We start from the raw sequence: 72,089 nt of genomic DNA on the forward strand, positions 1-72,089 counted from the left end.
TCCTTTAATGTGACAAGTCCCTCTTTCTTTCTATAACTTAATTAGGAAGACCTATAACTTGCCCTCTCTAATGGGGCATTCATTAAATTCTTACATGTTACACATTGGTATAATAATTTCAATGCATATAATTCTCTTTTTTTTCTTGCCACAAGTCCCCTCATTTCTTTTTATAACAACTTAGGAGGACCCGTTTGCTCCCTCAGCCATTTAAACTCCAAGAATTATTTCATATTTGTTTATACAAAAAATAAGAAAAATAAAGTAAAATATATAGAAATTTTGATTTTTACGCACCATTAACATTTAATTTCTTTTTACTTTTTAATTACATTAGGATATATGTTCACTTTAATAGTTTGATATGGAGATAAAATATATATTTTTTTCCTTCAAATAAATACTTATAAGAGGCAGTCTCTTCCAATAAAATTTATAATCTTCCAATCATAAGAATCACGTTAATGTTTAGACCCACTAAAGTGATGTGAGACTCACATTATTGGGACTCATCACCTATACCTCTTGTTGTTGCCAAGAATCGTATAACTTTTGTTAAATCATCCTTCGACCGTGACCACCTAAAAGAAATCAAATAATAATGACTTAGAGGATCCGAGGTATACTCTTGGGGATCACTCTGATACATAAGTTAGGGAATGAGAGATTCAGATTACAACAGCAAATGAAGAGTGAGTGAGATCGAATGAGATGCTTATTCCCTCTCGAGATTCCCTTTTATATTGATGAAGTCAAACTCCCCTTCAACTTGACATTTATGAGTGTCCCCTTATGCTTAGTGAGGTTATGAGTGACTTGTCATTATGCTTAGGGGGGTTATGGATGACTTGAAGGCGGGACATCAAATACTGTCCAATATTGACCTTACAACTATCCGCCCATATGGATATACCAGTCAATTTTGGATGTATCAATTTTGGGTGTATCACCTCTTATTTATATAGTCGAACTAATTAATAACGTCACATTTTGTAATTAGAAGATTCCAAATCTTATGATGGGGGGATTATGGATTCAAGTCTTTAGCATAAAGGGTGGAAATGAAAAGAAACTCACACATGAAGGGCAACAAGAGTAAACTATAAACAATAGGGGCCAAACAAGATTGCACTAATTGCTGTCAAAATCTATGTGGACCTTAATAATTTTTTTTACAAAAAAAATAATTAAAAAAAAAAAAAAACTTTCCTTTTTTTGGCCCCCTATTTTTTTCCCAGTTGATACTTGGCTAATAGTCCAAAACGAAGGCACGTGTGGCTCATATTCTTCCATAGCCTGCTCTATCACCCTGCACCCAAACACTCCCCTCAAAATTTTTTTTTTTTTTTTAAACACACACTCACGCACAAAATACTTCCAAAACCCCTTTTTCTCTTTCTCCTTCCTCAGTCTCTCTCCACTTCTAGCCATATAGCTTTGCAGTTTACTCCATCACATTCCAAATTAAAACCCCAAAATGACGTCAAACAGCACCGATCACCCGAGGAGTTCCAACCGAACCGCCATAGAAGACGACCACGAGGACGACCTCAGCATCAGAGACATCCACGCCCTGACCCCACCTCACCCCCCTCCGCCGCCGCCCACCCGCCTCCGACGGAGAGACCCATCAGCTTGGGAGACCGGCAGCCACCGCTCCTCCCTCTCCGCAGGCAGCGACGGCGCCGCGTCCAGCGACAACTTCACCACCATGAGCAACGAATTCAGCGCCCTCGTCCTCGCCGGATCGGCGCTGGGTGGAGCCGCTGGCGACCCCGACGGTGCCGGGAACAACCTGGGGAGGATCGGAGAGGAGGAGGAGGAGGAGGAGACGAACCCGCTGGCCATCGTGCCGGACAGCGGGAGGAGATTGGAGGCGGCGGCGGCGTCGCCGAGACAGGGGAGGACGGCAGCGGGGGGAGGAGAGGTGACGGTGGAGAGAGTGAAGAAGGAGGAGGTGGAGACGAAGATAAGGGCGTGGGAGACGGAGGAGGTGGCGAAGGTGAACAATAGGTATAAGAGGGAAGAAGCTGTAATCAACGGGTGGGAGAACGAGCAGGTGCAGAAGGCTACCTCCTGGATGAGCAAAGTTGAGGTATGTATAGTGTAACAGTAGTAATACGACATCGTATTTATCTCTGTGTGTGTGCGTGTGTGTTAAAAGATTAAAGTAGAGAATTAAGATCGAGTACGTGCATGTGTTTTAACTTTGTCAATCCTTCATTCTCCTTTTTACCATGCAATGAATAGTTACAAAAAACTTTTGAGAAAAAAAAATGATTGTTTTTGGGAGGCATGGAAAATCTATTAAAAAAATTTAAGGGTGTGTTTGGATTAAGAATTTATATGAAAAATAAAAATAAAAAAATAAAAAAAAGGAAAGAAATATTATTTTCCATTGTATTTTTCTCCCATATGAAACAAGGTTAAAAATGAAAGTTTGTTCAATATGATTAAAATTAGGAAATTAAAAATCAAATATTAATGATTCATAAAATCAAATTTTTTGCTCATGAATTTGATAAATTTTTTTTTCTTTTTTTTACTTTACTTGATAATCAAACATCAAAATATAGATTTTTTTTCATTTTCCTTTCTTTTCCTTAATATTTTCTGAATTCCAAATGAGGGCTAAGCCTAATAGTTTTCACTTATTAATTATTAAAAGGAAAAAAATGGTAATTAATTTAGAATTAGTTAAAACTTTTTATGACCTAGCTTTCGACAAAATTAACAAGAATATTATTACACTCTATTACAAGATATCCGATTTAAGCGAAAGAGTGTCTAAGATACGTACCTGAAAGCTACTTCGTTAATAGTTAATTACTTTGATTTGTATTTTTTTCTTAACTAGTTATATTGCAAAATTATAGAATAATGTAGGCTTTATGTGACTAATTCATCAAATTCGCATCATAAAAGCTTAGTGGGTATAAGATAGAATGGATTATGACTAATTTATTAGAAGTATCGACAAGATTTTTATGAATAAAATAGTTAAAGCTAGTTACGTTATTATATGTTTAATATATTATAAAGAATGTCTTCATGTTTTAATATATAAACTTGATTTTGAAATAGAAATGCTAATGCAAAAACTGTTTCCATGAAAAACATTGCCCCCTTCAAAACTAAGAAATCGAAGTTAATTTCAATTCCTAGCATGTCTTAATGCCTGCTCTGCCCCAAAAGGTTAACTTGAAACAATGGTTCAATTGCTTTACTTTATATTTGGACAAGCCTTGGATTTGAATTTGTGTTGGGTTTCGATAAGATGTAATATAAAAATATACTGAAATTTATCTGAATTTAATCAAATTCAAATCTAAGATTTGAAATTTATACTCTAATGTATGCTCGCAAGCAAAAATCTTTCATATTTTTACTCTGGATTTGGGTGGTGTGCAGAGGAAATTAGAGGAGAAGAGAGCCAGAGCACTGGAGAAGATGCAGAATGAAATTGCAAGAGCACGCAGAAAAGCAGAGGAGAGAAGAGCATCAGCTGAGGCCAAGAGAGGAACCAAAGCGGCCAAGGTTCTCGACATTGCCAATTTGATGAAAGCTGTTGGAAAGGCTCCCACCAAACGCTCCTTCTTCTAATTAACTCGTACCCTTTTCAAAGAACTTCTTCTATTTCACTTTCAATCTTGCAGAGACATGAATAAGGCACCCTCTGAACAGGAGGGTACCCCTTAATGAAATGGGGCAGTGAGAATATTAGTCTATTTCACTTATTCCCTCCCCACCACCCAAAAGAAAAAAATAGATACATGAATTTATTTGGGGGGTGCTCTGTGTCCTTTTTTCCCTTCTTTCTTTTTGGGCATGCAAGTAATTGATCCGCACTGTGAATTGTCTCAAGAGTTTTGGAGAGCCTGTTGGTGTTGCTGGTGAACAATTTTTATTTCAGGATTTGTTGTACAGTTGGTGCTCTGTTTTTTTGGGTTGTTAGGGAGTGGTTGTCACCCAAACACTATACTTATAAATTTTAAGCTTAAAGAAGTTCGGTTTGGTGTATCTGCTTCTAATTTTGCAAAGTCTTTGTGCTAAGGTTCTGAAGGGAAGTAGGGTTGTTGTCACAGTGGACCTTCTTTGATATACCTTCACTTGCATATTAGGGAACAGGGAACATAAAGTTGAATGCATGTATATTTGCCTAGTTGGTGGAATTTCATTATTGTTTGATTCCTACATGCCCCTCAGTTTTTATTTTTTAATTCTTATTTTTGTGATGACAATTATATATTACAAAAGGAATTGAACTTGTTACTTATTTTGAGGATTTCGCCAACATTGATCCGTGTTTCGGAGAAGAGCACTTGACTTGTGCATGTTTGATCTCCATTCGTTCTACTCCCACTGCATTTTATTTTGCAGATCAAACATGACATAGATGATAAGCAATTATTCATTTGTCCCATTGCTTTTCTTCAAAAGTGTGGGTGCATGTCTGTGTATAGGAAGAGGATCCACTTCTTCAGAAAAGAAATAAAGATTTCATTCCTCATAATATTTTTCTTGTAGCTTCGTTGAAAAAATTCAAAATGTGGGGATTTCGATATATTTTTTTCTATAAAAATAAAAATTCGGTGATCCCTTTCCTACTCACAAACACTAGTGATTTGCTTATAAATTCAAGTTGAGCTAATGGGCCAGGATAGAAAATCCTGGATGCCCTAAAAAAGATTGATTATGATTCTTAAAGCTTTAGCTCTCCAATCATCCGATTCATCCTCCACTTCGACAAATTCCAACAATTCAAATTTCCTCACAGGCAATAGGCAGGCTCCTTAATTAACTAAAGAAATAATCTTGCTACTCATTAAGTACGGAAGTCAAATGCACAACAGAAAGGCATTCAACAGCACTTCTTCTAAACCCAACTTTTTTGTTAGAACAGCTAATGCTTCAATTATATAAAGGCACTTTTCTTATCCAAACTCCATAATCGACAAAACACACTTAGGCTGTTAAAAATAAAGAGCATATTATTTCAAGCACTAATAAAGAATTTGGAACAGCCAACATGAAAATTCTAACCCAGTGCTCCACTACTAGCAATACTCTCATAAGCTAGTTGAGATGAAAAGGTGCTAAGCATTATTCTCGGCAATCTCATACCTAAATCATGCAATCAAGTTGAATTATTCAAATCTCTTAATAAGGACTTTATATGGTTGCTTTTAAGCATGAACAATGCAATATTGTTATAAAAGAATAATATTTTAAAAAAGATAAGAACAATAATGCAACTGCCTTTTAGATGGATGGCAATAACATATATTAAAATTTGTCTTGAGGGAAGAACATACTCGGGAAATGTTTGTGGGAGAGAAAAAATCCCTTGATGGATGACAATATGTACAGTGGGAAGATTCCTTGATCAGTACCATCAAGCTCTAACTCCAATCAACATTTAGATTACATGCACCTGTTGCTAACTCCAGTGCAGGGTTTTTCGTCACTCCAAAACTTCTAAACTTTGTACAAATTAAGTTGTTGAGTTCATAAAGATCAAATAGCTATAAACAAGCGAACATGCTGAGTGCCATTGTGTGGTCAGAAGGACGACGAATCTTTCCTTTTTCTTTCTCTAAAACCTAAAACCCCATACTTAATCTAGATCACTGATCATCTGAATATCAGTTCTGTCATTACATATACATTTCATCTCGGACCCTAGTAAATCCAAGTTAGAGTAAATTTCTCCACTCTCTGGGTGATCTTTGCTGCTTGCCAAAAACTGATGAACCTTATCATCAATCTCAATCCAGCTGTAACCTGCTTCTTTACTAACCTTCAGTTTGTTCATAATTGTTCTCACCTTGGCTGCCTCATCTAACATTCCTCCTCCGGCATACATATTTGAAACGAGCATGTAAGAGCCAGCTTCTCTGGGCACAAGGTCAAGCAAACGTTCCGAAGCCATCTTTCCTATACTCAACTCTTGATGTAGCTTACAGACATGGACCAAAGTTCTCCAAAGCAGGGGTGAGTCCGGAAATGGGCTTTGGTTAATGAAATCCATGGCTTTTGACAAATGCCCAGCCCGTCCCAAAAGATCAACCATGCAAGCGAAGTGCTCAAGCACTGGCCAAATCCCATATTTTGGCTTCATATCATTGAATAAGCAAACCCCATACTCCGATAAACCAGAGTAATTGCAAGCTTGTAAAACAGCCAATATTGTGATCCCATCAGGAAGAAATCCTGCTTTCTTCATTTCTTCAAAGAGCAAAATTACACTCCTGCCTTGCCCATGAAGGGCATATGCAGAGATAATAGCATTCCAAGATATGCAATCATGGCTCTCCATACATTCAAACATTCGATAAGCATCTTCAATGCAACCACATTTGGCATACATTGTAATAACAGCATTACCAATAGGAACATCGTTTTCAAATCCAGTTTTAATGGCATAGCCGTGAAGGCTTCTGCCCCTAACTAAACAAGCTTGATCAGCAGATAAACTAAGAAGTCGTGCGAAAGTTACTGAATCCGGTTCCAAACCAGCTAATCTCAATATGTTAAACAAATCAAAAGCATCTTCTTCATTATCTCCATCTGTATCCATAAAAAAAGAAAGAACTGCATTGAAAGAAGCAGTATTTTGACTTGAGAGACCATTAAAAATCAGTTTTACAGACTTCTGATTTCGGCTTTTGGCATACAAATCTATTAAAGCAGTACCAACATTGACATCAGAGAGGTACCCAAGCTTCATTACAAGTCCATGGATTTGACATCCCAGTTCCAAATTTTTGCACTCTGAACAGCCATCAAGCACTGTAACTAAACAGCTAGAATCACAGTAAATTCCATGCTGGAGAATTTCTAGAAAACCAACAAGGGCTTTTTGGCTGCAGCCATTCTTCACATACCCTGAGAGAAGTGCAGTCCAAGAAATCAAATTCCTCTCATCCATCCTACAGAACATTTTCTCAGCTTCTTCAACCATCCCATGTTTGCTGTACATTGAGATTACTGCATTTCCAACTGAGGTTTCACACACAACACCATACTTAGTGGCAAGCCCATGTAATTGCCTACCTTCCTTCACACCCATGTCATTATAACAAGAACTAATTATATTGGTAAATGTATAATCATTTGGCTCCAAACCAGCATCTAGCAAATGAAGAAAGCTCTGAATTGCTTTCTCCCCACATCCTGCATTCCTGTATTCTGTAATCATGAAATTCAAACACCGGACATCCTTGTAAGCCATATCATCAAACACTTTCTCCGCATCGTCCAAGTAACCGCTTCTCAAATACATTGAAACCAAAGAAGTACCCACAATCACGTTCTCCCCAAACCCACATTTTATCACAAAACCATGAATCTGTTCCCCTTGAACAAGATCCTCAAGCGAGTTACACGCCTGCAATATCACAGAGCACGTATGTTCATTGAACTCTTCTTCAGACCCATACATTTCACGCGCAATGAGAAAGACAGATTCAACATCATTAATCTGCAAATACCCCTTTAGTAGTGAGGTCCAAGAGATTGTGTTTCTAACAAGCATTTCATCGAACACCTGTTGTGCATCGTCCAATCTTTTGAATTTCCCATAAAAGTTCACCATATTATTGCCCTGAAAGTTGTCATTTTGACAACCCCATTTCACTAAAAACGCATGAATTGCTTGACCCAGCAAGAAATCTCCAGACCCAATTGAGATTTGGAGGAGCTGAGGCCAGTCATTGAGAAGAGATGTTTGGTCACAGGCTGAAACTTTGGAAATCTCAGCAAATTGGGTTGTACTGGCATTTGGGTTTTGCGTACCATGCAAGAGTTTACAAGAGGAACTCAAGCTCTTACTGAATGGTTTTGTTTTCAGCGGAGGGACGGAGAGTTGAGGGTTTGGAGGAGAAGCAAGCAAGGGGGTGGGGAGAAGAGCGTACATGGAATTTTGTCTAATGTTTGAATTGCGGGACTCTCAATTGTTTAACGGTCTTCCAGTCTCAATTTCAATGACTATAGTCCTTTATCCAAATCTTACGAAGACAGGCTTTAGGTTCTTGGAAACATCTTTATCATTGAGGCCTGTGTTTAAATCTTCAAATTGTAGTTTTTATGTTTTTTGGGTTCATCGTAATACCATTGAGCTCGAGCTACACAACGGGAGTCCGGTTGGGATAGATATTCTCCATTCAAATCTCTTTTCACCCTTTTCAAACTTAATAGTCTAAAATTTATAACACCAAGATCTTATGAGCAAATCTAGAAATGTAGTGTAAAGATACAAAAAAATTATAATGATTAAATAATTAGAAAGATAATGGAATAAATAAATAAAGAATAAGGAGAAAATGGAGAATTTTGAAAGGAGAAGAGCAGACCTCGTCGACGAATTTCTTGTCTTCGTCGACAAGTGTTCTTCTAGAGGTCGTCAACGGAGTTCAATTCCTCGTCGACGAAGAGATCCCAAGTGAGTGAATTTCAAATTTTAAGTTTCGTCTACAAATGCATCCTCTCATCGACGAAGTCCCTTTTGTGGTTCGTCGACGGAGTTTGTCTTCTCATCAACGAAGTCACATGGTAGCAGCATGTATAAGAAGGGATGAGGAAGCTTCTCTGCGAAGAGAACAATTTTCTTTTCTTCTTTCTCTCTCTAAAAAGCATCTCTACCTTCTCTCTTCAAATTCGGCCCGAATTCAGCCTAAATCGATAAACGAAGACCACTACAATGTTTTAGGGGAGATTCCCTACACTTATAGTGAAGTAGATTTCTAAATCGGGCTTTTCGAAAAATGCTCCAAAGTTGAGGTAAGAGTTAATTAAGATTCCTAATTTTGGAGTTTTAAATGTTTATTTGAGATTTATAGGTTGAGGAAATGCAGAGATAGTAGGTGATTTGGGGTTTATCTGATTAAACTAGGATTTTTGATTCAAGATTCGGGTGAGCATCACATGCATCATTTGGGGTTCCTGTTAGCGTAGTTCAAAAAAGCAGATAAGAGAGAATATATATTAAACTAGGTTTTTATGAATTAAACGGATAAATGGATTATGTTATGTATATATGTATATGTCTTCACATAGGTTTAAAATGTCAATCATTTAAATTATAATTTCTGAGCCTAAGACTATTTTATTATATATGTATTTGTGAAAATTAACTGATAAAAGTGAAAGATTTTTTCAAAATAATTATGTAGGAAATTAAAGGTATACTTTTAGTATATGAATGAAAAATGAGGATTTACTTATTTTACAGAAAATATTTGAAATATATTGTTAAATTAAGTGGCATGAGTAAAATGGAAATTCTGTATTGAATTATGTTATACAAGGAATGCAATAAGAATGAAAAATGTGTTATGAATTGTACTACATGTGATTGTTAATTCAAACATGGATAAATGATAAATAGCTAAAAGGAGTTGTAGTAGCAGAATAGCGTATATCTATGTGGACTAACTGATGAACAGTTGAAAGGAGCAGTAGTAGCAGAATAACGCATATCTATGTGGACTAACTGATGTACAGCTAAAATGAGCTGTAGTAATAAATGCAAAAAATGAAATGGAAAAAATGAAATGAAAGATGAATTAAATGGAAATGAAATGTGAAATGTGAACAATGTAAAATGGGAAAGAGTCACGTAAAGTGAAATGCTACGAAATGTCGAAATTGGGAACATGAACAGATGAGAAATACAGAACAAGTGACAGATAGAGTAATGTATTATTATAGTATCAGTATTCATGTTAGTATGATATGTATTCATATGGGCAGGGCAAACTCTTCGTCCAAGGACTTATTGAGAAAGGCGAGTGCCTTAGTAGGTATTGAATGTAGTAGTAAGCTGCATAATATATTAAGGTAGACGGAAATTACTCATATGGGCGGGTAAATTTCCTTATTCTCGGGAGCCTTTATTGGTAAACCTTTGTATGAACTGTGAGAGTATGAGATTACTTCTTCACCTGAGGACTTACTGAGTAAGGTAAGTGCCCTGATATGTTTCAGTTGTGACCATTGATTGCCGAAGGTATCAAAGTAGAAGGGTGCTACTTGTATGGGCGAGTAATCATCCCAATCCTTAGGTATTCTCATGGGTAAAATACCTTACATGTATTTGACCAGGTTCGGAAAAGGATTTTAAAAATTATGATAATGATATGCAAATGATGAATACATATACTTATGTTATTTACAAATCTCATGTTGGTCACACGCTGATTTAATATATTGTTTCTTCCTTTACTGAGATGTGTCTTACCCAAATACAAATTTATCTTTTTCAAGACCTCCACGTGATCGAACTTAGAGAGTTCGAGGTTGTTATAGCATTTTTGGATATAGAAAGAAAAAGGGTATAAACTTTGATGATATTTTTAGGATGTATAAGTTTATGTTTTATGTTTTATATTTTAAGTCTTTTGAGTTGTGAATACTGGAAGTTGTAAATTATGTTTTTGGAAATATGTACATATGTGGATACAGGTAGATATATGGTTTATTTTGGAATGTAGATAAATTTAGAAAACTCTGGTTTTATATTGGTTGAAAATTGTAGTTATATTTTCCGTTGCGTAATTGTTAATGGAATAACAGGTATAAGGAAATGGATTATGTGACACTCGGGTCCCACCAGACGGGTTCGAGGCGCCACAGAGCATAATTTAAGTAGAATAACGCACCGAACCTTGTTTTCAGGTTTGGGGTGTTATATGTAGCTTCCAATCATTTTATTTGTTTGTATTTTTCACTAATATGGTGACCTAAATTAGCACTGCAGCTTTTTTATTTCAATTTTTTTGTCTCAACTGTGTAAGGATATTTTTACTATTTTTGCTATGATAGATCACTGCTTTGTTTTAAGGAAAAAATTATTTGAAAAAGTCTTGAATTTGAATTTGTATTAGATTTGAATAAGATGTAATATAAAATAGAATTAAAATTTGTTTAAAACTACCAGTATTCAAATTCAAGTTTGAATTAAACCCTAAACCCTCACAATATTGTTTCAAGTGGAAATAAATTGAAAATTTTACCAGCTTTATGTATTTAAATATATATATATATATATATATCATCTTGGAACATGGTGTAAATAACTACTCACCCCCCTTGTTGGAATAGCAATAAAGCTTATACCATTAAGTGGGGTTTTAAGTGGGCTTTGGCCTTCCTTCACTTGGGTTTGAAGGGAAAATAAATGTTACTAACTATGCAAGTAAAGAAAAATCAATATTTTTCAAATTGCTTTCTTTAATTTATTTTTAGTTCAATTCAATCAAATATCCTAAAATTTCATTATACTGCATTTGGTAGCTTAAATTTTTAAATTTGGATTTGGATTTGAATGGATTTTAAAAAATGTTAATATAATTTTGTATTACATTTCATCTAATTTCAATACAAATACAAATCCAAATATGAGGTCCCTCCAAACATCTTTTCATTAATATTTGATTTTTTTTTAATTTTTAATCATATTAAAATAAATTTTTATATTTAATAGAATTTAATATAGAAGGAAACTATAATGGAAAACGAGTTTTCTCCTCAATTTCTTTTCCTTTCATTTTCCCTAGTAAACCTTTCATCGAAACAAAAGGTTAGGGTCTATTTAATTGTGGAAAATTGTTTCATTTTTTCATTTTTGTTTTTCAAGAAGTTACAAAAACGTTAGTCAATTTTTTATTTTTATAAAATTTATATGAAATAAATGAACAATAATAAACAATATTGACTTTATTTGCTCGTGAAAATAGTTTTATTTTTTTATTTTAAATTTTAAAATAATTATAAAAATGTCAATTTATTTTCTAATTTTCTAAATTTATACAAAAACAAGTTAAAAAATATTTTTTTCCATTATTATTATGTACATTTCTAACTCTTGCTTCGCATATAAACATGGAATTCAAATATTGGATTTTAATTTGTGCAAATTATATATAGAATTTTGCATAAACATAAATCTAAATTAAACTCTAAAATCTACAATTCCAAATGCTATCTTATAAAAAATTTGAAATTTTTTTTAAAAAAATATCTTTTTTGTAATTATTTTGAAAACTAGAAATAAAAAAATAAAAATTTATTTTACGCATTCAAACAAACTCTTTATTTGTTACCTGTTTAATACAAATCTTAAAAATTTTTAAATAGGCTAAACTTTTTAGAATTATTTAGAAAACTCAAAATTGGAAAACAAAAAATGCATTTTTACAACTAAAAGGGTTATGGGCCTCAGTGATTTGTTTCAAGACAAATAACAAAGAGAGACAAAATAATTGAAAATTTTGAAGGTAAAATCATAATTTAGCTTTAATGACGGTATCATGAGATTTATTATCTCAATTAGAGATTTAGGAAAAATTACAGAGCTAGGAGAGATTACAATTATCAAATATAAAGAAGTAATTAAGAATTTATTTTTAATTTTGATAATAAAAGGGTTCGACTATAATTTGACTTGATACCTTCAAGGCACATAATGTAACGACTTCTCACTATATGTTTGATCTTACTAAAAATCAAAGTATGCACATATATGCTAAATTTTTTTTAAAAATTTATAGAGTTATGACTTGTTTGGTATACCATAATAGAATAAAAATTTATATCCCAAACAAGTAAAATATAAAGATTAATTACATTTTATTTTTTCATGCTAAATGTTAAATAAAGTTTTTATAATTCTAAAAAATTATATGGTATACATTAAAAATATATGAAGTAAATAATTTAAAGAGAATTGGCAAGTGTAGTGGGACAAAACCTTCCTCATGCCACTTGCTCCCTCCCGAGTTGTGCGCATGAATTAGTGGTGTTCATGAAGCCCAAAGAGAAATGAAGAAAGGCCTTTAGATTTTTTACCACTTAAAAGATAAGCTATACTTTAATATTATGAGATAGGTAAAATGGGGTAAACTCGAAATGCTCGATGAGTCAAAGAGAATAATATTTCATCAACGTTTAGATAAGTTCGTTATATTTAATATTAGAATTATCTTAAAGGTATTGTCATATAAATGAAATTGGATCTTATATGAAGACGAAAAGTCTCATCAAAGATGTCAGCTACTATGATTAGGGCATAAAAAATTAGATAGTAGGAGCTACAACTAGAGAGTATTTTGGATATTTTGGTTAAATAATGATGATTTAGGTTGACTTTTTGTGAAGTACCTTTTTATGGAGCAAAATCATAAGAAACGCTACGAGTTAAACTATTTATATGCAGCTAGAGTTGAGTTAGCACAAATAGCACCAACAACGACTTGACTGAAATTTCGACTACTTCTATGCTGCACATGAGTATATCTTAGGCAAAATATGCGTTCATATGTTTATTATTAAAAATAGAGTACGTAAAATCACTGCTTGTATAGACATAGTAGTTTAGGACCAGTCAAAAGGTGTTTGAATTTTTTTAAAAAAATATTTTTGACCATATTCATCTAATAAAAGTGTATTAAAAATTTCACTCGTGAGTTTGTCCTACACTGAAAAAATACATGGTTAGGGCCTAAGATTTAGTAGGCTTAAATTTTTGTGTCAAGTTGGTACTTACCCATGTGTATTAAGCACATCCATGAACTCCCAAATTCTTACAAATGGCATCAAGGCCAATACTTTAGGGGAGGTTAAGTCGAGGTGTAAAGTTAATTCTTTTTGACGTGCTAACAGTTGGAGTACTAAGTGCGTCTTCGAGTGGAACAAAGATCATCTAGGTCTGATAGATGGACCCGAATACAGTCAGAATGTGAGAGGTAAGATTAATTTGGAGGTACGAGGAATGCAATTCGAGACACATAAGGTGCGGGGGTAAGACCCACTAAAGCAACGGTTGCGAATAGAGTCAGAAAGTGGGAGGTAAGATTAATTTGGAAGTACATAAAATGCAATTCGAGACACGTGAAATACAGAAGTAGTCAAATGAGACACAGAAAATGATCAAGATTGCTTCCGCTTAAGTAGTGTTTGGAACTCACAAGTGAGTGAGAGATTGTTAAAAATTCCATTTGTAAATTTGTTCCACATTGAAAAAATTGATTGGACGATAGACGCTTATATATATAGTTGGACCCAAGACCAATAAACTTAAAATTTTAGGTCAAATTGATATTCACTCATGTGTATCAAGTCTACCCATAGACTCCCCAATCCTTACAATGTGTATATAAAATAGCGATAACATTGTTTTAAAAAATTGTGATAACTAAATTTTATCTTGTATATATTAAATAAGATAGCAAATAGAGTGGTAGAAAAATGTTTCGTTAAAAAAATCAACAATTTTCACTTGACTTTTTGTCTCCTTAGGCTGAATTAGGGCAGAACATAAACATGTCCTCTCTAACTTTTTTTTTTTTTTTATAATATATTTCTAAAACACAAAATATATTATGAAGATATAATTCTTTTTTCAAAAATACATATATTTTTATATTTAATTATCTTATTGGGCCTAGGTATTGCACTTGGCTAACATGGGGTGTTGCATTTGGCCTGGACCATGCTATTATGAATAGCACTTTAGGGTTGGATTTAGGTCAAAAAATCTTAATCCAAATGGCATGAAATGGGTGAGTTAGGAACTTAGGTGAGGAGTCAACTTTAATTAGTTCCTTGTATCTAAGATGAGGTAAGGGGGGTGAGATATCTCAATCCATCAATCATAAATCTCTTAATTTTAGTTCAACCCATGACTTTCTCTGCAAAATCTGTACCAATTTTTCTACTCATTAATTTGTATTATCCCGATAAATCGTAATTACAAGGAAGATACAAAATTTGAAAAAGTTGGTCAAATCAAACCAAATCGCCTGAAATACATTAGTTTTAAATTTGATTTGATTAGATTTTACATTTTAATATTTTTTTCAGCGTTAGTGTTTAAAGAAAAACATAAACACGAAAAACAATAGTACTTTTATTCCAATTTGTGAACACTGCATACTTTAAAGAGAACACAAGCATGAGTATTTATAGGGAATGAACGATACAGTTATAGTATTTTGAATTTCAAAAATTTGACTCCTTGAGTTTCTTGAAGATTGGAATCAAATCTTCAATATATGAGTGTGCATTAACAATTTAAATGTTTGAAATCTTTTTTAATTGGTGAGGGATTTACTGAAGTGTTTTCATGGATGTAATTAAAATGTCTTTATGGGTGCAATTGATTTCTTTATGATTTGATGAAGTGACTTCATAGGTGAAATTGATGTTTTCATGGATGGAATTGATTGAGTGGAGTGTGTTGCTAATAGTATTATTGACAATATATTTGAAGTATTTTCATATTGTTTTGTTTCTTCGATCTACATTAAATTAAGCTATTCTATTACCTTGACTCATTTGTTTTTCCAAAAATACTGAATGACATGCAAGTTTAAAATATTACAGGTCCGTATCATCTAGAATTACTCCTTTTTTCTTATTGGCTGTTAATTTTATTTTAAAATTTAAAAAAGATTTACCCGAATCAAATCATCAACAATCCGAATCAAATCACCAACTTTTTTTTTTTTTGTATTTGAGGGGCTGTTTGGTATCATTGTTGAAAATTAGAGACGAAAATCAAAAACCAAAAACAGAAACTAAAAACTAGAAACCAATAACCTATTTGTAAACTAATAAAAATTTAAAACTTAGTTAGAAAAATGCTCATTTTCATCTTTAAATCAAATAATATTATAAAAAATATGATTAAAATGATAAAATTACAAATAATACATACTGAAAAATAACTATAATAAAAATAAAATTTATTAGAATTATTTTATTTGATTGTTCTATTTTTTAAAATTTTCATAATTAAAAAATAGTAAAAGCATGTTGTAATTGACTTCATTATTATTATTATTGAAATTTATATATATATTTCTTTTAATTATATTTAAATTTATATGACCATTTATTTTTTATTTTAATTTTAAAATGTATAAAATGAATAATTTAATTTTTTAAAAAATATTTATGAATATTAAAATTTTTGACAATAGGCTGTCAAAACAATTAAAAATCATAAAATCTGATTTTTAGCTGAATATGGATAACAGAAAACAAAAAAACTGACAAGGAGCGTATTTATAATATGTTTCTTCAGAAAATAGAAAATAGAAATAATACTAAAAAAGCCCAAAAAAATTTGAGTCAAAACCGGGCCCAAACACCCAGCCCATCCAAACACATTATATTGCACATCCAGGCCCAAACAGGGGGGTGGCCCGGTCCAGTCCCGGTTTAGGCAACAGAGCCTGGTTTTTTTTTTTTCAAATGCATCCTACTTTGAATGAATCTTAGTAAAGAAAGAATTGTGGTGCCGCAAGCAACGCCTAGAATTTGTAGTGGAGATTTCTGTGAGGTACAAAGGAAGTGGGCTCTTTTTAGATTTTGATTTTCTACCCTTTACTTACTCTTTTTCTATTCAAGTTTTCTCGGGACCCAATTGCGAAACCCAACAAACAGCGAAAGGGAAAGAACAGTGGAAGAAGAAGAAGACGAAGAAGAAGAAGAAGCTTCCTCGCACCCACCGCCTTCACCGTTCAGGTAAATAAATAAATTTTTTTTTCAAAGACATTTATTTTGCTTTTATTTATTTATTTTTTGGTTTCGTCATCCGTGAATTGAATTCGGCCAAAAAGGCAATTCTCTTTCTCTCTTCCGCCCTACAAATATGGGAATGCGCCTCATGTTTTCCTGCAACTCCCTCCGTGAACCTCCCGCCTGATTTGTATCTAACCCCAGCTTTGTTCCGATTTGGAAATCCAAAATCCTCTGTTCCCAGGGCTACACCTCTCTCTCTCTCTCTCTCTCTCTTCTCTGTTATATACATACATATACCTATTACCAGGCAAAAGATATATTTATATTTTTATATATCATAAGCCGCTCAAGAAACAAGCTCCTCATCCTTGGGTGCTAAATTTCTGCATCCTAAGGTACATGGGATCTCAACCTGATTTCGTTTTCTCAGTTTTTGTTATTGCATTCTTTGTTGGCTCTTAGCTCCAATGAATCTTCTGTTCGATATATTTCAGTTATATTGAGGTGGGGTTTCTCTCTCTCTCTCTCTCTCTCTCTCTCTCTCTGTTGAATTTCATACACGGGTTTTGCGACAGGAAAGAAAAGCAACATAAATGTGTTCATAAATGCCTCATAGGCCTCTCTCTCTGGTTTTTTTAAATGGCGCCCCAAGTTTTAAATGGGTCATCTGGGTTTAGATTTGTGTCGTCTATGATATTGGATTTTGATTTTTCTTTTTCCGTGTATTTTTCTAGAAATATTTGATGGGCAATGATTTTGTTTACTAGTAGTTCACATGTTTTAGGCTAGAACTCTTAGGAGGCAAGATCCGAAAAACAGTGTACCTTTGTTGCTGATCTCTTTTCTCTACAGGTGTATTGATCGAGAAATCTTTAATTGAAGGAGTGGATTCCTCCATGGTAAGTTCATTAACTTTTTTTTTTTTGAAAAAAAATTCGTGATGAATTCATAGCAAAGGTGTGAAATTTTAGGAACGCAATTAGGTAAATATGGATCACAATGATTAGCTTTGTGTTTTATTCTGTGTTTGGTTCTTGTGAGTAGGGAGAAGCCCCGGCTTTCTTTATAGATGATCTGCAGAGGGGCTATTCAAATGGGTTTGATCTGAATTCCAAAGGGCCTCAAACAGTTACTGTTGTTGGTGATAAATCAGTATGACCACATCCAATATGCTGATTTGGTCTTCAATGCAGTGTTCCTTTCTGATTCTCATAATCATCTTTCTTATCAAACTTTGTGTTTGTGATTGTTTCCTAACCAGTATGTGATTGTTGGTTCGGATGATGAACTGAAGTCATCTATTGGAGTTCAAATCTATGACAAATCCACAGGGAAATCGTAAGTTTTACGCCCAATCTCTTTTGGGGGCTATGCATGGATTTCATTTTGGAGGTGGGAATCGGAATCACTGACTTCTGGGGGAATGTGCAGGGTCAGTCTTACTGTGTTGGGGACAAAACCCAAGCCATGCCAAGGTCATTCGGCTGTCCTTTTGAATGATGATCGGATATTGATTATTAAGAAGAATTCCTCCCCAGATGACTGCTTGTGGTTTCTGGAGGTTGGTATCTTGAAAATTTGAATCTTTGGAGATTTTTCCTTGGTATTTGAAGGCAAAGATCATTCCTTGGAAGTGTGTAAATACAATTAAGGAAAGCATGACAAAGTGATAACCAAGTATTGTACAACATTATTTTTACAGAAAAAAATTTCCATGAGTGTTTTTTGGGGGAAATCCTTTCTTTGAATGCAACTTAAACTGTAACGGGATCGTTTGTTTTCTTATGTATTCGTTTCACCGTCTCTAATATTTCTTTAATGTATCTGCCGGTTTATGATTTCTGTTCCCTTACATTTAGTTTTGTTGATTTGTTTTGGTAGGTGGACACTAAATTTGTCAGGGAGCAGAAACAAATTTTGGGAACTGAGGTGGTTGCTTGGAGTAAAGGAGTTATTGGTGACACTGAGAAGCCAATTGTTATTAGTGGTCCTTCTGGAGTGGGCAAGGGTACACTCATATCCAAGCTCATGAAGGAATTCCCTTCCATGTTTGGATTCTCTGTGAGCCACACAACCCGGGCCCCAAGGGAGAAGGAGACAGATGGGGTCCATTACCATTTCACTTACAAAAGTGTTATGGAGAAGGAGATAAAGGACGGGAAGTTCCTTGAGTTTGCTTCTGTTCATGGAAATCTTTATGGAACCAGTATTGAAGCTGTTGAAGTGGTAGCGGATGCTGGAAAGGTAATGGTTATGCCTCTTGCTTATGTATATCCTAGTTTTTATGCTTAAGATGCATCATGTACGCAATCCTTTTAAACTATCCATGTTGACCACTTCTTGGATGAGACCAAGTGCAAATGTCTAGATGAATGTGCTTGTATCAGTTGAACAATCCAATTGATCCAAGCAAAGTAGAACTGTTGGGAAGGTTCAATGCATTAAATAAATGATAGAATCAGTTAATGCTGTGTGAATAGTATTGACTAGGCTTGACTGGCCTAATAAGGACAGCAGCTGGGTTGTCACTATATATAACACAGCTGTGAGATGTCAATATGCCAAAATATTGAGGGCTGCCTCTGTTGCTACTCTGTGCTCCAACTGGATTGTCACTGTATATCGACCTGCAGATATTATTGAACTTAAAGCGTTATCCACTTCTATCCAAGCAATAAAAAAAGATGCGATCGACTTAGATGCCAAAAATAGTGTTGCTAGAAATTGGAAAATGGGTGCGCTTTCATGTGGAGTGAGTGACGTTGCTTTGGATTTATTTGCTGAATTGGCAGGGGTTGTAAATTGAAAATATTTATTCTTTCTTCAAACTTGAAATGCTGAGTTTATTGTGCAGAGATGCATTCTCGACATTGATGTTCAAGGTGCAAGGTCTGTGAGGGCTAGTTCTCTTGAAGCAATTTTCATCTTCATCTGCCCACCTTCTATTCAGGAACTTGAGAACCGACTTCGTGAAAGGTAAGTTCCAACTGCCCATTTGGACCTATACTCACCCTTGCACTCCCAAAATTCAGCTCTAATATAGAAGTTTGAAACAGGGGAACTGAGTCGGATGAACAGATTAAAAAACGTGTTCATAACGCCGCAGCAGAGCTTGAGCAAGGGAAATCACCCGATCTCTTTGCTCACATCTTGGAAAATGATGACCTTGAGAAATGTTACATCAATCTTAAGGTGATTCTTGCTGTCTGATCTATTATACATACATGCATTTTCAATTTTAGCGCAGATAGTTCCAAGCTATAGTTGCTTCCTTTTCTGATACAGCTCCTGTTTATTGTAGAAACTCTTGGGTCTGGATGGTGGTGCACCGGCTACTCATAAATCAAGTAAGAAATCCCTAGACAGATCAAATTATCATAATATTGTTCATTTGGGTCTCTTCCGCTTTTGTGTCTTTAAAATTTAAATTTTAAATTCATGAGAGTTTCAAAATGTCATACCAGCCCTAGAAACGGTCCATCTGCCTGCGGACCATGCAGTGTCAAAAATTGGTCACAAGATCCTCATAGCCTCTGAAACCCAAGAGCGAGAAAAAGCTTCAAAGAACTTGTAAGCTTCTTGCAAAATACCCATTGACATTTCTTTGATGAAACACCCAAATGATTAAGATTTTTAACAGTTTCTTTTCTGGGGTGGGTTGAATAGGATTGTCCTAGATGTATCTTCACTTAAAGGAGGAGCACCAGGGAGGACAAGAGGGCTGAGATTGTATGCTGCCGACAAATTTTCGGACGGCATAAATGGAATTTAACAGTCAACCCAACGAAATCCTCATCTTCATCCTCATCCTCGGATATACTAACTCAATCTCTCATTTTTTGAACTATTTTTAGAAAGAAGGATTAGGTCTTTATTTTCTATGATTTAACAAGAGGGGGATCATTGATGGGCTTTGGTTATTATTCTTCAAGGTCCTCGCAGAAGTTGAGATTTTTTGTTTTTTTGTTTTTTAATGTTGTTGGACTGGATAGGATCTATGATTTCTGCCGCAGATGAAATTACCCCAATTTGAATTACCCCAATTTGCTGCGAGGAAGAGAAAAGAAAGCAGAAGGAAAAGATAAGACTTTGGAAGTTGTCCAAGCTCATTTATATTTGACAGATGAAAAGTAAAGCAAAAATTTTACACTGTCATTTAGAGTTCAATTCTCTGTGAGTGTTTTGGGGGGGATGTATTTGTGTGGGTGCTTTTTGATAATCAGGGGGGATTAAGGTAATGATAGTTTTGGATTTGAAGCAGGAAAAGCCAATCATAGAATCCAAACATTGCTTTATTGATCCACTAATCCGACAGAATTGACTTGTATGTATAACTATTTGTTTACAAGTAGGCCTCCCCCACTCCCCCAACAGGTGATTAACGAATAATTCAACCAGCTAGAGAACAGAAGGCTCTCTCTTTGAATTTTTAGTTGAATCACCATGAAAATTTCTTAAATTTGGCCAAAAATGAGGTTTTCCAAGTTTCAGTCGGCAATTTTGTATGAAAGATGATAGACTTCTTGAGATTGTATTTTGTCAAAAACATAAGGGGTGAACTCTATCGATAGAGCCTACAGGAGGGTTTTGCCCCTTTTGTTTCTTTAGGAAATTCTCGAGATATAAACCCTAAGAAGCGTAGCAAATTTTATTTCATACACATACATATGATAGATTTATCGGAGATTGTATTCTTACAAAAAAAGCAAGTGGGTCTCACCCGTTCTAGCTCTTCATGAGATTCTCGCGATACAATACCTAAGAAGCCTAGCAAATTCTATTTCTTAGGACCATACATTCGGCTCGGGTGCCTTTGCTATGTATGCTTGAATATTTGTGGTAGGTCATTTTGAATGAGATATTTTTTTTCCTATTATTTGGTAAAGTTCTAGCATACAACACCTTGGAGAGGAGTTAAGCCAATGTGATTATTGACATTATTACTTCCCCACTTTTTTTCCAAAAAAAAAAAATCTTTAGTGATGTTGACATAATTTCTTTTTATGAAAATCTCAAAAAAACACTTCTTATTTATTTCATAACATAAATTAGAGAACAAATTGCACAATTATCTTTGACAAGTTTTCATGTTTTTCGAATCAATTCAAAATTAATTCATTTTTTATATTATTTAACATTGCCCTTGCAATGTATTTGAAGAAAACACTCATCTATGCATCTCATTTAGTGACAAAAAATGTTCAAACATTTAAATTGAAAATTCTATTTTCAATAAAATTCATGAGTGAAACTCGATCAAACTTAGATTAGGGTGAAGGCCTTAGGCCTGTCCATGATGATTATGTTTTTAAAAAAATAGTTAATCAGGAAAATATTATAGAAGAAGATCGAGGATGGTGGTGATTATGTTGAGAATATTTCTTATTTTTATTTTTTAGTTCAAATAAGTATAGGGGTGGATAATAAAGAGTTCATTTAAATGTCTAAAATAGTTTTTTATTTTTATTTTTATTTTTAGATTTCAAAACAATCACAAAAATGTCGATTTTTAATTTTCTAAAATTTATATAAGATATTATTTGAAATCATGATATGGGACTTGAATTTGGATTTATTAAATTTAGATGAACATTTATGTATAATCCGCACCAATTAAATTATAATATTTGAATTTTATGTTCTAGATGCGAAGTAAGAGAGAAATCTTGAAAAATAATAAAATAAAATAAAAATTTCTAACATTTCTCTATAGATTTTAAAAAGTGAAAAACAAGATGCCATTTTTATAATTATTTAAAATTTTAAAATAAAATATGACTATTTTCACAAGCAAATAGTATTAAAACTATTTATTGTTGCTAATTTATTTTATTAAGATGTTATAAAAATAAAAATAAAAATTATCTAAAATTTTTTGCAATTTTTTAGAAAGTAAAAATAAAAAAATATAAATTATTTTACAAAACTATACAGATCCTGAAATTCGAAAGTTTATGATAAAGGTCTCCGTATCTCACTTTGGGAGAGATCATAAAAAGGTATGGGGTAAATAATGAGTCATCTCCTATTATGTAGTATGTAGTTTGGTCGCTAGAATTAAAAAAAAATAAAAATAAAGGAGAAATTGAAAGAAAATATAGGTATTCTCATTTTAATTTCATTTCTTTTAGAGTTCTTGAAGCACCATATACTTTTTCAAGTGTTCAATTTTAGCTATTCAAATTTGGAGAATTTATAAAGTAATTTAAAAAAAAATTATGCAAGTAAGGAATAATCTATAAACCTTAACAGCACGTTTAAAACTCGAAAAATTAAGGGAAAGGAAATGAAAATATATAGGAATCTATTTTTCATGTTTGAAGAAAGTAAGACAAATCAATGATTAAACTTTTGATTTTTTGCATGAATAACATTTTTTTCCTCTTAATTTTAACTTATATTTGAATAAATTTTTATTTTATACTATTTGATATTGAGGGAAAATACAATGGAAAATGGATTTTCTTTTTATTTTCCTTTCCTTCCCCCAAAATCCTTGATCTAAACAAAGTCTAAAGGATTCATTTGCTTCCATGAGAAAGATTGAACCCAAACTATTTTTCCACATAAAATTTAGAACTCATTAATTATAAAATGTTATTAGTGCTTTGACCCACACAAGAGATATGTTTTTCTTTGAGTTTGAATGGATCTCACATCACTTCCCTGAAATGAGAGAGAGAGAGAGAGAGAGAGAGAGAGAGAGAGAGAGAGAGAGAGAGAGAGAGAGAGAGAGAGAGAGAGAGAGAGAGAGAGAGAGAGAGAGAGAGGCTTGAGGCGTGCAGCTAACAAGAAACATTGACCCTATACTTGGGAGAATCATTTGATTTGGATTTGTGTTGATTTAGATAAGGTGCAATAAAATATTATATTAAAACTTATCTAAATCCATCTCAATTCAAATTCGAAATCTGAAATTCATGCTTCAAAACACAGAGTGTACTTTCATATAACTTAGATACTTTCTTGATGTTGGTTAAAATGAGGACCAAGCTTGAAGCGTGAGCTAACAAGAAACATTGATCTTATGTTTGGGATTTGTATAGATTTAGATAAGGTGTAATGTAAAATTATATTGAAATTGTGACGACTTGCTTAATTTTCACATTTTTTTTCCATAATATAATAAAATCAATATCATAAAATCTCGCAGATCATAATCCACCTGGACCCGTAGGTACCATGGATATATCAAAACACATAACGGAAGCCTAAGCAGCATAAAACATACAATCACAATATCATAAATACAAAATCATCCATCACAATACCAGAATTACTATAACCACTATATTTATATACACACAGTACACAACCCAAAAGATATCTTAGGGTCATCCCAAACAAAATACATCCGACCCTATCAAAACACTCACCCTTCTGGAAGGGCAGATCAACAGTACTAGATCAGCGGAGCTTTACTCACTCTCTTATCAGGGGCTCCTGAAATGTTTATAAAATTTTGGGATGAGGCACCTCTCAGTAAGGAAAATAAACTAACACTAGTGTGTGGCAACATAAGCATTTCTGTGATATATATATAATCATGAACATAACTAGTGAAACTGTATATATATTTCTGAGAAAACATGTATAGTCAAAACATGGCAGAACATAATGTATTTTCATGGCATATTTCATCTCATATAATAATATTACAAAAACATTCCTAGTAGGTTAGCTGATTGTTATCATGTATTACCCCCACATGACTGGGTTGTGTGGCCCGAAGGTGGGACCTGATAATGGTTGGCCGACCACTGCCAAGTCAAGAGTACAGTCTGTAAGTCTGATGGGTGTGCCAGACCTGGTTCGTACACCAGGGGTGCTCACACACTTCTTAAAAATCACATCGACCATCCAATTTCACCCCTACTCCGTACAACGGTGTTAACACAAATATCATGATCATGACGACCATGGACACATAGCAACGGTACCGTGCAAGTGCTAGCTTAGGCCAAGTCAACTAAGTTCTGATATCATATAACATATACTGAAACTGTGATACATGAATATCTCATATCGTTAATTATCAAATCAATCATATCATTTTGCATATATACGTATATCATGAAAATCATCGGCCCATACACCGGTATTTCACATTTTACTATAATTTGGCCCGTACATCGGCAAATCATATCCATAGTACAGCCCGTACGTTGGCAAATCATTTCCATAGGTCGGCGCGTACGCCAGTAAATCATATCCATAGCACAACCCGTACGCTGGCAAATCATTTTCATAGCTCGGCCTGTATGCCGATTTTTCATTATAAAAATCCATATTATTAACACATTCCCAAAAAACAGTATTTCATAACAATTTCTACTCATGTCACACTAAATAGGTTTTTCGTATATTTAACATACCATCATTTTCAACAGTATTTTTCCAAATATAAATCATATATAAATATATTTATTTTCCTGCAATCAAATGCTCTAATATTATACATACTTTTCATAAAATATTAGTTTAGTTTATCCCCTTACCTGATTCTCGAAAAGCCCCTAAGAAAATTTGTCCTACACCCGCAGGGTTTCCTGCTCAACACCCTGAAAATAACATTTACCAAAATTAAAGTTTAGTATTTCTACGCATACTACACTTTCAACAACTGTCAAATAGCCAAATATTGAGTAGAAAACCTTACCTTGGATTTGTAATGGTTTCCAACTTAACCCCACCGACGATCCGCTCCAGCAAATTTGCAGAGAACTTTCCTAGGAGCGCCGTGGTGGTTTCAGATCGTCGAACCGGCAGAAATTCGGCTAAAAAACTTAGAGAAAATAAGGAGAAACCGAAGGATGAGAGAGAGAGAGAGAGAGAGAGAGAGAGATTCTGCGTAGATAATTTTGGCCAAAAATGGATTTTAGGCCTATTTAAATTGTGGCCTTCGTCGACGAGCCACGTCATCTCGTCGACGAGGCCAAGAAAAAGACTTGTCGACGAACCTTAACCCTCATCGACGAATTTCAGACTTCTAAAATCCTCTCTCGGTATCTTTTTCGTTGACGAGACGGAACTTCGTTGACAAGATCCTAAAGAACCCTCGTTGACGAAACCCATATGTTCATTAACGAAGTCAGCTGCCTCCTTCTATTCATGCTTCCATTTTCCTTTATTTTATTATTTAAATACCATTATTCTTCGGATCGTTACAAAAATTTATCCAACGATTTCATCAAATTCAAATTTATCCAACGATTTCAAACACAACATGAGTATGCTTTCATCCTAGTTAGAGAACTTCCGATCTTGTTTAAAATGAGGGTTGGTCCTTTATATTTGCAAAATAATCTTTTGTCCTTACCACAAAGAAACTTGAGGTATTTTTTTAAGGATCTTAACAAGTATAGATTCTCACCCGTTTAAGTGAGATGATCTTTTCCTTTAGTCTAACGATTTCATCATTTTCTTGGTTGCTTTCTCCAAGTAAATTGACTAGACAATCTCTACATTTTGCCTATATTTTTTTTGTGTGAAGGTTTTGGTTATGAGATTCTTTCGTTTGTAGCGCTTATCCACTAGTGGTGCAAGGTGTCTATAGCCTATAACAAGCTTATGTTGTAGGGCTTTTACCACATCATAAGAGTCCTTTGCTAGATCAAGAGTCGAACTTTGTTGTTACTTCTCACTCCCTATGAGTGCAACAATGCAGTTAGCAAGTTTAGTCATCTTATTGACACAAAAAACTTATGATTTGAGCTTATCAAGTCACTTCTTATCAGTGCAATTATTTTGTATTAATGGTAGGGTTTCCCACTGATGTTTTAGCAAGCATGTAATCTTTGGCATCTAAATTACAAGACAATGGAACAAGCTTGATGCCTACTATCATAAACTAAACAAGTTATCTATTGTAAAGGTTGTGTGACACAGATGTGATGCATAACTTTTGAATCAACAATTGGAATTTCTTGGTTGAGTTCTTCACATGCACACACCCACAACCATCAATTTCAAACTAAGTGGCCGACTATAAGTAAAAATGACTAAGAAAAGTGAAGTAATCACATGGTGGAAAAAATACAACGTGATTCATTTCATTACACATTGCAAAGAACATGTGTTTAGCTGGGGTCAGGAGTCGTGTTAAGTAGACTAACTATCAAATACAATGTCAATAAGTTACACAAGATTGATGAACACTTACTGTCCCATAAAAGAGTTTTCTATCTTATTACAACTTTGTCACAAAAATAAACTACTTTCCTTTCCAAACTTTTGCATATTTACACAATTACTATTTGCTTGATACATATAAAATAGATTGATAGGAGGCAAGCGAACATAAGTAAAAATGATGCCTTAGACAAGTTTAAGTACTGATTCTATTCTTTCCCTTTTAAAAAATAAAAATAAAAATATAATGACCATACAAATTTGAAAGGGTTAAGGCTAAGAATATGGATAAATGGTGGTTGGATTGTGGATACCCACTTGTGAAAACATCAAGACCAAAAGGTCACTAAGCACATCTCTCTCATTTTTTTTTAAGGGGAAAAAAGTTCTCCAACTAGTCTATAAAAAGCAAATGCTTCTAGAAGTATAAATGGATAACTCACCATTATGTTCATACCCTATATACAACACATTAGCCCTTTGCGAAACCATCAAATTTGAAAAAAGAAGTCACATAAAAAAGTGCGAAGGAAATAAGTTTTTTTTTTTTAAGTCTTGTTAGCACTAGAGGAGTTCATAGGTAGGCTTGATACACATATGTGAACATTAACCTGATCCAAAAGTTTAAACCTATTAAATCTTGAGTCTAATCATGTATATAAACACTCATCATCCACTCTATTTTTTCAATATGAGGTAAACTCACAAGTGAAATTTTGAATAATCTCCCCTTTACTTGTGAGTTTCAACTGCTCCCCCTTTGAACGAAAATCGTCTCCCTTATGGGAGCAAGCCTAATTCTCCGACGCACAGTTGCTCAAGTGAGTCTTATTACTGTGTCTTATGTGTCTCGGATTGCATTTCACGTGCCTCCGAACCAATCCTACTTCCTACATCTTGAATTCATCTTCTAGACCTAAATGATCTTTATTGGCCTCGGTCACATACTTGATCTTTCAATTGTTAACATGTTAAGAGAATTAATTTCACGCCTTAACTTTTTTACGATGTCGCTCACCCAGAGTTACGAATTATCAGTTATGATACTACTTGTTAGCATCGGAGGAGCCCATAGGTAGATATGATACACATGAGTGGGTGAGCATCAACTTAACCCAAAGGCTTAAAACTTTCAACTTAATATTTATGGCAAAATTTTTAGCATTTTTAATTTGTATGTTGTAATATTGTCAATTTTGCATTTATTTATATTGTAACATATATATATATATATATATATATATGTATATATATATAAAGATGAGTTGAAAGCGCTTTAATCTAGATCTTAGTTAGGTCAATAGTAATATTTATTTGGTTCCAAGGAATGAATATTACTAAATTCTCATATTTAATTTAATAATACTCATCGATGAAATAACACAATATTTTACTTGAGCAAACTTTTTTTCTAAATTATTATATATCTATACAATTTTTACTACATCTTCATAGCAAATTCATAATGCATTCTATTCGCAAGAATAAATATTATACAAACCAAACATATTAATGTAAATATGATCACTTTAACAAACATTAGTTAAATTAAAAATATTAATCTTAATCTAAGAAAATGTTGATTACAATTATAATGTCTATAATAGCGAACATTTTTTTTAGCATATAATTATAATTAAATTAAATTAATAAAAAATAAAAGTGTAAATTAAAAAAAAAAAATGATGTACATTGAATATAAACCGTTAAAGCAGTTTTCAGTTGTGAACAAAGGGCAGGCGTGATGGACTTGTCTGTTGTAAGCTGGCCATTATGGTCAGTCATTGTCCCTACTTTATAAATTATGTACGGAAGTGGGTCAAAATATAATTTAAAAATATTTTAATAATCAATTAAATAAAAAAAATTAAATATCATATAGCGAGCATCTGAGTATATAGGCTCGTGCTAAAATTAAATATTATTGCATTAAAATTATTATTAAATGATGAATTTATTTAATATAATAATTATTTAAGAATTATTTAATATAATTCTAATATTCAAAGCAATAAGCCCTCAGCCCTCAGCCCTCAGCCCTCACCCTCAGCCCTGCAGTTGGGTCTGAATGGGAAAGTGAGAACTGAGAATCCCAACTTTAGAATTTATGAAGACAGAGTCTCTGCAGACTGCAAGTGGGCATCTCACACATCCCCATCAATTTTCTAGAGAGAGAGAGTGAGTTGAACTTGGAAACTTCGTTTTGTGTTCAGTGGGCCGCGGTACGGCTGTACCCCCGGGTTTCACATGCTGAGAACATGAGTTCTAAGGGTCTGTTTGGGTGGACACTGAAAGAGGGTCCTGAACATTCAGTGCTCTAGAGGGCCACAATTTCAAACCAAACAGGGCCTTCACCGCCGCTGAGAATTTCAAAGTCGGTTGACAAGTGGCATCCAAGAAGGCCAACTTGAATGCGCAAGTGGCTCTCCGCAGCAGCCCAAGACGCGGTTTGGGTCAAGATAATGGGCCCCCTACATCCCATTTGCTCACTCTGGCCCACTTCCAGGCCCATCTGGGGCCCACCCCAGTCGCTGTCTCGACGAGCTCTGACCAGTCAACTCTTCCTCAATCCCCCGCTCCGACTCTGTCGTTTACTTTTTCGGCTGGCCCGTATTCACAAATGGGCCCGCCTGCCGCTAATGGACCGGCCCTTGTCATAAAGCCCATGGACAGTCCTCCATCCTGCATTGTCTTCTGGGCCGGACTGCCAGAGGCAGATAGCTCCTTCCTATTGCGGAAAGGCAAGGTAATGCAAAAATTTAGGACTTATATGTCACAAGCTTGAGGTTTCCAACCAAAAAAAAAAATTAAAACCAAATATAAGATTGAGCTTGTTTGAGCGTCTCAGAGAGAGAGAGAGAGCTTAATGCAAAATTATAAAGTTATGTTACCTAATTAAATCACTGTCTCGGGGAGAGAGAGAGAGAGAGAGAGAGAGAGAGAGAGAATTGTAAGAATGAACATAGTGCATCATAAGAAATTATTAAGTTCCAGCTATCTAATTAAATCACGTATTGGTTGAACCATGAGAACGAACATAGTGTGTCATTACGTGATTAGGGAATCTAGGGTACTTTTATCATCCACAGAAGGCCTAAAAACATTGATCGAAACCAAGAAATATTGGCGTTAAACATTCAAATTTTTTCATTCCACACATCTCTATAGTGCTCAAAATGGAAACAAAGGATGAATGGCAACTTCAATTTCACAAATGTCAGCAGCCTAGGCACATGAACCCATTCATCACCCACCCTGTACAAGTAAGAAAGAAATATGACCAAGGAAACAATATCCATCCATTCCCCTGACTTGGTTTAAAAGAAGGAAAAGAAAGAGCCAAGAATGACTTGCAGGGAACTACTGTTTCCCCTCTGGTGGATTGCTTGTGTGTGTTTGGGGATGAGGAGGGGGTTCGACGTCTCCGGCTTCATCTTTACACCACTGCCATTTGGATAGTTGCTTGAGCAACCCTCACAGAAGAAATGCGTGCGACTGGATAATGAAGGGTTAAGGTTAAGATGCTGAGAGGATGGCATGTACCGAAAGTGAAAAGTCTATGAACTACTTATTTTGTACCTGTTCCGAGCTTTGAGCTAACCCACTTTTGGCACACTCTCATGCTTGCAAGAGTTCGTAACTGCCTCACGATTGCCATTCACAGCAGCAGCAGTATTCTTTGTGTTCAGGAAACGCCCGCCACAACCCCTGGCCCTTCTCATCGCATGCTGGTGCCGAGATTCGTGAAGATATGGCTTTTGAGCATAGAAAGAGAAACCAGAGACACATAATCAATAACTCAAAGAACTCAATCTGGCCGACAGACACCTGGGATTCTACTGAAGTTCTGATTTACACTCAACAAGCACATTATAGCTTGCTAAGCTATGGTGAAATCCTTTCCACGCAAGCGTCAAAATATTGTTTTCTTCAGATAATAATTATGGTACATCATTAGCACATCATATTCTTCACACAAAAACATGGTCCCCATCCTTCATATGAGTGCCAAAGGCACTTTTATTGAGGAAAAGACACTGTAACATGGTCATCTGATAGAAAGAAACTGCCTACTTATTTTGTGCTAATGTTTCACCATTTGTCACACCAAAACCCCATTATAATCCCAGCTTTCCTGCACTATTTTTATAAATTTCTAAATGATCTTTAATTGCCTACAAAAATTAGAAGTTGCACCTAATACATGTGATACATGGTATAATGGTAATGAAGCAATTTGACTATGTAAACCATGGCAAAAAACATGCACAGGCGTTTACACAGGCACTAACATGTATATACACAACTTACCTTCCTAACTTTTATTAGTTTTTTTTCCAGCTCAGCCTTTGCACGTGATTGTCTTCGCCTTAGAATTCCATGGTACTGCTTGGCATTCACATAAACAGGCTCCTCCGCCATTTCAAGGGGCAAAGCCATTCTACTGGAATGCAATGCAGGAAAACAAGAATGAACCTAGCACAAATTTTTGAGGAATGTTAGGCACCCAATTTCCTATCTGAACACATTTGTCTTAATATTCTTGCTCTATATACACACACACAGATATATATATATATATAAATACGGACTGAGGGAGAGAGAACACCAGAATACATATTTCCCTAAATATTCTTGCTCTATTTATACACACATATACATATAAATATGGAGAGAGAATGATAGAGACTGCCCATCAAACAATTAAAGAGTAGCAAGGCTACCCATTGCTGGCATTAGAACTTGACTCCTGTCATCATAGCTTAAGCTTTAAGCTTAAGAAAATTTCACTTGTGATTGTCCCACATAGGAAAATTAGGAATAAGATGGTTGGCTTATATATATAGGCAGGTCCATGTAGTTGGTGCTCACCTAAATATATCAAACCTGCAGATTGACTCGCCGATGCTAACAAGTGCAAGAGTGTTACAATTAGAGGAATAAGTGTGTAACCAAGACCAATACAACAACAACAAAAAAACCAAACCGTAAGTCCCACTAGGTGGGGTCGGCTATATAAATCATCTTCCGCCAATTTATGCGATCATGAACCATTTCTTTTGACAAATTAAGGAATATTAAATTCTTACTCATTATCTCCTTCCAAATTATTTTAGGTCTATCCCTACCTCTTCTACTGCCCCCCACCGTAACTAACTCACTCTTCCTAACTAGCGCACTATGTGGCCTACGTTGCTAGTATCCATACCATCTAAGTCGTCCCTCTCTTATCTTATCTTCTATAAAAGTTACACCTAACTTACCGCGAATATGTTCATACTTTAATTTATCTTTCAATATTATACCACTCATCTATCTAAACATTTTCATCTCGGCAACTTTTACTTTTTGGATATTCTGTTTTTTCGTCGCCCAACATTCTAATCCATATAACATAACTGGTCTTATAGTTGTCTTATAAAACTTTCCTTTCAATTTTAAGGGTATTCTACGATCACAGAGCACACTTGAAGTACTTTTTCATTTTACCCAACCTGCTTTAACTCTATGTATTACATCATCTTCAATTTCTCTTCCAACTTGCATAATAGATCCAAGGTATCAAAATCTACAAATGTTATTTATTTCTTCATCATCAAGTTTAACTTTGTCTCTAATATTCCTCCTACCATTACTAAAATTACATTTCATATATTCTGTCTTATTTCTACTTATCCTAAAGCCTCTAGATTCCAAAGCTTTTCTCCATAATTTTAACTTGGCCTCTACTCCGTCCCTACTTTCATCAATTAATACAATATCATCTGCAAACAACATATACCATGGAACCTCCTTTAAAATACTCTTAGTTAGTTGGTCCATCACTAAAGCAAAAAAATAAGGGCTAAAAACAAATTTTTAATGTACACTTATGGTGATTAAAAATTCTCTAGTTTCTCCATTTATAGTCCTTACACTAGTCATTACTCCATCGTACATATCCTTAATGACATCAGTATACCTACTACATACACCTTTTTTTTCTAAAACCCACTATAGAACTTCCCTAGGTATCCTATCATATGCTTTCTTTAGGTCAATAAATATCACATGCAAGTCCCTTTTCTTTTCCCTAAATTTTTCCATTAATCTTTTTAAAAGATGTATAGCTTCTGTGGTAGATCTCCCAGGCATAAAACCAAATTGATTTTCTGAGACCTTCGTTTCTAACCTTAATCTTTGTTCAACTACCCTTTCTTATAGTTTCATAGTATAGTTTCATAGTATGACTTATAAGTTTAATTCCACGATAGTTATTACAATTTTGAATATCTCCTTTATTTTTGTATATAGGTATTAAAGTGCTTTTTTTCCATTCATTAGGCATTTTCTTAGTTTTTATAATTGTATTAAATAAATTAGTAGGATTGGCTCCCAAAGGGGATGGTTCTTGCTCAAGGAGTTATAGAGACTTACAAATGAGGGGGATACTGTTGGTAATTTCACTCGTGAGAGTTGTTTCGAATCTGAAAAATTAAGCGGAGAATGAGTGACTTATATACCCATGGATGGGTCCTAATAGCTTAAGATTTTAAGCTGAGTTGGTGCTCGCCCATATATATTAAGCCCACATGACAACTCCTCGATGCTAACAAAAGCATTTAACAATCCATTTCACGTCAAACTTGTCAGCAACAAATCTTGAAATTTTTAATAGTGAGAGTTGTCCCACATCATAAAATTAAGTGGAAGATGAGTGACTTAGGTACACATGGATGAGTCTCAACTGCTTAAGTGGGTCAATTTGGTACTCATCCATGTATATTAAGTCTGTCTGATGATTCCCTGATGCGAATGGAAGCATTTAAATCCATTTCAATGTCAATCTCTCTCTTTTTTTTTTTGGATAGCATCATAAGAATTTAATCTTATCGATTGGATTTTGAATTGTGCAATACAAATTAATAATCAGGATTCTAATTCCAGATATCCAACCTTCGCCTCAAATATTGCATTTTTTTCAAAGCCCTAAATACTTGTTGGGCTTGCTTTAAAAGTTCAATTCAGCCCTCTCTTTCTTCTTTTCATTATGAAGGATTTCAAGTTCTTTCAAAGTACTTGCAATGGCCTGATACACATTGTCAACCCACAACCTAACAGCTTAATCGTTTAGGAAAAGTGGTAACTGGTAATCTAACAGTACTGTAGTTCAGAATGATAGTGATTTAACTTTTAGACTAGTGACAGTTGAAAGTTAAAACAGCAGCACAGCAAACAAGCCTCGATAATTCCTTTTAGAAGTCATATTAAATATGGGGAACAAGCCTTGACGACCACCATGAAATTCCATGTCCAGCAGGGGCAGGCATTTTTAGCCTCCAATAAAAACAAAATGTACTTCACTGACCATAACCCAAAATTTTTTATGCATTATCCTCCCTCTCATCTACTTTCCATGTTTCCACCAACAATTCCAACCACCTATTCCACGAGGAAACTACTTCCTATATTTCCTTATGAAAATTTTTGAAAAAAGAAAAAGATATAGCTGACATTTTTGTTTCTAGAAATGGAAAAGAAGCAGAAAATTATCCTTTTTCCATGGGTAATGCCAGGAACATGAATCAATGATGGTGCATCTGATCTTATTTGAAAATTTATTGAATAAATTGGACTCAGTAGTAGAATTTTAATGTTAATGGACTGGGCCATGTCATCAGGTGGGAAACCTCTCTTATAATTTTCATTCAAAAGACATTACAGCGCATGAAGCTTAAAGAACACGATTCAAAGAGGATAACAAAGGGAGTCAAACCTAGCAAAAGGGCTCTTTGAAATCATTGATTTTGTAAACAACAAATATTTAATATAGTTGATCAACAAAGTGGCAAATCAAGCATGGCAAGCAGCAACCAAAATGTCAATTCACACATGCTACACAGGATAAAGTTTGCATACCAAAGCTTGAGGTCCATAAGCAGGCACTGCTCCCCCATAAAATGGATCAGAATATGGATATGATGCACATGCCTGCAGACAAGTTACACTTTAAGCTTCTGCATCCGTAAATATCATTAAAAAAAATAGAAAATGTAAGCAAGAAATAGAGGTACTTTTTGATTGATTAACCCCGAGGAAGTTTTGAGTGTTGAAAGGTGAATTTGTGGTAAATTTGACTCATCAATCCATGAAGAATATTCTAGCCACCGTGTGAATGGCGTAGACATGTGCAGCAGAAATTGGAACAGCAGCAGCCCATGTGATTCAATGGAGGTGCACTGCCGTGTCAAAAAATGGCAACCAAATCCATTTTTGAATTTTGCTTCTTCTTGTCAAATGTGGCTGCCACCTACTGAGTTTGTGAGCCTATAAATAGGCATGGTTGTTTAGTGTTGTAATGTGTGGAGTTCAATGGAAAAGTGTAGTGAGAGAAAATCTTCCCCTTTATGTAATCCGTCGATTTCTTTTCAATTGAGTGTTTTGTGAGTTTTATCTCTCTCTGAGGATTACAACCAGTGTTCTCGAACCATCAACTCCACCCATCAGTGGTATCAGAGCGTAGAAGATCCTGGGAGACCAAATTTCGCCAAACAAACGAATAGTGACATTTTTTTGAAATTTGCCCAGATTTGAAGTTGCTCAGAATCAAAATTAGAGCATACCATCATGTAGAGCTCGTAGAGATCGTACCGTCCAGTCAAAGTTTTGTTGACCATCACTTGTTTTTTCTACGTTTCGCTTTTGTTCAGACGAGAGGTTGAAGAAGGTGACCCTGGCCCGGCCTGCTAGCCCGCCAACCCAGTCCAAAGATTGGCTCGTTTACATTATTTGGGCCGTTTCAACCCAATTATGACCGGGTCAAACCCATTCCTTAGGTTTTTCAACGTTCCGAACGCATTGGCGGCATCTGTATTGCTAAATTCCAACACTAGAACCTCGTTTTGATATATTCAAAACTTGACGGTGAACGGAACCACACAAGCGCTCATCCTGAAGCTGACGAAAGACAACTATGAAAATTGGTGCATTCAGATGAGAGCCCTACTTGGTGCTCAATATGTCATGGACATCGCAGAAGATGGGTACAAGGAAGCCCTATCCAAAGAAGCTAGAGCATTGATGTTCGATGCTCAAAGAACAAACCTCTGCGCTGACTGAAAAAGGGACTAAAAGGCTAAATCCATCATCTACCAGGGTCTTGATAAGGCCACGTTTGAAATCATCGCCTCCGCCATGACGTCCAAAGAAGTCTAAGAGACTCCCAACTGGACCTACAAGGGTGTTGGCAAAGTGAAGAGGATTCGCCTCCAAACTCTACGAGGTGAATTCGAATCCTTACAAATGAAGTTTACTGAGTCCATTGCCGAGTATTATACTCGTGTAATGGTGGTTGCAAACTAGCTAAGAGGAATGGAGAGGTTCTTACAGACACGAGAATATGTGAGAAAATTTTGCGATCTTTGGATCCAAAATTTGATTACATAGCCGTGACTTTAGGGGAAACAAAAGATCTGGAGACCATGTCAGTAGAAGAACTTGTGGGTTCACTATAAGCCCACGAGCAGAAGATCAATAGAAGAAGTGATGGCAAAGCACTAGAGCAGGCCCTACAGTCAAAACTATTTTTATTGATGGGAGATACGAGCAAGGGGAACATCACATCATGGACAAGGGCAAAGTCGAGGATCTTGGGAAAGAGGATCTGGATATTCTGAATCCAAAGGCGGAGGTAGAGGCGGACAAAGATCCACAAGAGGAGGACGTGGACAATAGAATAACATCCCGAGAGGAAGAGGGCGTGGAAGAAAAGGCGGTTACAACAACCGTCCGAACGTTGACAAAGGTAACATCGAGTGCTACAATTGTCACAAGTGGAGTGTTGGGGTAGACAACCAACTGAGAAGGTTAGCGAGGAGGCTAATTGTTGGCCTTACAAGGCTTAGAATCTTATTTTGATGACAACAAACCAAAGGAACTTAACACGTTTTGCTAAGATAAGTTTCAAGGCTAAAAAGCTTTTATAAAGACATCAAACTCAAAAGTTCTTATAAAAGATCAAGTTCCTAAAAGATCAAGCTCAAGTGGTTAAAGATGATCACATATCGTTAGAGACATGGCTCATGACAAAGTAAAAGTCAATTGAAGGAAGAAGCTCAAGAGAGATACAAAGAATGGAAGTCAATACATGAAGACTTAGCGCTTAGAAAGTTCTTTTAAGAAGTCTCATGTAAGTACTTCAAACGATTTCAATATGGATGCATGAAACTCTTAGGTTAATTACTTAGACCTAGTTACCTTTTAAAATACTTGGAAAATATTTTTATAAGGTTAAAAGTTACTTCAAAAGGGTTCAAGATGATCACATATGGTTAAAGATGATCACATATGCTTAGAGACATGGCTCATGACAAAGTAAAAGTCAATTGAAGGAAGACGCTCAAGAGAGATACAAAGAATGGAAGTCAATACATGAAGACTTAGCGCTTAGAAAGTTCTTTTAAGAAGTCTCATGTAAGTACTTCAAACGATTTCAATATGAATGCATGAAACTCTTAGGTTAATTACTTAGACCTAGTTACCTTTTAAAATACTTGGAAAATATTTTTATAAGGTTAAAAGTTATTTCAAAAGGGTTCAAATTATTTTTGGAATGAAAAATACCAAAACAAGATTCTCCAAATTCACTTCTTTTTTCTATATCTGCATTGATGTGCAATTTTCTCTATTAATGGTTTATTATCTTAAAAATTCTTCAACATGAAAGTTGTGGGGTTTTCTCTTAACTTTCTGTTGATACCAAGAACGTCCAATTAGGAGTTGTATAGAAAAAATTATACCCAAAATACTGAAGGGTGGTTGATGCTGACAGCAAGTTCAGGCAATTGACCATATCTGATTAGTTACCTGACATGCCAAACATAACAACTTCAGTCGATTGACCCTATGAGTCCAGCCGATTGAACTCATTCTGACTTTGAATTTTCGCTGATTTTTAAAGATCAGCCAACTGACCCCGAAGTTTAGTTGACTGACCTTCGTAAAATTCAAATTTAAACAGCGAAGAAAAGTTTCCAAATTAGATTGCTTGACCCCCAAACTTTATAAAAACTTGGGAAACACTCCAAGCAACTTGGGCAACGCGAAAAAAATTAATTTTTAACTCTATAAATACATGATCAACCCAAGAATTAAATCACCAACAAGCAGCAATCAAGCTATATACTCTCTACTTCTCAAAGCTATTGTGTGAATGCTCTTATTGATCAACTTGCTGTGATTTTACTGAGAAAAGCTCACGATTCTTTGCACATTTTACTTAGTCATTAAAACCAAGAAAGAATCCCGGTGATAAATTACTTAAGCTTCATATTTCTATATTGTTATTTGATTGAAGAATATTGTGACATTCAAATTGTACTAATCTACTCTTGCAGAGAGTTTCTTTGTACACAAGAATTGTTCTTATTTCTCTTGTTATCTTTGACGGTTCAGGTTTGTTGAATCGTTGGATTACCAAGCGTGGGGTATCGCTTGGACAGGAGGGCTATCCTACTTGAAGGATTGTGTAAACGATTTGCTCCGCCCAGTTAAGGGAGTGACATAGTGAAATCCTTGGATGGTTTACCTAAGGCGAGGACGTAGGCGGGTATAGCTGAAACTCGTAAAATCTTTGTGTCTTTCTCTTCCCTAATCTCTTTAATTTTCTGCATATATAAATTGCGTGGATGCTTACTTGATTGTTGGAAATTAATTTGTTATTGGAAATTGCTAAAACCTTAAAGGGAGTACGTTGGTTGATAAATATCAAAATTTGCAAAAACCTTAAAGGGAGTACGTTGATTGATAAACATCAAAGTTTGCGGAAACCTTAAAGGAAAACGTCGATTGATAAACATTAAAGCTCATTAAAATAATGATTTGTTTCATACTTAAATCCAAGAAACATATTTGATATCAAAAACAGAATTTTGAAAGGCTGCTGAATTTCTAAGTTTGATCCTTATCAGCATACTAGATTGTTTGTTGGATTGACATATTCAAAAGGATTGTTGGTTGGACTCATGAGGTTGTAAATCAATATCATTGTAATTGTGAGATTGTTGAATATTAATTTGTTGGGTTAACTCTTAACTAAAGAAACTCGTAAAACAAAGAGGTTTCAAAGAAAATTTTAAAAACCCAATTCATCCCCCCTCTTGGAAATACACCTTACTTCTCAATCTTGCATAAGCCGAACCAGTAGCCAGAGAATCGTTGATGCTGATGGTGCACAACTCAACCCAATAGGACCAAAATGTTTGGTACCTTGACTCTGGACCTAGCAACCACATGACTGGCAAAAAGAACTTGTTCACTGAACTTGACAAGAAAGTTCAGCGAGAGATATTGTTCGGCAATCTCTCTAAAGTCCCAATCCAAGGGAGAGGAGATGTTCTGATCAAGTGGAAGGATGGAGATCACGCTTTTATCTCCAATGTTTACTATGTTCCAGACATGAAAACCAACATCTCTAGTCTCAGACAGCTCGTGGAGAAAGGCTACCAAATTAGCCTTAGAAACAAGCAGATGCTGATTTCATACGCTTGAGAGAAGTTGGCCACTCGAGTTAATATGGCTAAGAATCGGATGTTCTCTCTTGCCATCCATCATGACACACCAAAGTGTCTGAGTGCAGTCATCAACAACAAAGATTGGTTGTGGCATTTGAGGTATGGACATCTCAACTTTGAAAGCTTGAAGAAGCTGGGAAGCAAGAAGATGGTGTATGGCTTACCCAACATTCACCACCCGAATAAGATGTGTGAGAGCTGTGTTCTAGCAAGCAACACAAAAACAGCTTTGGAAAGTAAGTTGACTGGAGGTCTACCATGCCGCTCCAGCTAGTGCACACCGACGTGTGTGGTCCTTTGAACCCAGTTTCAAATGGACATAATCGATACTTCCTCACCTTCACCGACGACTACAGCAGGAAGAATTGGGTCTACTTCCTGAAAAGGAAGTCGGAAGTATTCGACAAATTCAAAAGTACAAAACTCTTGTGGAGAAGCAGAGTGACTACCGCATCAAGTCACTCCTATTAGATCAAGGAGGAGAGTATACAACAGAAGCTTTCCAGGAATTTCTTAGGCAACAAGGAATCCAAAATCAGTTCACACCAGTCTATACTCCCTAGTTGTACGATATAGCTGAGAGGAAGAACCGCATAATACTTAACATGGCCAGAGGCATGTTGAAAGATAAGAATATGCCTAGAAGTTTCTGGGTAGAAGCAGTATTGTGTGCGGTCTATTTGCTTAACAGGTGTCCTACCAAAAGCCTTGATACAAAGACGCCGCATGAAGCTAAGTACTCACAAGCCCAGTGTGAGTCATCTTAGAGTGTTTGGCTCTAGAGCCTACACCAAACTTCCGAATGCAAGAAGGATAAAGTTAGAAGACAAATGAGAGAAGTTTATCCTTGTTGGATACAACAGCAGTAATATGGGATATCAGCTATACAATTCCATCACAAAGAAAGTCATTTTCATTCGGGGTGTCTTTTTTAAAGAAAATGAATCCTAGAACTAGGACCAAACTGAAGCCTCTAGAGATACAAAATTGACACTTGAAGGAGAAGAGCCTACACAAACAAGAGAAGTGGTTTTCGGGCCACAAGCACCTGGAGATCAGTAGACATCTCCACGTGGTTTTCCCTCACCATGGAGGAATGAAGTTCCATCACCGATTGAGTGAGAACTTTCATATATGAGGCCTAGAGGAGCTTGTACCTTAAAAGATCTGTATGAAAATATAAAACCGATGGAAGAGTATGTCACTCTATATTGTCTGCTGTTGACTAGTGATCAAGTTAACTTTGAAGAGACTAACGAAGAAGCCAAATGGAGAAAAGCAATGGGTGAGTAGATTCATTCCATAAAGAAGAACAAGACTTGGGAGTTGATTACTCTCCCGAAGGGCTGCAAGAACATTGGTGTCAAATGGGTCTACAAGCACAAAAGGAATGCTCAAGGTGAAGTCCAAAGATACAAGGCAAAGCTTGTTGCCAAGGGCTACAAGCAGAAAAAGGGGATCTACTATGGTGAAGTATCTGCCCCAATTGCCAGACTTAAGACCATCAGACTACTGATTTCACTAGCAGCACAGAATAGATGGAAGATTTATCAATTGGACGTGAAATCAGTATTTCAGAATGGTTTTATTGAAAAATAAATCTATATTGATCAGCCACCTGAATATGTGAAGAAGGGTAAATAAAATAACGTGTACAAGATGAAGAAGGCACTATATGGCTTGAAGCAAGCCTCTCTTGCTTGGAACATGAGGATTGATGATTACTTCGAGGCAAATGGATTTGAAAAATGTACTTATGAGCATGCAGTATATGTGAAGATGGAGACAGACAGAAGCATACTAATTGCTTGCTTATATGTTGATGATTTGATCTTCACCGGCAATAATCCAACAATGTTTGACACTTTCAAGAGGAGCATGGTCAAAGAGTTTGAGATGACGGATATTGGCCAAGTGGTTCATTTCCTTGGCATAGAAGTTGTACAAAGTAAAAAAGGAATCTTCATCTCCTAGAGTTACTATGCGAAAGAGATTCTAAAGAAGTTTGGGATGGAAAAATGCAATCCTATGACAACTCTGGTTGAAATAGGATTGGAATTGAGGAACAATGAGCAAGAAAATGTTGATCTCACCTATTTCAAGAGCTTGGTTGAAAGCTTGAGGTACTTGACTTGTACTAGGCCAAATATACTCTATGGAGTTGGACTACGATCTGATGGGTGGAGTTGATGGTTCGGGATCACTGGTTGTGATCCTCAGAGAGAGATTGAACTCACAAAACACTCAATTGAAATGAAATCAATTGATTACATAAAGGGGAAGATTTTATCTCACTTATTTCTCTCACTACACTTTCTATTGAACTCCACACATTACAACACTAAATAACCTTGCCTATTTGTAGGCTCATCAAACCCAATAGGTGGCAGCCATATTTGACAAGAAGAAGCAAAATTCAAAAATGGATTTGGGGGCCATTTTTGACATGGCAGTGCACCTCCATTGAATCACATGGGCTATTACTATTCCAATTTCTGCTGCACATGTCTACACTATTCATGTGGTGGCTAGAATCTTCTTCATGGATTGATGAGTCAAGTTTACCACAAATTCACCTTTCAACATCCCCCCCTTAAACTTGACTCTCTTGCCTTCGTCATGCCGAACATCATCTTCAATCTTGCAAAATTATCATGCTTGAGTGACTTTGTGAAAATATCAACAATCTAATCATAAGTCCTGCAAGAAAACAATTCCACTTCCTTGTTCTTCACATGCTCTCTGATGAAATGATACCGAGTATCAATATGTTTGCTTCTCTCATGAAAGACCGAATTCTTCGCAAGAGCAATCACTTATCAATTTGTCGATGTAGACCTTTGTGGGATCATCTTGTGGAAACCCCAAGGTACTTCAAAACATTTCTGACCCAGATACCATGACAGACAACTGAGTTGACAACAACATACTCAACTTTACATAATGACAGCGTTACGATGGGTTGTTTCTTCTTTGATGACCATGTAAATGTTGTATTTCCCATGAAGAATGTACATCCAGACGTGCTCTTTCTTTCATCCAAATCTCTTCCCCAATAGCTATCAGAATAGTCAATAAGTCTGCAATCTTCAATTGATGAATAGAACATACCAGCATTGATGGTACCCTTGACATAACGGAATATCCTCTTTGCTGCATTCAAATGGGACTAATCAGGGGTCTCCATGTACCTGCTGACTAGTCTAACTCCATAGAGTATATCTAACTTGGTACAAGTCAAGTGTCTCAAGCTTCCAACCAAGCTCTTGAAATAGGTGGGATCAACATCTCCTTACTCATTCTTCCTCAATTCCAATCCTGTTTCAATCGAAGTTGTCACGGGGCTGCATTTTTCCATCCCAAATTTCTTCGAAATTTGTTTCGCATAGTTACTATGGGAGAAGAAGATTCCTTTTTCGCTATGTACAACTTCTATGCCAAGGAAATGAGCCATTTGGCCAATATCCGTCATCTCAAACTCTTTGACCATGCTCCTCTTGAAAGTGTCAAACATTTCTAGATTATTGTCAGTGAAGATCAAATCATCAATATATAAACAAGCAATTAGCATGCTTCCATCTGTCTCCATCTTCACATACAACGCATGCTCATAGGCACATTTATCAAAATCATTTGCCAAGAAATAATCATCAATCCTCATGTGCCAAGCACAAGGGGCTTGCTTCAAGCCATATAGTGTCTTCTTCAGCTTGTGCACTTTATTTTCTTTGCCCTTCTTCACATATCCAAATGGCTAATCAATATAGATTTCTTCCTCAAGAAAACCATTCAGAAATGCTAATTTCACGTCAAGTTGATAAATCTTCCATCTTTTCTGTGCAACTAGTGAAATCAGTAGTCTAATGTTCTCAAGTCTGGCAACTAAGACAAAAACTTCACCATAGTAGATCCCCTTTTTCAGCTTGTAGCCCTTGGCAACAAGCCTTGCCTTGTATCTCTAGACTTTATCTTGAGCATTCCTCTTGGTCTTGTAAACCCATTTGACACCAATGGTCTTGCAGCCCTTCAAGAGAGTGGTCAACTCCCAAGTCTTGTTCTTCTTTATGGAATGAATCTCTTCATCCATTGCTTTTCTCCATTTGGCTTCTTCGTTAACCTCCTCAAAGCTAACTAGATCACTAATCAACAACAGACAATATAGAGTGACATACTCTTCCATCAATTTGTATTTTCATACAAATCTTCTAAGGTACGAGCTCCTATGGGCCTCATATCTGAAAGTTCTCGCTAAATCAATGATGGAGCTTCATTCCTTTGTGGTGAGGGAAAACCACGTGAAGATTTCTGTTGATCTCCAGGTGCTTGTGGCCCAACAGCCACTTCTCTTGTCTATGCAGATTCTTCTCCTTCAAGTGTCAATTATACATCTCTAGAGGTTTCAGTATGGTCCTAGTTCAAGGATTCATTTTCTTCAAAAATGACATCCCGGCTAAAAATGACTTTCTTTGTGATTGGATTGTATAGTTGATATCCTATATTACTATTGCCGTATCCAACAAGGATACACTTCTCTCCTTTGTCTTCCAACTTTGTCTTTCTTGCATCCAAAATTTTGGGGTAGGCTATGGAGCCAAACATTCTAATATGACTCACACTGGGCTTGTGAGTACTCCAAGCTTTATACAACGTCTTTGTATCAAGACTTTTGGTAGGGCACTTGTTGAACAAATAGACCGCACACAATACTGCGTCTACTCAGAAACTTTTAGGCATATTCTTATCCTTCAACATGCTTATGGCCATGTTAAGGATTGTTCAATTCTTCCTCTCAGCTACACCGTTCAACTAGGGAGTGTAGGCTAGTGTAAACTGATTGTTGCCTAAGAAATTCCTGGAAAGCTTTTCTTGTATACTCTCCTCCTTGATCTGATCGGAGTGACTTGATGCTATAGTCACTCTGCTTCTCCCCAAGAGCTTTGAACTCTTTGAATTTGTCGAATACCTTCGAATTCCTTTTTAGGAAGTAGACTCAAGTCTTCCTGTTGTAGTCGTGGTGAAAGTGAGGAAGTATCGATTATGTCCATTTGAAATTGGGTTCAAAGGACCGCACACGTCGGTGTGCACTAGCTGGAGCGGCGGTAGCGACGTGGTAGATCTCTAGTCAACTTACTTTCCAAAGTTGTTTATGCGTTGCTTGCTCAGAACACAGCTCCCACACATCTCATTCAGGTGGTGAATGTTTGGTAAGTCGTACACCCATCTTCTTGCTGCCCAGCTGCTTCAAGCTTTCAAAGTTGAGATGTCCATACCTTAGATGCCACAGCCAACCTTTGTTGTTGATGACTGCACTCAGACACTTTGGTGTGTTATGATGGATAGCAAGAGAGAACATTTGATTCTTCGCCATATTGACTCGAGTGACCAGCTTTCCTCGAGTGTCTGAAATAAGCATTGGCTTGTTTCTAAGGCTAATCTGGTAGCCTTTCTCCACAAGCTGTCCAAGACTCAAGATGTTGATCTTCAAGTCTGGAACATAGTAAATATTGGAGATAAAAGCGTGATCTCCATCCTTCCGCTTCATCAGAACACCTACTCTCCCTTAGACTAGGACTTTAGAGAGATTGCCGAAAGATATCTCTCGCTGAACTTTCTCGTTAAGTTTAGTGAAGAGGTTCTTTTTTCTAGTCATATGGTTGCTAGCTCCAGAGTAAAGGTAACAAACATTTTGGTCCTGTTGGGTTGAGTTGTGCGCCATCAGCATCAACGATTCTCCGACTACTGGTTCGACTTCTGCAAGATTAGCCTCTTCGCTAACCTTCTCAGTTGGTTGTCTACCCCAACACTCGTTGCTGTAGTGACCAAACTAGTGACAGTTGTAGCACTCAATGTTACTTTTGTCAACGTTCTGACGGTTGTTGTAACCACCTCTTCTTCCACGTCCTCCTATTGTGGATCTTAGTCCGTCTCTACCTTCGCCTCTGGATTCAGAATATCCAGATCCTCGACCTCACCCTCGTCCTCGTCCACGATATGACGTCCCCCCTTGCTTGTATCCCCCATCAGTCAAAGATAGTTTTGACTGTAGGGCCTACTCCAGTGCTTTGCCGTCACTTCTTCTATTGACCTTCTGCTCGTGGGCCTATAGTGAACCCACAAGTTCTTCTACTAACATGGTCTCTAGATTTATTATTTCCTCCAGAGTCACAGTTATGTAATCAAATTTTGGATCCAAAGATCGCAAAGTTTTCTCATATTTCCATTCCTCCTTAGTTGGTTCGCAACCACAATTACACGAGTATAATACTTGGCAATGGACTCAACAAACTTCATTTGTAAGGATTCGAATTCACCTCGTAGAGTTTGGAGCCGAATTCTCTTCACTTTGTTAGCACCCTTGTAGGTTTGGTGGAGAGTCTCCTAGATTTCTTTGGAAGTCATGGCCAAGGCGATGATTTCAAACGTGGCCTCATCAAGGTCCTGCTAGATGATGGACTTAGCCTTGCAGTTCCTCTTTTAGTCAACGCGGAGTATTGTTCTTTGAGAGCATCGGACATTGATGCTTCAGCTTCTTTGGATGGGGCTTCCTCGTACCCATCTTCTACTATGTCCATGACATCTTGAGCACCTAGTAGGGCTCTCATCTGAATGCACCAATTGTTGTAATTGTCTTCCATCAGCTTCGGGATGAGAGCTTGTGCGGTTCCATTCGCTATCAAGTTTTGAATATATCAAAACAAGGTTCTGGAGTTGGAATTTGGCAAAATGGATGCCGCCAATGCATCTGGAACATCGAAAAAACTTAGGAACGGGTTTGACTCGGTCAAAATTGGGTTGAAACAGCCCAAATAATGTAAACAGACCAATCTTTGGACAAGGCTATCGAGCTCACAAACTGAGGCCAGGTCACCTTCTTCAACCTCTCTCCTGAACAGAAACGAAACGCAGAAAAAACAGAGTAGTGGTCAACAAAACTTTGACTGGGTGGTACGAGCTCTACTCGATGGTATGCTCAAATTTTGATTTTGAGCAACTTCAAATCTAGGCAGATTTAAAAAAAAAAAAAAAAACAACCCTATTCGTCTATTTGGCGAAATTTGGTCTCCCAGGTTTCTCTACGCTCTGATACCACTGATGGGTGGAGTTGATGATTCGGGATCACTGGTTGTGATCCTCAAAGAGAGATTGAACTCACAAAACACTCAAGCATGATAATTTTGCAAGACTAAAGATGATGTTTGGCATGACAAAGGCAAGAGAGTCAAGTTTAAGAGGGGATGTTGAAAGCTGAATTTGTGGTAAACTTGACTCGTCAATCCTGACCAGTCCCATTTGAATGCAGCAAAGAAGATACTCAACTATGTCAAGGGTACCATCAATGATGGTATGTTCTATTCATCAACTGAAGATTGCAAACTTATTGGCTATTTTAATAGTGATTGGGGAAGAGATTTGGAAGAAAGAAAGAGCACAATTGGGTATATATTCTTCATGGGAAATACAACATTTACATGGTCATCAAAGAAGCAACCCATCGTAACGCTATCATCATATGAAGCTGAGTATGTTGCTGTCAACTCAGTTGTCTGTCATGGTATCTGGATTAGAAATGTTCTGAAGTACTTGGGGTTTCCACAAGATGATCCCACAGAGGTCTACATCGACAATTGATCAACGATTGCTCTTGCGAAGAATCCAGTCTTTCACGAGAGAAGCAAACATATTGATAATCAGCATCATTTCAACAGAGAGCATGTGAAGAACAAGGAAGTGGAATTGCTTTCTTGCAAGACTTATCATCAGATTGCTGATATTTTCACAAAGCCGCTCAAGCATGATAATTTTACAAGATTGAAGATGCTACTCAGCATGACAAAGGCAGGAGAATCAAGTTTAAGGGGGGATGTTAAAAGGTGAATTTGTGGTAAACTTGACTCATCAATCCATGAAGAAGATTCTAGCTACCATATGAATAGTGTAAACATGTGTAGTAGAAATTAGAACAGTAGCAGCCCGTGTAATTCAATGGAGGTGCACTGCCATGTCAAAAATGGCACCCAAATCCATTTTTGAATTTTGCTGATTCTTGTCAAATGTGGCTGCCACCTACTGAGTATGTGAGCCTATAAATACGCATGGTTGTTTAGTGTTGTAATTTGTGGAGTTCAATAGAAAGTGTAGTGAGAGAAATAAGTGAGAGAAAATCATCCCCTTTATGTAATCCGTCGATTTCATTTCAATTGAGTGTTTTGTGAGTTCAATCTCTCTCTGAGGATCACAACCAGTGATCCCGAACCATCAACTCCACCCATCACTAAGTTCATAATCAGTACTACTAGCTGTATATTTAGTACTTCATAGTTTACAAAAGCAAACAGATTTCAAGACCCTGGTGAATGGGTGACTGTGCAGCCTGTGTTCGCATTTGTGCATGCATGTGTGTGTGTGTGTGTGTGTGTGTGTGTGTGAGAGAGAGAGAGAGAGAGAGAGAGAGAGAACTTACAACTGAGTGGCCAACAAGTTCCAGCTGTGCAGGTGGCATGAGGTATTCGCCCATTGTTTGAGGCATTATGGGCACTGCATGATGCGAACGGTGCTGTTCTTGTCCACAATGTCCATCTATGCATGAAAGAAATATCTTCATCAATATCAGCATGTAAAAATTTTATGTTCTTTTGCAAGAAAAAGTAACTATTACCAGAGACTCAAAGCATAAACAACTCCTTTTTATGACTTCACAAAACGCTGGAGCAAATTGACTCTTAGAAAAATTTTGTCAAACTCCCAAAATGGCTAAGGAAACTACAGTGTTGTGGAAACTGTATTGTTTAGGGATTCTTTCAGAGGTACGTGGAGTTATTTCAAGGAACGTTTCCTATTAGTGCCTTTTTCTTATGCTAAAAGGACATTCAGCTGCTATATAAATATAAAGGTATGACATCAGTAGAGGTACAAGAGAGAGATACCTATGGAACTATGGTAGAATCAAGGGGAAGTTTTTGGTTACATCTTTGTGTGTGCAAGACTTGGGGATAGACTAAGGAGACCTTGTAGCCCCAATGTTTCACCAACTCAATTTTGATGATAACTAACTATTTAGATTAATGTGTGCTGAGTTTGAGTTGTGATTCCACATGATTTACAATTTTATTGAATTAAAAAATCTCGAAGATAAGACTTTGATTTTTTAATCTCTTTGCTCTTATATTTCATTGTAATTGTTTAAAACTTCATGCATAACCACCATCATATGCCACAAGGAACTTAAAATAAGTAAATAGGCTTAAACAAGGCTGCTCTATGCAAATATGCTAGGACTTAAGAGCAGTCAACACCAAAGCCAGAAAGAATGACTCGTAAAACTCTATATTGAAAATATCGTCCTCTCAATCTCTCCATATTCCTTTCGCTTGCTCATTTTCTTCAAGAGATCCATTTTCACAAACTTTAGTGCTACATATTGATTTTTTTCTTGGGAATTTAAACATCTTTGAGTTTGTAGTCGTATATTTCATGCTAAGTGAGGATTCAAACCTCTTGTATCAATAATTGTTTAATTGCGCTACCCCCAACTGAAAGCAAAGTGATTTTAAGGTGTTTGGTGATTGTGGAACCTCAAGGTGGTTGTAGCTTGGGATAGCCAAACTACTATAAAGGAGTTTGCATCGCTCCCTCACTTTTCTTACTATTTGTATTTGTGTGTATTTGTTTGAATAAAATACATCCTCTATCCTATTGATTTAATTTTTGAATTAAACTATTAGTATTAAACTTTAATTAAAATTTAAAGCCCAATTCACAACCCCCCTTCACTTCCTTTCTCAGGCCGCCTCTGGGATAAGTGACCAGTGAGGTGTTTGTTCTCATGTGTTTGGTTTGGTCTAAGGTGTTACTCCATACATTGCATTGTTCTCTACGCTATAACAAATCTCTCTCTTACATCCGTGGGCACAACCCAGATTGGGTCAACCATGTTAGTTCTTGTTGGGTTTTTTGAGGATTTTATCCTATTTTTTCATTGCTCACCATTTCATGCTTCTGCCATGCATAATACTAAACAACATGGCTACTTAAAATAAGGGGCCATTATCTAGTAAATTGGTAGGAGTTTCAGGCCAATAAGCATAAGCATATAGGACCGAATCAATGGAGAAGCAACTTCAAGAAAAAATGCCAAAGGTCAAAAGTACAAATAATAAGCACACAACTTATATCACAATCCTTATAACATGATCCACAAAGATCATATAAATGGTTGGGCAGCCCTTCAAACAAGATTTATATGTATTTAAATTTGAATATATTTTACCCAATATTGTAAGGCTTGGGTATTATTATGGCAGAGTTTCAAATTTTCTTGTTAACTATTATATCCCTATATAAAAACTATTTCATTCCTGTCCTATTCCATTCAATGAACCAACAAAAACTTTTTTCTGAACCATTACTTCTCTTTAATGAAAAGCAAAGAAAGATAACACAAAGCTGATGCATCCAAAATAAAATGGCCCAACATTACAGGGAAAATTTGAATCAAATTTAATTATTCTCCACCAAGGTCATTGAATTCCCTTCATTCCACTGTCCTTTTCACTCTAATATTGTATAAAACCTATTAACCAACCAGGAAGCATGTAAATCTCATTCTGTTTGAACAAACAACCGTTATGAGAGCATTTTCATAAAGCAATTTCTGTAGACAACAAAAGAATTGAAGTACCTAATTGTGGAACCACAGCACTATGCATATCTTTATTGGCATCAGTTCCCTCCTCCTGCTGGCTATTAGTTTGTGATCTGTTCATCGCAGCCTCCAATCCACCATTGGGATGTTTCAACGTGATTTGTGAGTGCCACCAAGGTTGAGAACAGTTAGCGTACTGTTTGTTGCAATTTGCACCAGTTTCTACTCGATCTGTGCTATCTGATTGCTGGTGCATCATTTGAACTTCTGGAATTTATGATTCCCTAACTGGAGTAAATATTGATATGGCTAATGCTGTATAAGAGAAAAAAAAATTGATAAAAGGAAAAAGGATGAGGCAGATTCCGGTACATATACACATGCATGTGAAAACGCAAATGCACTGAACAAAAGGAAATCATGGACATTCAAGAATTCAACTCTTTTAAGAACTAAAGCTTACAATTTTCTTTTCACGTACAGGAGCATTACCATAATAGAAAAATAAATAAACATTGGTGGTAATAATAAGAAAAAACAATAATCAAGCTAATCTCCACAACTCAAGAAATGAACAATCAAGCTGTCAAACTAGAAAATATTCTAACCACAAAACAAAATCTCAATAGCTATACAAAGAGAGAAATACAATTACTTCCTTTTTCTCTGTTTCAAAAGCTACAACAGGATTTCAAATTTTCGGAGAAAAGGATTTCAGTTCCATAAAATTAGCAATGCATATTATATTTCCCAAGACAAATTAAATTAATTACAAATCAAACTGGAAGATAAACTAAAATTAAAGTAATGAAGCAAGTCATCAAGCAGTGTAATTAGTAATTAATCACTTTTCGTTCAATAAAAATATGCCAACCACTCAATTTTCTTCACGAATAAACAACGACAAGTCAATACAAAGCAAAAGAAACTAAAAAAAAACTTTAAAAAATGGGAAAACCCAAAGAACTAATCTCAGAGCTGACACTTGTAAAGTTTCAGTTTAGACCCAAATAAGAATATATATTTGATATTTCAAATTCACAAGCCGGTCGCTCGCAATCCGACCAGATAACAAAGAATTCAAGACGAAAACAAACAAAAACTGGTTTCCGATAAACCCTTTTGCTCGCACACAAAGCCCATCGAATAAAAAACGAGAACAGATGCATAAAAGTCCGAGAAGCTGATCGAAAGACAGTGAAGGGTCTACTGAAGAACACGTACCGGAGGCTACTCAGAAAGAGGCGTAGAAACGCTGAATTTCTGTGTCACAAGAGGTAGAAAGATTCAAGGAAATCCATATATTGGCGAATTGACAATTGAAACTTTAGTGGAAGATGATCTCACCGCAAACAAAAACAAAGTTCGGATTGAAATAAAAAGTCTGGATTAAACAAATATAAGTGTTCATTTCTTTGTCTGTTTTTTTGGGGTAAAAGCTTTTTGATTTGGATATATTCACATTTCACAGAGCACGTCACTTTCCGTCTCCCGCTTAAAAAATAAAAACACCTCGCGGATTAACGGACGGAAATACCCCTGCTTTCTTTCTTTATGACGTCAGTATCCCTTTCCTAGTATAAAGACAATTTTGTCCTTCAAATATAACGGTGCTAATTTTAATTGTGCCCCAAAAATGGCTACGTGCATTTTGTAGTTTGGAAAATATAATTTTTAAAATTAAAATTGAGATTTGGTTGAAAACAATTAAATCAAATTTATACCATAAATTTACACTTTAAAAAAATTAATTAGGTATTTTTTTAGGAAAAAATCGAAGCATGATTGAACTAATAAAAATTAAAAAAGATATTTTCAATAGTAAAGTTCTTTGATTATGTTTTTCATAGATGATCGCGACTAAAAATCTAAGAGTCACAAAATAATATCCTAAGATTATGAAAAAAAATAATATTATATTTCACAAGCTCATAATCACATGATAGTAATAAAAATTAATAAAATAAGCAAGTCCCATTTTATAATGTTCCACTCTATTGCTGCTTTAGCCATTGATGACACAAACCCATAACACTAAGTTTTTTTCAATCTTTGAATAAGCTTTTAACTAATTTTTGTCTAATAAAACTTTTCACGAGAAAAATTATAATTTTCATATAAAGTAAAAAAAATAGTTAACATTTTATCAATACAGATAATGTGCAAATAACATTTTTAAACAAATATATACGACATTGAAATGACAGCAACACTGATTGAACTAAACTTGTTGAAATGCTTGAACAATGAGCTCGTGAATCAATTACACGATCAATTCATGATTGGGTTAAACATTATTCTTTTGAATAATCTTTTATTTAAAAAATAAATAAGTAATATTTTTAAAAATTATATCATTTGTTCACACTCATAATAAGTAGGCCTCGAAAATTTAAACGACCTTTGAATAAATACTTCCTATTCAAATTTTTTAAAACTTATTTTATAGGACTAAATAAATTAGTTATTCGGGATTTCAATTATTGTTTCATTCTCTTATAATTATTCATATACGACCCAACGAGGATAGATGCCGCTATCGAAAATTTGAAAATAAAACATATTTTAGGTAAAAAGCCTCCAAATCAGCCAAAAGGTGAAAATGACAAAAGGAATAAAGGGAGGTGAGGGGAAAAGGGGCAAATTGGTCCAAGAATATTTTTTTACATATTTTTTAAAACCAAGGGGCACATTAATTAATCAAATATAATCATTTCATAATCCGTGATTAATTATTATAATTAATTGTCTTATTATTTTAACACTCCTCCCTTATGCTTGATTTGACACCACAACGTGCCCACCACATCTGGATAAGGACCAGCCTGTGGGTCCCATCCTCCACCCACCCGTCCGCCACGTGGGCTGCCGAACCACCGTCCGTCGCCCAGCCGACGCCGTGACAACAGTCGCCGTCGAGGGCTGTGGGCCCTGTCGTGGCCGTAGGTAGCAACCGAGATCACTTCCCGGGGAACGGACGACACGCGCTGGTCACGTGATGGTGGGGACCACTTGCACGCTTCCCGGCGCTTGTGGGCCTCGCGGAAGGCAGCCACTGGGATTTTGCCACGTTGAGTGTCTCAGAAGGTTCGGGAACGTTAGCGACAGCTCATGCCAGCGTGGCTCATGTGGGCCGGGTTTGTTTTGGGCTTTATCTTTATGTGGGCTGAGAGGATGCTGTTTTGGGCTGGAAGGTAATGGTATGGTTCTAACTTGGGCTAGGTCGGCCCATCTCACCATTTGGAAGGATTTGGAAATGAATTTAAGAAAATAACCTTGTTTATTTTGTGATTTTTTTTTTTGTGATTCGTTTTTCACTATTTTTAAGAAAATAAAAAATGATATTTTATGATTTTTAGTTGTTTGTTAATATGTTGCCAAAATATTTGAATGTACAGAAGTAACTTTTTTTAGGTTATAATATTCATTTTGTATAATATTTTTGTTTTAATTAAATAAAATGACCATATGAATTCAAATTATAATTAAAATAAAACAACTATAACATTTTAAAACATTTAAAAAATAAACGCCAATTTAAAAATATTTTACCTTTTTTTCAATTATCATGTACCATAAGAATTTGACTATAAAGTGTGTTTTGGAATAATAATTAAGTAAAATAATTATAATAATACTATTTATAAATTTTAAATTTGTGTTCTTTTATACTTTCTTATTCTAATTATATTTTTTAATTATTATTTGATTGAAGGACAAAAATGTAAATTTATTCAATGACGTTTTTAGTTTGTTTTAATTTTAAAAATATTAACCTCATAGGTTATTAGTTTTTAATTTTTAATTTTTAGTTCTAAAATTTTGTTTTTATTTTTTATTTTCATGACAATGATATAATCAACCTCTTAAACTAAAGTCCAATCTCATGATTCAAGAAATGGATGCAATTATTGTAAATTTTGATTTAAAAAATCAAAGAAATATAGCGAAAATATCAGATTGAGCTCAAATGTCAGGATTGATGACTTCGATATAGTGGATAGAAGTCGGGATAAACATACTTTGGTTTTAGTTTATTTCACTCTAAATCAAAATCAAAATGACTGCTAATAGTTGGAGAAACTATAAATTTGTTCATTTGTTAATGCATCAAAATTATAATCGATAAATTTCAATTTTATTTAGGAAACATCTCAACGACCAAAGCTTGAGACATTCTTATTGAAAGTCAGCAGTATCTTTATAGTGATGAGAAGATATATGAAATGAAAGATAAACTACCTACCTCCCGTTGTACTAAAACCCCATATCAACTTTCAATTGACTTAAAAAAAATTCATTTCTACTTTGACTCTAATACTAGCAACAATCAAATGGCTATGGTTAAATAGAGTCATAAGGCAACATTATTTTTAGGCCAAAGTTATTCCATGTATAACTTGTATATTAAAAAAAAAATGTTTTCTTTTGACATACTTTTTTTTTTTTTCCCCTTTTAGTGTTCTTTGCTTTGCACTATTCTTCACTACCTTGCTCTAGTAGTCTTCAATTGTTCTTGTCTACTCTTTCCTCTTTCTTTCTTTTTTTTTTAAAAAATTGTAAGCTCACATAGATTTTAGTTTCATAATTGCAAACAAAATTAAGTTTACTGAATAATTTTAAAGGTCGTGGGTGCACATATACTCTTCCCTCCTTCAATGCATGTGCTAGGAGAAATTGTATAGAAACCTCCCCCCTGTACGTGTTTATGTGTCTATTTCCTAAATTCTACACATATTAAAAATTGATCATCCTCTTTACATGTCAGGTATTAATGAATGTAAGATCAATTTATTACATGTCTAACATCTAAAATACAGACACATGGATACGTAGAAGAAAAGGACCCCTATATAACTTCCCATGTGATAGGCAGGTAATCTTATTTCATCTTACTTATTTGTTATGATCATGAAGGTCCTTATCAAGTTCTTTCAAATTACAAGCATTCATGAGAGTCTTAAACGTAAATGCAGTAGAAGTTCTATTACTAGTCTAACATTTGATTTTTTTCTCAAGAATATTTGAAGTATGCTCAAAGTATCAAAAATGTAATTTGCAATTTCTAGCTACCTCATTTCAAGCTTTGAGAATATTATGTTTAATTTTGCTTCTAACATTAATGAAGCCCATATAACCAATCTCTTGGTGTTGATACCAATTGAATATTTTGAAGTTCCCTAATGAGTAATGACAAAGAAAATAATCAAAAGGGTCTATCAATCTCTTGTGAAAGGAAAAAAAAAAAGGGTCTCTTTAATTAATCAAGTCCATATTACCTTAATATTCAAGGGTATTGGAGCAACTCTTTTTTTGTTTTTTTTTCTTAGTGCCATTAATAAAATTTACATACAAAATATACAAATACAACATATTTAGTTTGCAAAATGATATGGGTATGCAAGGAATACTTAGAATGAGAAATTGGACGGGAATATTATGAAATTAAGTGAAAATTTTGATTTCCACTAATCCCAATTTCATTCCATTCTTATGTAGCAAACACACAAGAAATAGAATTAGGAAACAAAACATAAAGGGAGTGTATCTTAAACATATAACAAATTAGTCTTTTATTAATATCAGACACATAACAGGGGGGACTTGTTTCCAACATGTTTATAATTTAAGGCAAGTCCCCGGTATAATTTTCCTAAAAAAAATAAACATTTTTTTTAAAGTACTTTTTATAAATACTTGTGTCAATAACTAATGTTAATTTTACACTTAAATAAGCATATATTTTAAAAAGTACTTTTCAAAACTATTTTTCTAGGAAAATAAATATTTTCTAAAAAATAATTTATGAAAAAAAAGTACTTATAATAAGTAATTCTAAATTATTTTTAGATAAATTGTAACAACCCAAAAAAAATATTAATTAAAAAAATTTATTATTATTAATTGATTAATTATTATTAAAAAATTAATTAAATTAGAAAATTTGAGGATTGTGTGTGTGTGTGTGTGTATATATATATATATATATAAAATCTATCCTTATATAAAAGTATAGATAAAGTTATTATATAATAAAGTTTAAAGTAAGGATAATGGAAAGAAAAAAGAAAAGAAAACTTAGTGCTTAAGGTTCTGAACAAAGCAGGAAAGGAAAGAAAAAGGAGAAAAAAAAAAAAAAAGCTTCACGTGCAGAACAACAAGGAAGGAAAAAGGAAGAAAAAAAAACTCTCTCAGTTCACGCTCTCCACTCCTCCTCTCTCTATGACTTCGCGGCGGATTCTCGTCCAATTGAAAATCAAAAAATACCATTAGACTCCATTCTCCACCACCGACATATCTACCGAAGTGGATTTGTGGTAGGAGTAACGTGGGCATATCTCCTGGGGTAAGGTAAATTCTTATTCTTATCTCAATTTTTTCTTAAATTTTAAGTCAAATAGGTGATCGGACACCACCACGAGAATTTAGAAATGATTCTCTAGAAATCTAGCGAAGCGGATTTCTTGTGGGATCGTTGTAGACATAGCCTCAAAATTAGGATAAATGGGTTATTTAGAAATTAATTATTATTTAATTATTGTAAATTAGGAAATATTAAAATAATATTTTATTAGGGTTGATTTGATTGAATCAGGATTCGGGTTATTGCTGCAGGTATAATTTTGGGAACCCTGTTGGCGTGGTTCAGGGAATCAGGTAAGAAAGAATAAAATTATATCAGTATTTTATTAAGGTGAACCAGTCATTTACGAGCATATGAAATTTATTATTTATCTATATGATTTTTAAAACCGCCTGAGTACTAAAAAATGATAATTTTGTTTAAGATTTATATTTAGGATAATTGCATATGATATTAAATTCGTGTGACATGGAAACAATTTTTCCTAATAAATTGAATATGAATTACTGTGGTATTTGGGTTTGCATGTAGGGATGTTTTGAATGATTATGACGTGATGAATGAATTGCTATGTTTGACTCATGTGTGGAAACGTATTGATCCGTTGGATTATTGTGTGGGAATGTGAATATGTTGGATATATGTGTTGTAGTGACCCGAAAAATAAATAGTATTTAAATGATAAGAGTGAGGAAAATGGGAACAAGAACGGAAGGAAGCAGTAGATTTCGTCAACGACATTGCATTTTGGAGAATATAATTTTAGGAAACTACCAAGCTTCGTTGACGAATGCAGGATTTCGTCAACGAAGCTCTTCAGGATTTCGTCGACGAGGTCCCATTTCGTCAACGTGAAAATACCGAGGGAAGGATTGGGCTGCTCTGAATTTCGTCGACGAAGAGTAAGGTTCGTCGACGAATTTAATGAAGGACTCGTTGATGAGGTGACGTATTTCGTCGACGAATCTAGCCCTATAAATAGTGAAAACTCAAATTTTTATCACATTTTCAGTTCTCTCTCTCTCTCTCCTCTCTCTCTCCTATGGTCTCTCTCACTTCTCTCTTCGATTTCGGCCCCTCCAGTCGCCGAATCGATGATTCAAAGCCACCACAACTCTCCTAGCGAAGTTCTCTGCAAGTCTGCCTGAGCGGATCGTTGGTGAAACAAAGTTGAATTTCATCCCAAATTCAGGGTGAGGTTTTTTAGTCCATTTTTGGCCTTCTAACAGTTATAGGAAATGATGTAAGCGAAGAAATACTGATATTTTGTTCTGGAAAACGTTGTTTTCAAGGCGTTATGTAGGAGGCCCTGCGGTTGTTAGGCCAGTATACCATAGAGGCTTTCTAGTAGTCAAGTAAGAGAAATATGTTATGTTAGATAGTTTCAAAATATTATACAGTTTATTAAATTATGAAAATTATGTATTAAAGTATGGTGTGGCTTGAGAATATGAATATAGTATGAAAATATGTTTTATGAATTTTAGTACCATGATTTTACGAATTTCAGTACCATGATTTTATGAATTTCAGTACCATGATTATACGAATTTTAGTACCATGATTATACGAATCTCAGTACCATGATTACATGAATTTCAGTACTATGATTAAGCAGTTTTCAGTGTTATGATTATACAGTTCAATACTATGACATATGGATTACAGTTACAGTTTATTCAGTATCATGGTTATTACGGTTATTTCATAATCATGGTAAATCAGATAATTGTACATAGAGATATATTATATAGTATCAGACCCTGTTGGACTATGCAGTTGCAAAGCATGGTACCGTTGCTACAGATATTATGTTATGTTATGAGTACAACCACCTATTTAAATAATACGTGGTAGTAGGTTGATCACTTAGGCCCTTGACGTGGACAAGCTCCCCATCAGATATGAGTTGAGGTGGGCAGATTAGACCGATGGAGAATAGTAATTTACCCTGGTTAGCCAACTAGTGTAGATCTCGCCTACGGGCCGCACAACCCTGTCATGAGGGGTTAAATCATGACACACAATTATCCACAGGGAAAGTTTTCAGTTACTATTACTTATGTACAGATTTACAGAAACAGGAAACATACTTACTTATACTAGAAGTATTTTGAATAGTAATCTTCAATATTGTTATGTTATGTAACATGGAAAGGGGTGGTGGATTTTATCACTTGTACTGTATTTACATATTCAATTATACATGATTATATGATAACGGATTTTCATAATATTGTAACTCATTTGTCACACACTAGTAATAGCATGTTTCGTCTTACTGAGCGTTGGCTCATCCCAGTGTTGAATCATTTTTCAGGTGATCCAAGTAGGCGAGTAGACCAGACTCGCAGATAGAGGAACAACGGTACTGCCCTGTCAATAAAGAGTGAGTGTATTTTTGGAGTATTTTTGTATATCCCCGCATAGTTAAGGGTATTTTGGGGAAACAAATATATGTGTATACTTTGGGAAACATGTTAGTACTCTGGTATTGGTATTGTATATATATATTTACAAATGGTAACGTCTATGTGATTTCTGCTTCTTGCTGCTTAGGTTAATGATTGGGTTTACCCAAGTATGGTATTAGAGCATGTAGAATGTTATAGTGTATATATATAAAAACCAGTTTATTAAGGGGGATGTTACATGTGTGGTAATGCATTGATGTGTCTATGTGAATTAACTGGTGTGGTTATTCGTATGCATCTCAATATAACGTTGGCATGAGGAGGTTGTTATATTGCTTAGATATAAATCATGATATGACACTAGCAGGTCAAGGAGCTTGTCATATTGTCATTTATATGGGGTAAGACATTGGTAGGTCGAGGAGCTTATTCTATTGATGTACTACAGGTAGGTCATGGGGATTGGATACTAGTGAATAGTGGTGCCTGTGTGGGCCATGCATCGCGGAAGCTGGAGTGGTGCCTATGTGGGTCACATTATTTCCTGTGTGGATAATGGCGCCTGTGTGGACCATATTATATATCCTGTGTGGATAATGACGTTTGTGTGGGCCATGTTATGTATCCTGTGTGGATGGTGGCGCCTGTGTGGGCCATATTATGTACCCTATGTGGGTAGTGGTGCCTGTGTGAGCCACGTGTAGATAAGAAGTACATAAGTGTCTGTGTGGGCCACGTACTTACGCAGTTGCTCTGTGTGGGCCACGTACTGAGGACATTGGAAAATGAAGTATGAGATGCATGATTCCTGTGTGGATGTGTTGTGCGCATGTGAATTTAATTATAGCATAAAAATAATGGTATAGCATATTGTGAATGCATGTGTGTGCATGCGGCGAGGTAAACATACCACCGGGGGCTTACTGAGAAAGGCAAGTGCTCTGCTAGGTAGTTTCTAGGTATCAGTGTAAAGGGATGCTACTTGTATAGGTGTGTAGACATCCCGATCCTCGGAAACTTTCGCCTTTAAAATAATAAAGATATGTATACTGACGGCAAGGTAATTTTTCACCTGAGGGCTTACTGAGTAAGATGAGTGCTCTGGTAGGTAGTTTTTAGTACTAGAGCAGAGGAAAACTACTTGTATGGGCGGGTAATCTTTCCTATACTCAGGAACTTTCACCTACATAAAAATTATGTATTTGTGCATATTGAATGTCTGTATGATATTAGATGTCGGGGATGTTATTGATGGTACATTTTCTCAGTTGTTATTAATATTATGTGAGAAACAGTTTATTTTGATATATAAATATTAAAACTCATTTATCACACACTGTTAAAATTTATTTTACCCTTACTGAGAAGTGTCTCACCCTAATGGATTAACAACTTTTCAGGTTCTTCTGGAGATCTGGTTTAAAGGCCTAGGCTAAGATTGTATTTGGTGGTTTTTTTTTTGGGGGTATTGTGATATACTGGTATATATACAGATATATATTTGTACCGGATTATGTTTTAAATACCGATTATGGATACGGATATATAGATGTTGTAGTATTCGTTTTTGGGTTGTTATATAGAACTCTGGTATTTATTTGAGGTTATTCATTTATATTCCGCTGCGTGCATGATAATTATGGTATCAGATAATAGGTGATTGGAACATGTGGCACCCGGATCTTACTTGGCGGGTTCGAGGCGTCACATAAATACTTTTCCAAATAAGTATTGTTTCCAATTATTTTTCTATAAGTGGTTCTCCCAAAAGTTAATGGGCATTTCCTCGATTAGAGTGTCATTTTATTAGGTTAGCACTCAAATGATCAAGAAAAATAATCAATTAATTGCACAGCTTTTGATGTGAACTTGAATGAAAGTGTTTACTCACTAATTTGTTTAGTTCCTTTTAAACTAATTAATCTTGTAATTGTTTGTTTTTTTGGTGCCTCTATTTTCCTTTTAAGCTATTGCATTTTTTCTTACTTCCTTCTATTACAAGAAATGCTTTCAAAAATTTAGATATATATATATATATTCCTTAAATTAGCCTTTTAGAGAGAATATGACAGTCACAAGAGTAGGACCGACTCTTCACAATATGGGGTTTTAGGCGAATGATTTAATTATGGGCCTTTAATATTATATTTAATTTTTATTTTTATTTAAAATTAAAATTTCTAACTTTTTGAGATGCAGAATCACTAAATGAAGTTTTATATTCAAGATTACATTGAGACTTGAAAAAAAAAATTAAATTACATTTACTTTACTTTTCAAAATACAATTTCATTTACTTTTGAGATAGTGGGAAAGTCAATCTATGGAAAGAGATGACATCATAAATAATGTTAACATTAAAAAAAAATTAGAAACCCTAACTTTTGAGATAGTGAGAAAATCAATGTATGGCAAGAGATGACACCATAAATAATGTTAATATTAAAAAAAAATTTGGGGCCCCAAAAATTTTGGAGTCCTTGGCAAATTGCTCAATGACCCAATGGTCAGGCCAGCACTACACAAGAGGATGTCATTACAAAAAAATATGACTATTAGTTGTCCACTAAAATCCTAACTAATAATTAGGATTTTTTTTTTTGGAAAGAGGGGCGTAACTAATAATTAGGATTTGTCATTAATAATTATTAATTAAAATTGCCTACTCCTAATTCACTTATAAATTATAATCATTAGGTATATGTGGATTACTTAGCTTTAATTGACACTAATAATGAGTATTAGTGACAAATTTAATAGAAATTATTAGTGACAATTTTTCTTCAATCACTGGCAATGACTAGTAGTGATCCCTCAAAAGTCAAAACTAACATTAACTATATTTTTTAGTTTTGAGAACCATTACTAATAGTTACTACAATCAATACTAGTGACAATTATATTCCAATCAATCCCTTTTGGCTCACATGCACCACTTAATAGTCTATCCTTATTTATTTATTTATTTTTGAATTTAATTAGGTACATCAATAAAATTTAATAAGTTTGAATTTTGCAATTAGAAATGCTAAATCTAATTCATCCACACATGAACAAACATAGGATGAGAGATGAGCTTCATCGACCTGTCCAACAAATTTAATCCCCAAAAAAAAAATAAACCAGTCACAGAGTCAACTTCAATTTTATTTATTTTTTCAGTTTCACTTGATGTTGATTTTGATTGTATTTATGTTTTAATCTTTTTTGTTAGTTATGTTTTAGCTTTGTTATCATAATTTGGTTGGTTTGCTGGTATTGATTTTTTTTTAGAGGGTTTATCTATACTCTCCCTTTTGTTTTATCTTATAACCATGGTATTCCTTCGTTAAAAGTGAGGGTATATTAATAAATAAATGAAAGTGTCTTCCTCTTTTATTTAAAAATAAATAAAATTGATCAATCCAACAAATTCAACCCCCGCCCCCAAAAAAAAAAACACTATTAGTCGCAAACTCAATCTTTTTTTTTTAGGTTTAATTTGAGAAAATTATAGAATGTATTTATCCCTCTACGTGTCTCTGTGTTTATTGGCTTGATGTCAAACATACAGTGAGTGGGTTCCATTTTTTTCAAAATCATGCTCATCATGAGTGAAATTCACCCGCTCTATGTATCGTATCAATACAACAAATATAGAGGGACAGACAGATTCCATAATTTCCTATTTAATTGATGATGTTAATTATTCATGCATGTCGTATAAATTAGTAGAGATTTTAATTTGCTTTAACCTATGATTGATTGCCGAGCAAATTTTGCTTAGCAAATTAACCTGCGGACGTCACGGTGAGAGATGACCAATCATGCACCACCCAATTAGCTTATATATATATATAAAATATGCACTACAAACTACAGACCCTCAAATTAAAAAAACCCAGTTAGCAAAACTACACAACCCCTCTCTCTCTCTCTCTCTCTCTCTCTCTCTCTCTCTCTCCACATGAATTTTGATGTAAAGAAGCTGTTCATTGCTGCTCCAATGTTCTTGTTGGATTTTCCCTTTCAATCTCTCCAATAGAATAGTACTTATCATTTCTTAGCATACCTTCATCTCTGCAGAAACATGCCACCATCTCCCACCCGAAAGCCCAGGTACAAGCGACGGCGACGGCGATCGCAACTGTCCGAATACTCGAAAAACCCGAAAGGGGAATCAGTGGAGCACTTGCCAACCACAAGCCCTGCTGATCATAGTTCAGTCAGCATCAATGACATCAAAAATGACAACGACGACGGCGACAGTAACGATGATCATACTACTGAGGTTGATAGGTTAATTAGTTCCGATGCTGGCTTTTGTACCCCCAAGGCCAAGAGGTTCCGAATCCCGGAAGGGTTGTCGTGCCCTCCCGCTCCGAAGAAGCGGCCCCCCTCCTCCAAGAAGAGATCCCCCATTGCCTTCTTCGCTTCGCCAGATATCGAGCTCTTCTTCTTCGTAGCATTTCATGATATTACAGCTTGAATAAAGCTGGGCTGGCTGACTAGCGAGCTAGCTACACATATGTTTTACTTGTAATTGTGTTTGATTAATTACGACTTCTGAGTGTGTTGGTTGCAGCATATGATCATCGTCGTCAGCTTTTCTCTGGATTACATTTTTTGCTTTGTGGGTTTTCTCTCTTTTTCTACCTTCCATGTGAGTGTGTTTCTTTTGGTCAAACACATACAAAAATGAAAAAAGAAAGCTACTTTTGAATGGGATCTGTATTATTGAATCTGCTATCTTCTTCTTTTCTTCTTTCTTCTGCACTTTCCCTCTCATCTTTTGCCTTTCAATAGTGACACTGAGAACATGCAAAGCCCTCGATTTCTCGAAAGGAAATCATTTTTTACTATATTTTTTCTTTATATCAAATACAACTAAAAATAAAAATATATTTGAAAGTGATTAAATTTTTTTAAAGAATTAAATATAAACTATTTGTAAAATCATATTTTTATTCATTAATTTGATACAATTTTTTTGTTTTCTTCCTTACTTAGCTTGATAAACAAACATGAAAAGTCCATTCCTTAACATTTTCCTTCTTTTTTTTTTTTTTATTATTCCAAACAAGACCTTATTTTAATTAATTTTTTTTAAAAAAATATATATTGAATTATGACTCATATTCAATTCCCCCTTGAGACATTATACCGGTGAATTATCATGGGTACATCAATGGACGGACGGCTTTTACCCCATCGGGTTTGGTGTCATACCATAGTGTTTGGTGCGATGATAGCTGGAGTCTCCCGAGTTATAAAAAAAATAAAAAATAAAAATAAAAAACCCTAAAATAATTTCATTGGCGAAATAGTGAAAATTACAGAAAGAGTTTACAAACATAAGTATATTATCGAATCACATAAATTATTGTATTTCTATTTTTCATTTGATTAATTTTTTCATTTTAGTGCATAATCTTAAGACATAATTTTAAAATAAATTAATTGTATTAAGTGCGGTCGTATAAGAGGTAACTGCTAACGATCGAAAAAACCTATTAAATTTATTAAGAAAAAACCAGTGATAAGGATTGATGAAAGCCCATCAATCTAAATGCTGAAGGGCAATCAAATTAAAGAGACATGGGTAAAGTTTAAGTGTAATCAAACTGTTTTTTAATTAGCTAGGTGGTCATTATCACACGGTTTAGTATTATTAACACGGCGGGGAAAAGGCTTTTTTTCTTCTTTCCTTTTTCTTTGTTGGGCCATCCATCATTTTGCTTAATGTTTACTCCATTAATTATTATAATCCTTCTTTACTTGATCGCAAAAACTTCAATCTCTTTTTTTTTTAATTAAATTGCAGACTAAATTTTAACGTGATCGATGGTAAGAATCAAATCCAACGCACGAATTAGATTTCTGTTTATTGTGAGGAGATTTTTTTTTTCTTTTGGATTTGCTCAAATGGTAAAAACGAAGTTGAGCTTGGATGACCGTAAGATCTTAGGTCCGATTCCCAAGTTATAATTTGTCTAATGAATTATCAGAAATATATTGATGGGCTGACGGTAATGTTTTCATTTTTTGATTTAGAGTGGTTTGAACCAATTAAAAATAGAAAATATTGTCAGAAAATTTATTATTATTATTAAATTTAGATATTAATTAGGTAGGGTTTGGCTTATGCATGGTGCGAGCAGTGAATGTTTTTGGGGTGTTGTCAGAGAGAAGCGAATCCAAGGAGGGTGAGGTCTCGTGCGGTTGATAATTATTTCATGTGAATCTCTCGTGCACTCTCTCTCTCTTCCCCACCCACAATCCCTCGTGAATTTGTTTTCCCGAGAAACAAACATATTATTTTTAATAGTGCCATGTCGGTTGATTGGTAATCTTGTCCCCCATTGAACATGGGCCATCCTATGGGCCAGGCTTTCACTGTCATGGGCTAAAGCCTCTCAGCCTTTTACCCTCTAAAGTCCATTTATTTTAGGCATCTCTCTCTCTCTCTCTCTCTCTCTCTCACACACACACACACACACACACACACACGTATATATATATATAGTTAATAAGCTACATATATTGTTGGTGATTGTATGTGAATAGTAGTGTAAAAATATTTTAAAATAAATTTTAAAAATATTTGTAAAAATTTGAATATCGAATTTAAAATTTTGTGAATTTGAATAACATGTAGTATGGATTTCGGATTAAAATTAGGAATTGTGTAAATTTAGAAAAAAATTAGTATAACTTTAAATATTTTTTGCAATTTTTGGAAGTATAGATTTCAAGTTTAAATTAAAAATTGTGTGAATTTAGAAGAAATTTAATACAATTTTTTACTACCTTTTATTTAAATTTACCAAATTTTAAATTCAAAATCCAAATTTTTTGCTCCCAAAATTTTATATTTTAACTGTTAAACTTTAATTGTGATATATATATATATATATATATATATATATATATGAACAACATGATTCAAGAAAATTATATTACAAAGCTTGCATGCAGGTCGAAACTGAAAAGGCAGAAAAGGCATAAAAAGCATATAAAGTGAAACGGCGTCGGTCAAGGGGGTTTTGTCGTTCTCATTGCTTTATCTGGGTTGGGCCCCACGTAGACCAGCCTCTCTAATAAATCATGATCTGCAATTATTCACACCCCAACCTTCTTAGTTGGGCTTCTTATTTGTCTCCTAGAGGCCCAATATGCTCTTGGGCTATGTGCCAGCCCTTTTAGGCCCAAAAGAGAAATTTGAAACAAACCATTCCAAAATACTTGAATATGTATCCAGCCCTGTCATATATTAGGGGTGAGCATAATTTGGGTTTAATCGAATTAATCGATTGAGTTCGGTTGATTCGGTTCAATTTAGTTAAAGATTTAGATAATTTTGGATATTCGATTTTCAGCTCGGGTTATGGAAAATTTTAATTCAGCTAACTGAATTACCTGAATTATTAATTAATTAAAAATTAAATATAAATTAGTAATATGGAATATAACTGATATATTATATATTACATAATTATTCGATTTTCTTAATTTATTTATTAAACCAATGTCATTCTCCTAATTCAGCTTTTACAATTAAAAGAAAGGGTAAACATTAATTTTTGTAATAAATTTTAAAATTTGTAATCATATTTTATTTTTATAATTAATTTTAAATTATCTCAGTAAAATTTGGTTAACCGAATTACATGAAAAGTTGGTTCGGTCAGGTACGGTTCAATTATAACACCTAATTCAGTCAGTTCAGTTAGAGATTATTGTTAACCGAAAATTTTGATTAATTCAACTAATTAACCGAATTTGACTGAACTGACTGTTTGCACACCTTTATACATAATATTAAAGTGTTAAACATATTGCACCAAACTAATAGGTGTGCTTCGAGAAGAAAATATAAGATACATTAGCGTGTTGATTGGGATTTTTATGTGCATGCACAAGTATTCATATGCAAAATTTATAATATTTTAGATATTAAATGATTTTGAATAAAAATTAATTGTTCAATTTAAACTTTTTTTAAATCACTTGAAAGCATTTGAAATTTAAGAATGTAATAGATTATAGTGTTTGGGATACCTAACCTAATAATTTCTCTTGATCTATTTATGTGATACACTAAATACGTTGTGTTAATTCATTATACTGATCATTGTCCTACAACAAGTCTACATAATATTTTTTTCCACATTAAGGGATAGGTCTATTTTATAAATCTATCCAAATGAGCCCTAATACAAACTCAATAATTGAAAGCACACCCACATGCCTTTTTAAGTCTCTTTTTCCTATTTAGGGTATTTGTGCCCCTAAATAGTAGGGGTGAGCATTCGGCTGGTTCAGTAAATTTGGTTAATTAACTGAATTAATCAAAAAATTTTGTTAAAAAATCTCATTAACCTAATAGACCAAAATTCCATATTTATCCGAACTCAAAACTAATCAAACCGAATTTCGGTTAAATTGGTTAAACAATTTAATATATATACTATATATAAAATAAATAAAATATTAGTATATATATAATATATAAAATATTTTAATATAATATATATAATTATTTATTATTACCCAAAAATCGAACCGAAAATTGAAAATCAAAATTCAACGAAAATTAAAATCGAACCGAACTGAATAAATTTTTAACTGAACCGAACAAATTGAATTTACTCAGCTGATTCGATTAATTCAGTTTTAACCGAGTTATGCTGACCTCTACCAAATAAAGGGTGGTTTAATAGAATCAAGGGAGCATTTGGTTTGTGAAAGTTTAGATTTTGGTATTGTTAGGATTGGGGAAGTTTTATGTATGCAGGTGAGAATTAATTTAATCAAAAAGTTAAGCTATAAGGTCTTGTACTCAAAGAATATATAATCATATCATCATCCATTCAATTTTTTTGATGTGAAATAAATTGACAAGTGGAATTTTCAATGATCACCCCCTCACTTTAAGTTTCAATTACTCCTCTTTAAACAAAAGTGTTAACTTTTTGAGTCCGATCCTTGTTTTGATTATGACAAACTACAGCATCTCACTTGTGTATTAAGTGTTTGAACTGATATATATATATATATGTAAACACAAGTGATAGATACCATATGGAAGTCGTAAAAAGATGTAAATGATCATATCTCAGCGTATTTCATGGGATTGTAAAGGAGCAAAGCATGAAGACTTTGTTTTATTTTTTAGTTGTAATGGTAACTTAAGATTGTGTGTGCATGCAAGTTCATGTGATTTAAATTGAAACTCAAATGACCTTAGATTGACTATAGGACCTCCAAGTAACATGAAAAAAATACAAAACAGTCAAGTCAACTCCATTTGTTGGAACAACTTCCATTGAGTTTGTGCACATATCCTTTATTTCTAGTTTTTTTTTTTTATTCTTTTATTCTTATTCTCACTTTCTAAACCCTTAGCTTGTTTTCGAAAAACAGGATTTGGCTGCACCCACCCCCCGAGTATATGTTTCAATAGGAATCACACAAAGGTAGATTGATACAATAGAAACCTCTGGTAAAATGCCCGCCCGTAACCTGACACAGTCCTCTGTTCTCGAAGCGGAAGCAATTTGCTTAGCTTTACATCCATCCCAAGGTATCATTTCTAATATATTTGTAGGGTAGGCTCGTACACATTGAGTACACCCTATACATGTATCATAATTTTTTCCCTTTTCATAACATGCCTAACTTATATAAAGGTTTTAAAATGGTTTTGAAGTTAAAAGAAGGCAAAAAGAATTAATTTTTACAAAGGAGTCAGTCAACCGAAGCAATTTTCTCAACCAAATCTCTTATCTTGAGAAGTTTTCAACATGAAAGTTGTGGGATTCTCTCTTAGATTTATGTTAATACCAAGAAATCTCAAATTGAAGTTATATAGAAAAAGTTATGGCCAAAACACTAAAAGGTATCCGTAACATAAAAACTCTCTTCATGTTTCTTCCATCTCATTGATGGGTGTTTTTCTCAATCCATAACTTCTTATCTTAAAAAGTATTAAACATGAAAGTTATGGTATTTTCTCTTAGCTTTTTATTGATACTAATAACATTCAATTTGGAATTGTACATAAAAAGTTATGGTCAAAATACTGAAAGGTGTCCGCATAGAAAACTCGAGGATAGCCTACTGAACCGCGCTTATTTGAAGCTTTAGCCAACCGAGGTTTGCCCACAGTCGACTGAACCTTGCTTTTTTTAATCCTCCGTTGACCGTGGCTTGAGCTCAGTCGACCAACCTTCTTGGGAAAGCGTCCCAACGGCCAGAAAAAGGTTAGAATTCAAAATAAAATATTATTTTCTCAACCCCAACAGTCATATAACGGCTAGAAATGATTTTTAGCCTATAAATACATGCCCAAACACTTGAAAAATGTTGGAGAAACGCTTGGGAAGCATATTTACACATTCTTTGTTTCTCCCTCCATTTTTATACCCCGATATGTTTCAATTTTTCTATTTCTCCTACTCTTCTCGAAAATCTTTTTAGAGAAAAATATTTTTGAGGTTTTATTTAAAAATGCTCAAGCATGTATATTATTTCATATGTATATTGCTTGGATGCCTTATTGGTCAAATGGTTTTCAAAGATCAAATTTCTCCCACTTTTTATTTGAAAAATATTTTTAGAGAAATTTCCTTTTAGTTACTCAAGAAAGGCTTAAGCTTGAGCATATTTTTACATACATATATATTGCTTGAAAGTCTTCAAACTATTCACTTTAAAGGTCAATAATTTTAAAAGGAAAGCTCTAGATTATCCCATTCTTTTATTTAAAAATATTTTTAGAAAATATTTTTGGGGTTAGTTCAAGAATGCTTTGAGCATATATATTCATTGATATATATATATATATATATATATATATATATATATATATATATTTATTTATTGTGCTTGTGAAAGCTTCTTGACAATGACTTGAAAATATTTACTTTCGTATATTTTGCTCGGAAGCCTTATTTAATATAAATTTTCAAAAGGTCATTTTCTTCAAAAGAAAATCATTTTTCATACTCTCGCCGATTTACTTGAAAAAAATATTTTGAGAGGCTTTTTTATTTACTCTACTGAGCTTCATTTGACAAATCATATGAGAATGCATTAGATCTTAAATGTGTACATTTTTGCTTATTTGAGAAGTACTTTTTTGTACGAAAATTTATTTTCATTTTATTGTATTATTGGTGTGTGATCGTCAGAAGAGGAGGCACTATCCTGTAAGGTGTGGGTTTTTGCACTGCTTGTAAAGTGTGACACCAGATTGGTTCAGACTTGGTTATGAGAACCAGGAGCACCGTCATGTAAGGTGTAGTTGTAAAGGTTGGGCTCAGTCCTGTAATATGAGCTGGGGTATTCCTCGCCTAGTAAAGAGAGAAGGTTGTAATTGGTGACGCTTCACCCGTTAAGCAAGCACTTAGTGGAATCTTCTTACTTGTTAACTTGAGGCGGGGACGTATGCAGGACTGATTAAACCCCGATAACAAATATTGTGTCTACTATCTCTCTCTCCTTATCTCATTTACTTTTTGCACTTAAATTTTCATGTGTATGCTGACTTATTTATTGTTATAACTATTTGCATGTACATATTTATTTTAAATGAGATATGTTCCATGTGTATGTCTATTTTCATTGCTTAAATTATTCTACACACACACATGTAATTTGAATGGGATATGATTTGTGGTGAATTAGCGAAATGTTTAAATTAGCCAAAAAGTTTTAAAAACCAATTCACCCCTCTTTTGGGATCACACCAATTTCAACAAAAAGTCATTACTTGTCAAGCAATTAATGATACCAAACATGCCCTTAAGCTATTAGTTCTTGGATTCGACCAATATGTAAATATATCATCATCCATTCAAACTTTTTAATGCAGGATAAACTTACAAGTGAAATTCTCAACAATGTTTCTCTCATTTGTGAGTTCCAATCATTTTCTATTTAACAAAAGTCGTTACTTATGCAATCAACTAGCAGCTATTACTCAACCATCATGAGAAATGACAAGAAATCATGAGAGTTCGCTCATCTATGAAATTAGCATCTATAGGATCCACTTCTCTTCTATGGGATTGACATTCGAGGAACATATGGCATGAACACTTGAGCCTAACTTGAACCATTGACTTTTATACCACTTTTTAGAATCACGAAAGTCATCATGTGTGGACTTGATATACATGAGCGAGAACCAATTTGATCCAAAAGTTTAAATACATAAACACCCATCAACCATTTCAATTTTTCAATGTGGATCAAGTTTACAATTGGAATTCTCGACATGTTAGGAAATTTTAATTTCCTATTGTGGGCTCACATATTTAAAAGCAATTATGTTACTGGTCTATTTTAACATCTATTGGCTATGAGTTTTGCATTGTGTAGAAACTCAATACTAAGTTAATTTAAGACTGATGGACTTCTAAAATAACCTAGTATACAAGGAAAACCTAATAGGGTTATGGTCTCTAAGTCAAATCAAAAACAGTTTCACGTTTTTTCTTTTCCGCATTTACAAAGAAAAACATAAGTGAGACACTTAAGGATTTGACTGTGAAAGATTAAAACTCCCCGCTAAAGGTTGTTGAGCAATCAAATCAAACACATCTACGAATCTAGGTATTTATTCCGTGTTTAGTTTTCTTAATTGAATAACATGATGATTCTGAGTTATTAAATTTTATGAATTAAAGTCATTTCTAACACAACAATCTTAATATGTTTAAACCCTAATTTTTTATTATGATACAAAAGCCCTATTCAAAACTTGAACAATATTAAGAAAAGGAGAAATAAAAAAAATTATGAAAGAGTCACTTTTTCATGTTTGTTCATTAAAAAAAAAAATCAATCAATCAATAAACAAAACTTTAATTTACACATTATTAACCTTTAATTTTTCTTAATTATAATTACATTCGAACAATTATAAAGAGAAAAATACAATGAACAATTAATTTCCTTCTTATTTTCTTTACTTCCCAGAATGTATGTTACATGAACCAAATGCCCTCTTGGTGTTAAAATAACAACCACAAAATCAAGTTCTAAGTTGTAAACTAGTCTTCAACCAAACAAGAGGAGCCATATTTTACCAACTCAAAAGGCATTAACGGATAGAAAAAAGGTCTAAATCAAACCACTCTGATTCATTGAATTGGTCCAAAATCAAGAGATGAGTGTACATAGCACAAACAACACAACCTCCTCAGTTGGACATGCTGTAATCAAAGACACCAAGTGTGGAAAATATTTTGCCAAAAACTCTTTCCATTGCACACAAAATCATTCTAACTTTGATGAATGGTTCATTTCATCACGTCTTTATTCATGTTAGTGTGTCAGGCCCAAAACCATTAGCTTCAAAACCTTGAATAAACAAACTCAAAAAAGTTGACTCAATGGTGATCCATAATTCTTTTAAGTCAAAATGCAGAAATCAAGGTTTAATGGGCATAGCCTCATAGCTCACCTCTCAG

At 34.6% G+C, this 72,089-nt stretch overlaps 5 protein-coding genes across 9 annotated transcripts; 3 read left to right on the plus strand and 2 right to left on the minus strand.

Annotated features, from left to right (window-relative positions):
* The first annotated feature begins 1,316 nt into the window (after positions 1–1,316).
* Positions 1,317–4,020, plus strand: LOC131167367 (remorin 4.1). Its single transcript, XM_058126157.1, has 2 exons — positions 1,317–2,095; positions 3,412–4,020. The coding sequence occupies exons 1-2, from the start codon at positions 1,478–1,480 to the stop codon at positions 3,601–3,603; spliced, it is 810 nt and encodes a 269-aa protein (XP_057982140.1). The 5' UTR covers positions 1,317–1,477; the 3' UTR covers positions 3,604–4,020.
* Positions 4,021–5,247: 1,227 nt separating this feature from the next.
* On the minus strand, positions 5,248–8,054 carry LOC131167368 (pentatricopeptide repeat-containing protein At2g33680-like). The gene has a single exon (XM_058126158.1). The coding sequence runs from the start codon at positions 7,916–7,918 to the stop codon at positions 5,618–5,620; it is 2,301 nt and encodes a 766-aa protein (XP_057982141.1). The 5' UTR covers positions 7,919–8,054; the 3' UTR covers positions 5,248–5,617.
* Positions 8,055–16,308: 8,254 nt separating this feature from the next.
* On the plus strand, positions 16,309–20,834 carry LOC131167369 (guanylate kinase 2). 3 transcript variants are annotated; one of them, XM_058126159.1, is made up of 11 exons: positions 16,309–16,530; positions 17,380–17,426; positions 17,572–17,679; positions 17,789–17,865; positions 17,959–18,088; positions 18,409–18,771; positions 19,382–19,503; positions 19,584–19,719; positions 19,829–19,874; positions 19,992–20,097; positions 20,194–20,834. In XM_058126159.1, the coding sequence occupies exons 2-11, from the start codon at positions 17,424–17,426 to the stop codon at positions 20,297–20,299; spliced, it is 1,197 nt and encodes a 398-aa protein (XP_057982142.1). In that variant the 5' UTR covers positions 16,309–16,530; positions 17,380–17,423; the 3' UTR covers positions 20,300–20,834. The 3 variants fall into 3 exon arrangements, with proteins under 3 accessions (XP_057982142.1, XP_057982144.1, XP_057982143.1); XM_058126161.1 differs by lacking the exon at positions 16,309–16,530 and adding an exon at positions 16,564–17,031; XM_058126160.1 differs by lacking the exon at positions 16,309–16,530 and adding an exon at positions 16,564–16,922.
* An 8,947-nt stretch (positions 20,835–29,781) lies between these two features.
* LOC131167371 (nuclear transcription factor Y subunit A-7-like) lies at positions 29,782–51,322 on the minus strand. 3 transcript variants are annotated; one of them, XM_058126162.1, is made up of 7 exons: positions 51,076–51,322; positions 49,888–50,166; positions 47,671–47,786; positions 34,558–34,629; positions 30,970–31,134; positions 30,238–30,413; positions 29,782–30,153 (listed from the first exon to the last, which is right to left on the minus strand). In XM_058126162.1, exons 2-6 carry the CDS (start codon positions 50,108–50,110, stop codon positions 30,255–30,257), a joined length of 735 nt encoding a protein of 244 aa, XP_057982145.1. In that variant the 5' UTR covers positions 50,111–50,166; positions 51,076–51,322; the 3' UTR covers positions 29,782–30,153; positions 30,238–30,254. The 3 variants fall into 3 exon arrangements, with proteins under 3 accessions (XP_057982145.1, XP_057982146.1, XP_057982147.1); XM_058126163.1 differs by having other exon boundaries at positions 29,782–30,413; positions 51,076–51,280; XM_058126164.1 differs by lacking the exon at positions 34,558–34,629 and having other exon boundaries at positions 51,076–51,266.
* An 11,170-nt stretch (positions 51,323–62,492) lies between these two features.
* On the plus strand, positions 62,493–63,350 carry LOC131167372 (cyclin-dependent protein kinase inhibitor SMR9-like). Its single transcript, XM_058126166.1, has one exon. The coding sequence runs from the start codon at positions 62,699–62,701 to the stop codon at positions 63,095–63,097; it is 399 nt and encodes a 132-aa protein (XP_057982149.1). The 5' UTR covers positions 62,493–62,698; the 3' UTR covers positions 63,098–63,350.
* Positions 63,351–72,089: the final 8,739 nt, after the last annotated feature.

Source organism: Malania oleifera, chromosome 11 (assembly GCF_029873635.1).
Source record: "Malania oleifera isolate guangnan ecotype guangnan chromosome 11, ASM2987363v1, whole genome shotgun sequence".
In the NCBI taxonomy this organism is placed as follows: Eukaryota; Viridiplantae; Streptophyta; class Magnoliopsida; order Santalales; family Ximeniaceae; genus Malania; species Malania oleifera.

What these genes read in the sequence shown, in the direction of transcription:
- LOC131167367 (XM_058126157.1), top strand. Translation starts at nt 1,478, where the DNA reads ATGACGTCAAACAGCACCGATCACCCGAGGAGTTCCAACCGAACCGCC. An exon ending in CCTGGATGAGCAAAGTTGAG is followed by an intron (nt 2,096 to 3,411) that starts GTATGTATAGTG and finishes GGTGGTGTGCAG; the next exon opens with AGGAAATTAGAGGAGAAGAG.
- LOC131167368 (XM_058126158.1), bottom strand. Translation starts at nt 7,918, where the DNA reads ATGTACGCTCTTCTCCCCACCCCCTTGCTTGCTTCTCCTCCAAACCCT.
- LOC131167369 (XM_058126159.1), top strand. An exon ending in GACAAATCCACAGGGAAATC is followed by an intron (nt 17,866 to 17,958) that starts GTAAGTTTTACG and finishes GGGAATGTGCAG; the next exon opens with GGTCAGTCTTACTGTGTTGG. An exon ending in GAGAACCGACTTCGTGAAAG is followed by an intron (nt 19,504 to 19,583) that starts GTAAGTTCCAAC and finishes AGTTTGAAACAG; the next exon opens with GGGAACTGAGTCGGATGAAC.
- LOC131167371 (XM_058126162.1), bottom strand. Translation starts at nt 50,110, where the DNA reads ATGATGCACCAGCAATCAGATAGCACAGATCGAGTAGAAACTGGTGCA. An exon ending in AACTTGTTGGCCACTCAGTT is followed by an intron (nt 34,630 to 47,670) that starts GTAAGTTCTCTC and finishes ACTTGTCTGCAG; the next exon opens with GCATGTGCATCATATCCATA. An exon ending in AACTAATAAAAGTTAGGAAG is followed by an intron (nt 30,414 to 30,969) that starts GTAAGTTGTGTA and finishes TATGCTCAAAAG; the next exon opens with CCATATCTTCACGAATCTCG.
- LOC131167372 (XM_058126166.1), top strand. Translation starts at nt 62,699, where the DNA reads ATGCCACCATCTCCCACCCGAAAGCCCAGGTACAAGCGACGGCGACGG.